Source organism: Zea mays, chromosome 10, assembly GCF_902167145.1.
Source record: "Zea mays cultivar B73 chromosome 10, Zm-B73-REFERENCE-NAM-5.0, whole genome shotgun sequence".
Classification (NCBI taxonomy): domain Eukaryota; kingdom Viridiplantae; phylum Streptophyta; class Magnoliopsida; order Poales; family Poaceae; genus Zea; species Zea mays.
This window is the reverse complement of record NC_050105.1, coordinates 23,630,566-23,701,266: the sequence shown is the minus strand read 5'-3', so window position 1 is coordinate 23,701,266 and position 70,701 is coordinate 23,630,566. Positions and strand designations below refer to the sequence as shown.

Sequence of the window (70,701 nt, the reverse complement as noted above, 5' to 3'; positions counted from 1 at the left end):
CGCTTGGAGACGATGAACCCCAAGAGCATGCCTCGAGGCACCCTGAAGACACACTTTTCGGGATTGAGCTTGACGCCTTTCGTCTTGAGACATCGGAATGTCACTTCAAGGTCGGAAAGGAGGTCGGAGGCTTTCCTTGCCTTGACTACGATGTCATCGACGTAGGCCTCGACCGTGCGGCCAATGTGTTCGCCGAACACAAGGTTCATGCACTGCTGGTACGTTGCACCCGCATTCTTCAAGCTGAACGGGAAGTTGACATAGCAGTACATGCCGAAGGGCGTGATGAAAGAAGTCGCGAGCTGGTCAGACTCCTTCATCCTGATTTGGTGATACCCTGAGTTGGCATCGAGGAAAGACAGGGTTTCGCACCCAGCAGTGGAATCCACGATTTGATCGATGCGAGGCAGAGGGTAGGGAACCTTCGGACATGCTTTGTTTAGACCAGTGTAGTCTACACACATCCGCCATTTCCCTCCTTTCTTTCTCACTAGCACAGGGTTGGCAAGCCACTCGGGATGGAATACCTCTTTGATGAACCCTGCCGCCATTAGCTTGTGGATCTCCTCGCCTATGGCTCTGCGCTTTTCTTCGTCGAATCGGCGCAGAGGCTGCTTGACGGGTCGGGCTCCGGCTCGGATGTCCAGCGAGTGCTCGGCGACATCCCTCGGTATGTCGGGCATGTCCGAGGGACTCCACGCGAAGATGTCGGCGTTCGCGCGGAGAAAGTCGACGAGCACTGCTTCCTATTTGGGACCGAGCTCGGAGCCGATCTGGATCTGCTTGGAGGCGTCGCCGCTGGGGTCGAGGGGGACGGACTTAACCGTCTCCGCGGGCTCGAAGTTGCCGGCATGACGCTTTACGTCTGGTACCTCCTTAGAGAGGCTCTCCAGGTCGGCGATGAGGGCCTCGGACTCGGCAAGGGCCTCGGCGTACTCCACGCACTCCACGTCGCATTCGAACGCGTGTTTGTACATGGGGCCGACGGTGATGACCCCATTGGGGCCCGGCATCTTGAGCTTCAGGTAGGTGTAGTTGGGGACGGCCATGAACTTCGCGTAGCATGGCCTTCCCAGTACCGCGTGGTAGGTTCCTCGGAACCCGACCACCTCGAATGTCAGGGTCTCCCTTCGGAAGTTGGAGGGTGTTCCGAAGCAGACGGGAAGGTCGAGTTGTCCGAGGGGCTGGACGCGCTTCCCGGGGATGATCCCATGGAAAGGCGCAGCGCCTGCCCGAACCGAGGACAGATCGACACGCAGGAGCCCGAGGGTCTCGGCGTAGATGATGTTGAGGCTGCTGCCTCCGTCCATGAGGACCTTGGTGAGCCTGACGTCGCCGATGATGGGGTCGACGACGAGCGGGCATTTCCCCGGGCTCGGCACATGGTCGGGGTGGTCGGCTCGGTTCGAAGGTGATGGGCTTGTCGGACCAGTCTAGGTAGACTGGCGCCGCCACCTTTACCGAACAGACCTCCCGGCGCTCTTGCTTGCGGTGCTGAGCCGAGGCGTTTGCCGTTTGCCCACCGTAGATCATGAAGCAGTCGCGGACCTCGGGGAACTCTCCTGCCTGGTGATCTTCCTTATTGTCGTCGTCGCGGGCCCTGCCACCCTCCGCGGGTGGCCCGGCCCTATGGAAGTGGCGCCGAAGCATGACGCACTCCTCAAGGGTGTGCTTGACGGGCCCCTGGTGATAGGGGCACGACTCCTTGAGCATCTTGTCGAAGAGGTTGGCACCTCCGGGGGGTTTCCGAGGGTTCTTGTACTCGGCGGCGGCGACAAGGTCCACGTCGGCGGCGTCGCGTTTCGCTTGCGACTTCTTCTTGCCTTTCTTTTTGGCACCGCGCTGAGTTGACGCCTCAGGGGCATCTTCCGATGGGCGGCCCTGGGGCTGCTTGTCCTTCCGGAAGATAGCCTCGACCGCCTCCTGGCCGGAGGCGAACTTGGTGGTGATGTCCATCAGCTCGCTTGCCCTGGTGGGGGTCTTGCGACCTAGCTTGCTCACCATGTCGCGGCAGGTGGTGCCAGCAAGGAACGCGCCAATGACATCCGAGTCGGTGATGTTGGGCAGCTCGGTGCGCTGCTTCGAGAATCGCCGGATGTAATCCCGGAGAGACTCTCCCGGCTGCTGTCGGCAGCTTCCGAGGTCCCAGGAATTCCCGGGGCGCACGTACGTGCCCTAGAAATTGCTGGCGAAAGCTTGGACTAGGTCGTCCCAGTTGGAGATCTGCCCCAGAGGCAGGTGCTCCAACCAGGCGCGGGCGGTGTCGGAGAGAAACAGGGGGAGGTTGCAGATGATGAGGTTGTCATCGTCCGTTCCACCCAGTTGGCAGGCCAGACGATAGTCCGCGAGCCACAGTTCCGGTCTCGTCTCCCCCGAGTACTTTGTGATAGTAGTCGGGGGTCGGAACCGGGTCGGGAACGGCGCCCGTCGTATGGCCCGGCTGAAGGCCTGCGGACCGGGTGGTTCGGGCGAGGGACTCCGATCCTCCCCGCTGTCATAGCGTCCCCCACGCCTGGGGTGGTAGCCTCGGTGCACCCTCTCGTCGAGGTGGGCCCGACGGTCGCGATGGTGGTGCTCGTTGCCGAGGCGACCCGGGGCCGCAGGCGCTGTGTTGCGCGTGCGCCCAGTGTAGACCGAGGCTTCCCGCATGAATCGGGAAGTCGCGGCATGAGGTTCCGAGGGGTACCCCTGCCTTCGGGAGGCGGAGCTCTCGGCCCGTCGGACCGCGGCGCCTTCCAGGAGATTCTTGAGCTCTCCCTGGATTCGCCGCCCCTCGGTGGTTGATGGCTCCGGCATCGCGCGGAGGAGCATTGCTGCTGCAGCCAGGTTCTGGCCAACCCCACTGGATGCGGGTGGCGGCCTGACCCTGACATCGTTGGCGATGCGGTGCTGGAAGCCCTGGGGTAGATGACGTATTTCTCCGGCCGGAGGCTGGCCCACCCATTCCTGCCCGACGTCCCGGCGGATCGGCTCAAGCGCTCCTGCTCCCTCGTCGAGCCTGGCCTGCACCCCGCGGATTTGCTCGAGCTGTGTGTCATGGCCACCCTCCTGAATGGGGACCACAGCTAGCTCCCGTGGGATGTCAACGCGAGGCACCGGCCTAGGGAGGTCACCGTCCTCCGGCATGCCGAGATGGTTGCCTTCGGAGGGACCCCCTAGATCGACGTGGAAACATTCGTGGCTTGGGCCGCAGTCCTCGTCGTCGAGGCTACGGCTACCGTCGGAACAGTCAGAAAGGCAGTAGTCGCATGCGGTCATGAAGTCCCGCATGGCACTGGGGTTGCCAAGTCCGGAGAAATGCCAACAGAAGTTGGGCTCGTCGTCTTCCTCGGACCCAGAGGGCCCGTAGGTCGAGACGTCCGTCAGCCGGTCCCAAGGTGACCGCATACGAAACCCCAGAGGGTTCGGACTCGCCTCTACGAGAGCGTCCGCCAAAGCGAAGCCGCTAGGTGAGTCGAGGCTGAATCCGAAAGGCGCGAGATGGGAATCGGTCGGTACCTCTTGGTCGACGGGCGGTGATGAAGTCACGTCGGGGACTGACTGCACCGTCGTCTCAGGTACGAGGGTGACGTCCAGCAAGCCTTTCGCGAGCGTGTCGGCGTCATCCGTTTGCTCGAAATTGGCGTGTCGCGGGGAGACGGCGCTCGCCTTCATCTCAAACACGAGGTCGATGCCCGACGCGCCCCCCGTTGGGGCGCTGGGGCCGTCGACTCGCTCGACAGCCGACGAGGCGCTGCCTCCCGCTTGGCCTTGGTTGCCCCGCCTCCTCCTCCGTTGGCGGGGGAGAGGACGGGGCGAGCTCGAATGTTGTTCTTCCACCACGCGGGGAAGACGTCGTCGATTCCGCCGCCGGCGGGCGGGCTGTCGGCCGCCATTGTCGCTGTCGTCCGGCGGTGGAAGGAGTATCATGTCATAGCCACCGTCGAGGGACATGAACTCAAGGCTCCCGAAATGGAGCACCATCCCGGGTCGGAGAGGTTGCTGGAGACTGCCCATCTGGAGCTTGACGGGAAGCTGTTCGTCAACACGCAGCAGGCCCCTACCTGGCGCGCCAACTGTCGGCGTTTCGAGACCGGGGGGTCCCTAAGCCGACGAGTGAAATGTCGCTGCGTGCCCCAGCCCAGATGGGTCGGCGCGAGGCCGAGCGCGAAGGGGGGAAGTGAGGTGGCCGGAGATGGGCGTGAGTGAGGTGAAAATCCCGCGGCCTTCGTGTTCGTCCCGCGCCCAGGTCAGGTGCGCTTGCAGTAGGGGGTTACAAGCGTCCACACGGGAGAGGGAGCGAGCAGCCTCACGCGAGCGCCTGTCTCGTCCTCGTCCCCACGCGGCCAACCCTCTCTAAGACGGCCCTGGTCCTTCCTTTTATAGGCGTAAGGAGAGGATCCAGATGTACAATGGGAGGTGTAGCAGAGGGCTACGTGTCTAGCGGAGGAGAGCTAGCGCCCTAAGTACATGCAGTGTGGCAGCCGGAGAGATGTTGGCACCCAGCTGGTGTGATGTCGTGGCCGTCGGAGGAGCGCTGGAGCCTGGCGGAGGGACAGCTGTCGGAGCTGTTGAGTCCTTGTTGACGTCCTCTTGCTTCCGTAAGGGGGCTGAGAGCCGCCGTCGTCACAAAGTATGCGGGGCACCATCATTGCCTATCTGGCGGAGCGAGCCAGATGGGACGCCGGTCTTGTTCCCCGTGGCCCGAGTCAGCTTGGGGTAAGGTGATGATGGCGCCTCCTGTTGACGTGGCTGGTCTGCGCCCTAGGTTGGGCGATGTGGAAGCTCCTCCGAAGCCGAGGTCGAGTCTGTCTTCCATGGCCGAGGTCGAGTCTGAGCCCCTGGGTCGGGCGAGGCGGAGACCTCGGCTGAGGCCAGGGCGGAGTCCGAGCCCTGGGGTCGGGCGAAGTGGAGTTCGTCGTCTTCTGGGGCTGAGCCCAAGTCCGAGCCCTGGGTCGGGCGGAGCGGAGTTCGTCGTCTTCTGGGGCTGAGCCCAAGTCTGAGCCCTGGGTCAGGCGGAGCGGAGTTCGCCGTCTTCCGGGACTTAGCCCGAGTCCGAGCCCCTGGTGGGGCAGAGTGGAGTTCGCCGTCTTCCGGGACTTAGCCCGAGTCCGAGCCCTGGGTCGGGCGGAGCGGAGTTCGTCGTCTTCTGGGACTTAGCCCGAGTCCGAGCCCTGGGTCGGGCGGAGCGGAGTTCGCCGTCTTCTGGGACTTAGCCTGAGTCCGAGCCCTGGGTCGGGCGAAGCAGAGCTTCCTATGGTGCCTGCGGCCGGGCCTGACTGCCTGTCAGCCTCACTCTGTCAAGTGGCACCGCAGTCGGAGCGGCGCAGGCGGCGCTGTCTTTCTGTCAGGCCGGTCAGTGGAGCGGCGAAGTGACGGCGGTCACTTCGGCTCTGCCGGCTGAAGGGCGCGCGTTAGGATAAAGGCGTCAGGCCACTTTTGCATTAATTGCTCCTGTGATTTGGTCGGTCGGCGCAGCGATTTGGTCAGGGTTGCTTCTTGGCGAAGACAGGGCCTCGGGCGAGCCGGAAATACGTTAGCCGCTGGAGGGGGGCCTCGGGTGAGACGGAGATCCTCCGGGGTCGGCTGCCCTTGTCCGAGGCTAGGCTCGGGCAAGGCGTGATCGAGTCCCTTGAATGGACCGATCCCTGACTTAATCGCACCCATCAGGCCTTTGCAGCTTTATGCTGATGGGGGTTACCAGCTGAGAATTAGGAGCCTTGAGGGTACCCCTAATTATGGTCCCCGACAAGTAGGCTTCCAGTCTATGCCTCTAAGCTCGACAACAAGGAAATGGCGCTCATCATCAAGAGCTTCCGCCAAATCCTCAAGCAAAGGAGGGAGAAGGACTACAAGTCCCGCTCCAAGAAGGTGTGCTACCGGTGTGGTAAGTCCGGTCACTTTATTGCTAAATGTGCAATTTCTAGTGGAAGTGACAGGGACGACAACAACAAGGGGAAGAAGGAGAAGAAGAGATACTATAAGAAGAGGGGTGGTGATGCCCACATATGTCGGGAATGGGACTCCAACGAGAGCTCCACCGACTCCTCCTCCGACGAGGACGCCGCCAACATCGCCGTCAACAAGGGCCTCCTCTTCCCTAACGTCAGCCACAAGTGTCTCATGGCTAAGGACGGTAAGAAGAAGAAGGTACACTCTAGAGCCCACCCCAAATATACAACATCTAGTGATAGTGAAGATAATTTAATGTCTCTCTTTGCCAACCTTAACATGGACCAAAAGAAAAAATTAAATGAATTAATTGAAGCCATTAATGAGAAGGATGAACTCTTGGATAGCCAAGAGGACTTCCTCATTAAAGAAAACAAAAAAATTGTTAAACTAAAAAATGCTTATGCTCACGAAGTAGAAAAATGTGAAAACTTAACTAAGGAGCTTAGCATGTGTCATGATTCAATTTCTAGTCTTAGAACTGAGAATGCTAATTTAATTTCTAAGATTGAAAAGTTGAATATTTGCAATGATTATATTTCCTGTCTTAGAGATGAGAATGCTAGATTAAAATCTAAGATAGAAGAATTAAATACTTGCAAACCTTCTACATCTACTGATGAGCATGTATCTATTTGTACTAGATGTAGAGATGTTAATGTAGAAGCTGTGGATGATCACCTTGCCATGATTAAACAACAAAATGATCACATAGCTAAATTAACTGCTAAAATTGTCGAGCATGAGCTCGAAAATGAAAATTTTAAATTTCCTCGTAGCATGCTTTATAATGGGAGATGCTCTGGCATTAAAGATGGCATTGCTTTCCAACAGGGGAGCAATGTCAAGCTTAATGCCCCTAAAAGATTGTCTAATTTTGTTAAGGGCAAGGCTCCCATGGTTCAGGATAATGAAGGTTACATTTTATATCCTGCAAACTATTCCAAACACAAAAATAGGAAGATTCATGTTGGGAAACCTCATAATGTTTCTTACCATGCATTTATGTATAAAAATGAGGCTTCTAGCTCTAGGCATACCACACATGTTAAAATGCCTAGAAAGAAAATTCCTGCTGCATCAAATGAACATAATGTCTCTTTTAAGACTTTTGATGCATCATATGTTTTAACTAACAAATCAGGCAAAGTAGTTGACAAATATGTTGAGGGCAAACACAAGAGTCCTAAGACTTGTGTTTGGGTACCCAAGGTGCTGGTTTCTAACGTCAAAGGACCCAAGACTGTTTGGGTACCTAAGAACAAGGCCTAAAATTGTTTTGTAGGTTTATGCATCCGGTGGTTCAAGTTGGATAATCGATAGCGGGTGCACAAACCACATGACAGGGGAGAAGAGAATGTTCTCCTCCTATGAGAAAAATGATGATCCCTAAAGAGCTATCACATTCGGGGATGGAAATCAAGGTTTGGTCAAAGGATTGGGTAAAATAGCTATATCTCCTGACCATTCTATTTCCAATGTTTTTCTTGTAGATTCTTTAGATTACAACTTGCTCTCTGTTTCTCAATTATGTAAAATGGGCTACAACTGTCTATTTACAGATATAGGTGTTACTGTCTTTAGAAGAAGTGATGATTCAATAGCATTTAAAGGAGTGTTAGAGGGTCAGCTATATTTAGTTGGTTTTAATGATAACCAAGCTGAACTTAACACTTGCTTAATTGCTAAGACCAATATGGGTTGGCTATGGCATCGCCGACTTGCCCATGTTGGAATGAAGAATCTTCACAAACTTCTAAAGGGAGAGCACATTTTAGGACTAACAAATGTTCATTTTGAGAAAGACAGGGTTTGTAGCGCATGCCAAGCAGGAAAGCAGGTTGGAGCCCATCATTCGCACAAGAACATAATGACGACTGACAGGCCACTTGAGCTACTCCACATGGATCTATTCGGCCCGATCGCTTACATAAGCATCGGCGGGAGTAAGTACTGTCTTGTTATTGTGGATGATTATTCTCGCTTCACTTAGGTGTTCTTTTTGTAGGAAAAATCACAAACCCAAGATTCATTAAAGGGATTCTTGAGACAGGCTCAAAATGAGTTCGGATTAAGGATCAAAAAGATAAGAAGCGATAATGGGACGAAGTTCAAGAACTCTCAAATTGAAGGATTTCTTGAGGAGGAGGGCATCAAGCATGAGTTTTCTTCTTCGTACACACCTCAACAAAATGGTGTAGTGGAGAGGAATAATAGAACTCTACTGGACATGGCAAGGACCATGCTTGATGAGTACAAGACGTCGGACCGGTTTTGGGCGGAAGCAATCAACATTGTTTGCTACTCCATCAACCGGCTCTACCTTCACTGAATCCTCAAGAAGACATCATATGAACTCCTCACTAGAAAAAAGCCCAATGTTTTATATTTTAGAGTCATTGGGAGTAAATGTTTCATTCTTATGAAGAGAGGTAGAAAATCTAAATTTGCTCCTAAAGTTGTAGAAGGATTTTTACTTCGTTACGACTCAAACACAAGGGCTTATAGAGTCTTCAACAAGTCCACTGGATTAGTTGAAGTTTCTTGTGACATTGTGTTTGATGAGACTAATGGCTCCCAAGTGGAGCAAGTTGATCTTGATGAATTAGATGATGAAGAGGCTCCATGCGTCGCGCTAAGGAACATGTCCATTGGGGATGTGTGTCCTAAGGAATCCGAAGAGCCTTCACAAACACAAGATCAACTGTCATCTTACATGCAAGCATCTCCACCAACTCAAGATGAGGATCAGGTTCAAGATGATAATGCTGAAGATCAAGAGGATGAGCCACCTCAAGAGGAAGACATTGATCAAGGGGGAGATAAAGACAATAATGACAAGGAAGATGATCAAGAAATACAGTGTAAAAGACCGCCACACCCAAGGGTCCACCAAGCAATTCAAAGAGATCACCCCGTGAACTCCATCCTTGGTGACATTCATAAGGGGGTAACCACTAGATCTCGAGTTGCATATTTCTGTGAGCATTACTCTTTTGTTTCCTCTATTGAGCCATATAGGGTGGAGGATGCACTAAGAGATCAGGATTGGGTGATGGCTATGCAAGAGGAGCTCAACAACTTCACGAGGAATGAGGTATGGCATTTGGTTCCATGTCCTAATCAAAATGTTGTAGGTACCAAATGGGTATTCCGCAACAAGCAAAATAAGCATGGTGTGGTGACAAGAAACAAAGCCCAACTTGTGGCCAAAGGTTATTCACAAGTCGAAGGTTTGGACTTTAATGAAACTTATTTACCCGTAGCTAGGCTTGAATCAATTCGTATATTACTTGCCTATGCTACTTACCATGGCTTTAAGCTTTATCAAATGGACGTAAAAAGTGCCTTCCTCAATGGACCAATCAAGGAAGAGGTCTATGTTGAGCAACCTCCTGGCTTTGAAGATAATGAGTATCCTAACCATGTGTATAAACTCTCAAATGCACTTTATGGGCTCAAGCAAGCCCCAAGAGCTTGATATGAATGCCTGCGAGATTTTCTTATCACTAATGGCTTCAAAGTCGGAAAAGCCGATCCTACTCTCTTTACTTAAACTGTTGCAAAAGACTTGTTTGTATGCCAAATTTATGTTGATGATATTATATTTGGGTCTACTAACAAGTCAACTTGTGAATAGTTTAGTAGGATCATGATTCAGAAATTCAAGATGTCTATGATGGGGGAGTTGAAGTATTTCCTAGGATTTCAAATCAAGCAACTCCAAGATGGCACCTTCATCAGCCAAACAAAGTACATTCAAGACATACTTAAGAAGTTTGGAATGAAGGATGGAAAACCCATCAAGACACCCATGAGAACCAATGGGCATCTCGACCTCGACATGGGAGGTAAATCCGTAGATCAAAAGGTATACCCGTCGATGATAGGTTCTTTACTCTACTTATGTGCTTCTCGACAGGATATTATGCTTTCTGTATGCATGTGTGCAAGGTTCCAGGCAAATCCTAAGGAAGTTCACCTTAGGGTCGTGAAGAGAATCATGAGATACTTAGTTTATACTCATAAGTTGGGGCTTTGGTACCCCAAGGGATCCACTTTTGATTTAATAGGATATTCCGATGCCGATTGGGCAGGGTGTAAAATTGATAGGAAGAGCACATCAGGGACTTGTCAGTTTCTAGGGAGATCCCTGGTGTCATGGGCTTCAAAGAAACAAAACTCAGTAGCTCTTTCTGCCGCCGAAGCCAAGTACATTGTTGCAGGACATTGTTGCGTGCAATTACTTTGGATGAGGCAAACCCTTAGGGACTATGGCTACAAATTGAGCAAAGTCCTTCTCCTATGTGACAATGAGAGTGCAATCCGCATGGCGGATAATCCCATTGAACACAGCCGCACTAAGCGCATAGACATTCGGTATCACTTTCTAAGAGATCACCAACAAAAAGGGGATATCGAAATAGCTTATGTAAACACCAAGAATCAATTAGCCGATATCTTTACCAAGCCACTAGATGATAAAACCTTTAGCCAACTTAGGAATGAGCTAAATATACTTGATTCTTGGAACTTTGTTTGAAACATTGCACACATAGCTCATTCATATACCTTTGATCATGTCTCTTTCATTTGGTACAAACACATATTTCTTATTCTTCTTGTGCCAAGACTACGACTAATGTGTTTTCAAGTATATCTTTATGATTAATCGTAGATTGAAAGGGAAATGGAGTATTCGGCAAAGACAAGGCTTCCACTCAACTCTAACGGTATCATTTATCCTTTGTCGTAACTCCACAAACTCTCAATTGTATGACCCTTCACTCATATTTAGATTAGATTACCAATTGGGAGAAAGTATTAAGACCCCAAAGGGCGAGAAAGATTAAAAAGGGCTCTCAAAGTCTTCGTTTTTGGTGATTAATTCCAAAGGGGAGAGAGTATTAAGCCCAAAGCAAAAGGACCGCACCACCACCATTTCAAAAAAAATCGAAATAAAGTTTTAATTGGTATTTTCTCAATTGGTATCTATTTCAATTAATGCATTTTCAAACTAGTATATGATATCAATTGGTATCTATGTTTCACTTGATTTATGAAAGTAAAATTTCAAAACCCTCTTGAAAGCTAAGAGGAGAATTTGATTCAGGGGGAGTTTTATTTAGTCAAATGAAAAGCATTTGAAATAGGGGGAGAAATTTCAAATCTTGAAAATGCTTCTTGCAATCTTATTCATATACCTCTCACTATTTGCAAAAAGATTTTGATATGATTTTCCAAAAAGATTTGCAAAAACAAAACAAGTGGTGCAAATGTGGTCCAAAATGTTAAATAAAAGAAAAGCAATCCATTCATATTTAGTGAGATATTCAATTGGTTTAACTCCAAGTAACCTATGCACATTCCAAATGCCAACTAGTTACAATTCTGCAATTTACATTTGCATTGGTTTGTGTTGGCATCAATCACCAAAAAGGGGGAGATTGAAAGGGAAATAGGGTTAACCATTTCCTATAATTAATTTTGGTGGTTGATAGTCAACACAAACACATGGACTAACTAGTTTGTCTAGAACTCATGTATTACAGGTGCATAAGGTTCAACACAAACCAATAAAAGAATCAAGTTAGGGACTCAATTAGAAATCAAGCAAAGAACTTGAGTGGGCTGAAAAATGGTGCACCGGACAGTGTCCGGTGCACCAGGGCCGTACACTCCGAAGCAGCCACTCTCTGGAATTCAACGGCGCCCTCCACTATAATTCACCGGTCTGTCCGGTGTGCCAGCAGAGCAACGGCTATCTGCGCCAACGGTCGGCTCTGACAGAAGCTACAGTGAGCAACAGTTCTGTGCAGAAGTCAGAACAGCGAAGTCAGAGGGGCACCAGACTATCCGGTGCCGCAAGAGGACAAAGCCTCCAACCGTCGACCAGCTCCGAACCCTAAAGGTTGGGTGACGTGGTCGCGCACCGGACAGGGAATAGTGCCTGTCCGGTGGCGCACCAGACTGTCCTGTGCGTCCATCGCTAGCAGCCTCCCCAATGGCTACCAAAGTGGTTGGGGGCTATAAATACCCCCCAACCACCACAACCTTTGGCATCCAAGTTTTTCAGAGATCACATTCAATACAAGATCTAGTGCATTCACTCCAAAACACATTCCAAATATCAAACCCACTCCAATGCTAGAATTCAACTCAAATATTTAGTGACTTGTGAGAGAGTGTGTTCGTGTTCTTTTGCGCTCTTGTTTCTTGGATTGCCTTTCTTCTTTCTCATTCTTGTTCTCAAGTGACTTGTAATCAAAGCAAGAGACACCTAAGTGTGTGGTGGTCCTTGTGGTGTCTTACTGACCCGATTGATTAAGGAGAAGGCTCACTCGGTCTAGGTGACCGTTTGAGAGAGGGGAAGGGTTGAAATAGACCTGGTCTTTGTGACCTCCTCAACGAGGACTAGGTTCTTTGGAACCGAACCTCGGTAAAACAAATCATCGTGTTCACTCGCTTTGATTCTTGGTTGATTTGCTTTCCCTCTCTTTCCGACTTGAATTTAACTCTAACACTAACCCTGGCTTGTAGCGTGTGTTTAAAGTTATAAATTTCAGGTTTCGTCTATTCACCCCCCTCTAGGCGACTTTCACCCTGCGTCGTCCATCCATGGATGGGCAGTCACGATTAGAGCCCTGAGTCACTAAGCCGCAACCGTTCAATGCTAGAGTGGACGCTTGGGATGGAAACCCGCATACCCCTTCGTGTTTTAATTCAATGCCACAGATCTTGGGATCAACGGGACCAGTTTGATCTCAGTAAATAAAGCCTCAGACCATCGATCTTTGGTCCAAGGGCGAGGGTCGCATACCGATTCAGCGTAAGCCAGATCTAATCTGGGCCCTCGATTTTTGATCGGGTGGCTGCGTGCAAAGAATACCCCTTCGCGCGCGTCAGTTTGCAAAAGAAACCCTGCAGAATATAGAAATCAACCTGCCATCCTGGATTTCATAGTAAAGCCCTCGGGTTAACTTTCAAAATTGCAAACCAGCCCTTGGACTTTCTAAATAGACCCCTGGGACCTATTTTAAGGTATAAAATTTATGTAAAAATGAATAGAAACTTGTAAATTCCATAGCCTACTCGTTTTAACTCCATTTTAGTTCGTTCCAGTTGCGTTGGCTTTGTAAAAAATTCTACACAGTAGCGAACCTTATTTTGTTATATCACATACTTTTATAATTAAATATTTGTTCATACTATGAGTAGTAGATTTATTTTACTAATCAAGGTTGACATGCCTATAATTATAAGTTGAGTAGTTGACTATAATATGATTTATAAACAAGTTATAATCTAGATTAAAGCTAAATTAATTATTTGGAGTATATTTTCTCATATGATGTATATTAACCAATTTATAATATAGTTTAATATTTAATCACATAGGTCTTCCAAAATCCTATCTTTTTAAGCGTGACTCTGAATTTAGTGGTTCTCGGACCTACGCTTTCGCAGCCTCACGTAGAATATTCTTTCACTATTTGTTCTCATGTTTGGTGTACTGCTATATTTATGTACTCCTTGCTATTTGTATGTATTGCTACGAGTAGCAATGAGGTCATGAGTCACTTGAAGACCAAGTTGGTGAAATACCTGGGAATGTCGAGTCTAAGGCAAGTTGTGCCCTTGATCACTTTTATTTACCTAATAATGTTCTTGTTAATCACTATGACATGCTTAGGTTAATTTGATAGGACCCAATAGGTTTCCCTAGCATTGTTTACCCTGCACCTTGCAAACAAAAGAACTATTTGGTAGATTTGCTATTTCTCTACCTGGTTTTGGGAAAATAATGTTATATTATGATCATGTCCAATTTTGTTGTTGTTAATTATTGTTCATGATAAGATCATTATGTTAATTGGAACATGGAGAACCACCTGGGAAAATAGTGCTACAACAAGGGTGGTATGGGACGCCCTTGGCTGACTAATTAGGAAAGCTAGTGAAGGACTACCTTACCCGAAAGGGGCAAGGGCTATAGAGGAGCTATGTATAGGGAGGTTCTTGGGTCGATCATGCTGCGATGGCTTTTTGGATGAGGGATTCCTATATTGCCCTTCTCAGAAACCATAGCGGGTTTTCTGAAGCTAGTGGAATTTTGTAAAGGCCTCATAGTGGATCTCTAGTCATTCACCTCGGAAGTGTCTAAGGGCCTTGCAAACCCTGGCTAGATGGGATACACGACTTATGGGTAAAGGGCGCAACCTCTGCAGAGTGTAAAACTGGTATATCAGCTGTGCTCACGGTCATGAGCGGCTCGGACACTCACATGATTAATTTATGGAATTAAACTTAATTTGTCATATGCATTGCATTGTGGGTGTTATTATCAATTGTGATCTCTTATTTATTTGGGGTTGATATCTACTTATACTTAGTATCTGCTAATAAAATTTTGACCAACTTTAAAAGCAAAACTCAACTTTAACCATCCTCTTTGGTAAGCCTTACACTTCACATGAGCCCCACCGTAAGTGAGCTCATGCACATTATTCCCCACAACATATTATTGAGCGATGAACGTATGTGAGATCACCCTTGTTGTACTCACATTCCCCTAGATCAAGGACATGTACTACAAGATGAGGAGCATGAAGGATGTCGCGATGAGTTCGTGAGAGGTCTAGGTCGTCGTATCCCAGTCAACTATGGTTTCTGGATCGTTGTCTTCGTATGATGTAATTATTTAACTATTTTGTATAGATATCTATTATATAGTAAATATGTGATATTCGTTTCTGTACCATGAGTCATAATATGTGTGATACTTGATCCTAGCACACATGTGAGTCGCGCCCGGGTTTGGACCCCTAAATCCGGGTGTGACATTGGATTACCCCGTACTCGTAATGGTTATGATTCCATATGGGTTATTGTAGACAGATTGACAAAAGTTGCACACTTTATACCTGCGAAGACACTTACTCAGGAGCTTAGTTAGCAGAACTATACATGTCAAGGATTGTCTGTCTGCATGGAGTACCAAAGAAGATCATTTCGGATCGAGGAACCCAGTTTACCTCGCACTTTTGGAAAAGATTGCATGAATCTATGGATGCTAAGCTAAATTTCAGCTCAGCATTATTGTGTTCTTTTGATTGTGATTTGTTTTCCTCCTTTTCCTCCCTATGTTCTCTTGCATTGATCATCATTTAAATCCTACGTTGTTGCTCAAATAATTTTGCATATTCATCCAAGCAACAATCACAAGCTGTGAACTTTTTTCGACTAACCCATATCTTGTTCTAACACTATCAGATCAAGTTTTGGATTGATTGAATAAAATTCCAGTTCTTTCCTATTCACCCCTATAGGTGAATTTTAATATGTTAAATGAAGACCTCGAGTCTGAACATATCAAAGAGGTATCAACAACCGAGGGATGGTTAGATGATTGGTCATGTATGCTACAATGCAATATTATAATTACTGTCCAAACTAAAAACTATTTTTATTATTAACCACCTGCGGTTTAGAATTACCTCGCTGTCACAACTCAAACTACATTTGATACTACTTCTACCTTGACATTCCAACTTAAAAATAAAACACAAAATATGTAAATCTCTACTACTCTATATGAGCCTATTGTAGGCGTCCACAGTAGTCACCACGGTTCTGCCCGCGATCGTCCTCCCCCACCCACACCGCCATCAGCGCCACCAATTGCTCGGTCGACACCACACCGCCACCAATCAACGAGATCCCACCATCAACGCCGATCCGGGGATCCGAGGCTGCCATCAACGCGCACCTTGGTCATCCTGCGGTCCTTCCCCAAGCTATTCCCAAACTGCCCCACGTCTCATCCTCGTGACCTCGCAAGCCTCCCCAACCCCCAGCTCAACGAGATCGGGCGAGCGATCCCCTCTTCCCCGACCACCAGATCGCAGCAATGGAGCCGGATCCGGTCGCCGCTAGGGCATCCTCCTCGCCGCCGCCTTATCCAGCGTCGGCCACGTCCCCGCCGTGGCAAACGCGAGGTACTGTTTCTTAGTTCTCGGGCTAGGAGTAGGGTTTCTTTATTATTGGGGTGTACCCAGCTAGCGTGGTGTGCGTATTCACTTCAAACGACCTGGCATTTGCTTGCCAGATGACGATGAGCTGGGAGCAGTGGATTGCGCGGATCTCGGAGGAGACCTGAATCTCGTGTCGCCGCCGTTGCCTCGGTAGGCTATAGGTTCGTTCTCTTGCAGCAGATGGCCAGTAGGGTTTGCTGCGTCTATCTCATGGTGGGGAAATTGTTCGTAGTTGAGAACGCCGAGGTGGGCAGCGAGGTGGAGCAGGAGGAGCCAAAGAAGGAGGCAATGGCAGGAGTAGGAGAGACTCTCCGCAGCTTCATGAAGGTGAGCACACCTTTGGATGTCAATTCGTGGCGGTGGAGACTTGGAATTCTCATGATTTCTTCTCGTGCTTGATCGTAGATATAAAAATATCTGACCAATCAGAGAAATTGAACTAGAAAAATCTTAAACGCACATGAAACCGAGCAGGAAAGTGTTGATTTTCTCTTTCTCCCTTGGTGACGATGGTTCAACTTTGTTTCAAGAGAAAATATGGTAGGGTTGTTCGCTTCTGATTTCATTGTGTCTTTTCTTTAGGAGTTTGGGGATCAAGGAGAGGACTCCATTATCTTGTCACCGTGGCTGAAGGAGATTAGTACTCCTGACCGCCCCACTGCCCTTCGTTTCCTAGGTACATGCAAATGTCATACACGTGCTTTGCTTAAGCATTTGAAGCATTTTGATTCCTATTATTATCTGTTGTGTTTTGTCATTTGTTCATGTGTAGGGGAGAAGTATAATAACCTCATGGAGAGGTACAAGAAGCAGGTAGTCAAGTGTTCCGAGGAGTGTGAACCAAGATATAATGCCCTGAAGAAGAAGTACACAGACAAGTGTGTAGAGAGGCGGCGTCTGTACAATGAGCTTATTGAGCTAAGAGGTAACATTAGGGTGTTCTGCAGATGCAGACCTCTGAGCTCCAATGAGGTCAACCGTGGGTGTTTATCTGTTGTTGAGATTGACCCATCACACAAGACTGAGCTGCAGTTTGTCCTCAATGAAAAAGAAAAGAAGCCCTTTAAGTTCGATCACGTTTTGGGGCCAGAGGATGGCCAAGGTATATTTGACTAAAACTGAATGGTTCTTAAAAATGTCATTCCGGTTAATATAGTTTGCCTTCTTATGTCAATTTTCTGTTTGTTTTGTCATGGGTTCTGTTTTCGTAATTTTGAGTATGGGAAGGTGTTCAATTTGCTATTGGAACACTCGCAACTTTTGTGAACTGCAAAACAATATCTCAAAGGTTCTTAATTTAGTTGTTATAATTCTTGTTGTGTATTAGAAGTGAGTTTAGACTGGAAGATCCTTTTACATGTATATGTTTTCTTTGTTCTAATGTTATATTTCACCACTTTGGTAGGTTCTGCTACTACTGATTAGGTCTAGAATTTGAATCCCCACTCTGGTCTGATCAAGATTAAAACTTTTCCAACGCCCCAAGGATTTTCCTCAAGTTTGCTTCCCTTAAAGAAGGTTTGTTTCATATTCAGTTAGTTTCATGTTCTTTTGGTTGTGCGAATCTTGTAAGCTGGTAACCCCAGCCGTAGCTTATGTGTGAGTTTAAACTATGTTTGTACACTTCTGGATATATAGGACTTGATGCATCTCTGCCTGTCGATGGTGCTAGCACAGACCTGTTTCATGGGCTACTTGACCTGAATAATACTCTTCCATTCACTAGACTAGAACACCTTTAGGTGGTGGTATTAGTTTACATGTAAGCCTATCTTGTGCCTATAGCTTGTTCGCTTATTGTAAAATGGCATGACCGTGAGCTTGTCTTGTCGAGGTAAAAGTATAACGCTCATGAGTTTGTGCTACCAACTTGCCATCCACAAGACATCTTTGAACCATTGGATGCAATGTTACAATGTATGTGTAGTGACGTTGTGAAGCCAACCTTATAAAAGAAATCTATTTATAGAACACTTCAGATTTTTGGTTGTTCAGTATATTTGATTATTTTCTTCATACCCGAGGAGTTTCTTTGTGTTCGCACCGTTATGGCTATGGCAACCTCTATCTTTAAATCGTAACACAATCTGAGATGATACTCGACCAAGTGAGTTGTCCAGTATACAGTACAATCCTCCATTTAGTTATCAGATTAAGCTTGTTTTGTGTATTTTTACTCTATCAGACTCCTAATTTTTATTGACCAAGCAGAAAAGCCCCATATTTAATTTGTGTACCATGTTATAGGGAAATAAACGATGCCTTTAGATGACATTCGTGTACAATCCTTTTGTAACTTGGTACTAATGTTTTGGTCACCATGCATAACAGCCATTGGTATGGTACTGCTGTCAGTTTTTTGGTTGTTTTGTTTGATTTCATCACTATCAGTTTTGTTAGATTTCATCACTGTCAATTTTTTCCTGTCATTTAGTTAGATGGTATGGTTAGACTATGGTAGAGAAGGCAAATATAGAGGGAGTTTTAACTTAAAACTGGTACAGTTTCAACATAGCATGGATTTTTCTACTGTCTGACTGTATGAAATATAGGAAGACCTCTTTGTAGAGGTTGTTCCTTAATGGTATGAAATTGTTCAGGTGGGATTTCCTACTGTCAAGAAAACAAAAATAATATAAGTAGAGGCTTAAAGTCATCATGTTCAACCATTTATAGGGAGAGGACATGTCACTTTGGTAGAATGGTTGTTACAGGGAGAGGACATGTCACTTTGGTCGGTGATTTTTACCTTCCTTCTTATTTTTCTGCGGAGCAATTTTTCACTGGGGAATATATAAGTGAAATTCATTTCTTCTTTGAAGCAATTGTGTATAGGCTCAGAAAGGACAATGAGAAAGCAAAAGATGCTTTTGAGAAGGCCTCAAAAGGACAGGAAATGATCTCCTCGTATCCTTTGGAGATTTCTCTGCAGGTTTGGCATTTTCATTTTTCATATCATTATACATTAAGTATTGTACCCTTAGCTAATGTCATAGACCATGGGATGTTGCTAAGCATATGGAATCTGCTGCTGCTTTAGCAAAGGAGCTTGGGTGCTGGAATGAAGTATCTGATTTCTATCACAGAGCTTCAGAATTATACCGTGAATGTGGAAGGCCACAACCTGCATCTGATGCTCTAGCAAAGGGTGCCAGGTAAATTTAAATCTCACCTTCTACAGTTGTAACATTATGGATGCTTATGTTCTAAACATTGTATTATGATGAATTCAGTGTATTGGAGGAGAAATCTCCAGAAGAAGCTATCAAAATGTATGATGAGGCTTGTTCAGTAATAGAAGAAGATGGGAAGGAACAGATGGCTTTTGACTTGTACCGTGCCGCAGCAGCTTTGTATATCAAGATGGAGAAGTAAGATCACTTTAATGCTTGCTTATATTAATTTCGATGTATAGCCTCACATTTTCATCTATGTGCTATCTCATTCATGATTTCCTTGGAACTTTTTTTGTTCGTTCTTCCTTGTTCTTACATGCGAAGTAAGTGAACTTTTAAAGAAAGAAAGACAAATAGAAAATGTTTTGAATATACACTTCTAAACCTAACACCTTGGAATCGTGTATACTGATAGAATTGCATGTTCTTATCATGTAGCATTGCAAGTAACTAACATGACCATCTTACAATTCACCCCCATGTTTGTCCGTTGGACAGATATTTAGATGCTGCTGCTTTGTTTTTAAGACTCGGTTTAGCTGCTGATAAGTGCAATGCCATCAATAGCCAATGCAAGGTAATCTTTTTTTCTAACTAATAACTGAAATTGCTTATATATTATTCAAAAACTACATGTGTATTAATGAATTGATCATTTTACACATTAGCGCATTATATTTGTATCTTTCACCTTTATATGTGATCATGTCTTGAAAACAAAATTGCTTAGTCATTTATGTCTTGAACACAAAACTTGTCTGATTCAAAATTTGTTTCTGGCATTCAGGCCTATCTGAGTGCGATCATCATCTATCTTTACGCACATGATTTTCAGCAAGCTCAAGAATGCTACAATGACTGCTCAGAGTAAGTTGTACATTGGTGGATTTTGTATAACAATATTTGTGCCATGTGCTATTTTGCCTCCATCAAACCATGAAGCGTAAAGTCGTTTAACAGGGTTCAAGCCTTCCTCAATAGCGACCAGAATCGATGTGCAACGAAGCTATTGTCTGCTTATGAGGAAGGTGATGCTGAAGAAATCAAACACATTGCTCAATCAAGTGCCTTCAATCACCTTGACCATGTGGCAAAATCTCAGGTTGGAGAAAAAATCATGGTTAAAGTAGTGTTCATTTCAATCTCCATGTTGTTGCGTAAGTGTACAACATTTCTGGTATCCACCCCATCCTCATCACACGCAAGTTCATGCCTCCCTAATCACATAAATACTATTTTTTGAATGTCAGCTTCAATTTAAATGCAGAGAGCGATAGGTCAAAGTAATATCTTTGTGATAATCTGGTTCCAGTTAATGAATTTGTAAGATCTCATATTTGTAGTTTCTAGAAGTTTTGTTCATCAATCTCTGGTCCTTGCATGAAAAGTGAATTAGCATCAAGTTTTGATCAGTTTTGTGTTTCTCTTACAATGTTTGGAATTGTGATTCTGAAATATAGAGATTGGGCCCTTGGCAAATAATAGTTTGGTAAGTGCACACAGTCTACAACTCAGCCTTATACTTCTGATTTTGTTTGCATATTGTTTCCGAAATGGGAAAAGTGAGAGCACCTAGAGGGGGTGAATACGTGATCCTGTAAAATTCAACACTAAATTCCAACAAGCTTGATTTAAGAGATATTAGCGCAAGTTAATCAAGTCTATGAGGCGAGCTCTTGCGAACACAAATAATCACAGAGACAGCAATCACAAGAGACACACGATTTTATCCCATGGTTCGGCCAAGTAACACTTGCCTACTTCCACGTTGTGGCGTTCCAATGGATGAGGGTTGCACTCAACCCCTTTCAAGTGATCCAATGATCAACTTGAATACCACGGATTTGTTCCTTAGTCTTTCTCCTGTTTGCGAGGAATCTCCACAACTTGGAGCCTCTCGCCCTTACAATGATGATCACAAAAGAAGCACAGAAGTAAGGGAGGGGAGAGCAACACACACAAGACTCAAATCCACAGCACAACCACGCACGCAAGTCACAACTTGAGCTCAAAGTACAACACTCGGAGTCCGCAACTCAAATGGAGCTCAAATCGCTAACACAGATAATCAAATGCGTGGGAGCGGAGTCTGGATGCTTTAGAATACTCAGAGAATGCTTGGGGTTACTCCTCCATGCGCCTAGGGGTCCCTTATATAGCCCCAAGGCAGCTAGGAGCCGTTGAAGACAATCTTGGAAGGCTAATCTTGCCTTCTGTCGTGTGGTGCATCGGACAGTCCGGTGCACCACCGGACAGTCACTGTAGCTGTCCGGTGCGCGATTGCCTTCCAAAAAAGGCGCAGTCAACCGTTACAGCTTCGGGCCCGATGGCGCACCGGACAGTCCGGTGGCCCCTACCGACCGTTGGTGCGGGCCACACGTCGCCCGTGGATTGCGCGTTCGACCGTTGCGCTGGCGACCGTTGGCTCACCGGACAGTCCAGTGAATTATAGTCGTACGTCGCTGATCTTTTCCCGAGTGCGGCCTTTTCACCGGAGACCAGCCTGGCGCACTGGACAGTCCGGTGTGCCAGACTGAGCTGAGTTTTGGCTGCACCGAGCCAAGTCTTTTTGGTTTCTTTTCTTTTTCTTTTCTCACTGTTTCTAGCACTTGGATAACCATGTTAGTACACAAAATAATTCACCAAGTATAGAAACATACCTTTTTTCTTGAATTGCACTTCTATCTTTATTTTGCACATTGGAACTTAATTAAATGTGTTGGACACTTAATCACCAAAACATTATAGAAATTGCACAAGGGCACATTTCCCTTTCAATCTCCCCTTTTTGGTGATTTATGCCAACACAACCAAAAGCAACCAAAAGAAGTGCAACATCAATGCAATTGAAGACCAATTTGTTTTTTACTGTAATTTGGCATATTTGGATTATTCTTTGCCACCACTTGGTTTGTTTTTGCAAATCAAATTCTTTTTTCTACCTCTAAGTCAAACACACTTGTTTGGGCACATAGAGAGTTATTCCAAGAGTAAAATTGATCAAGTGCCAAAAACTCCCCCTTTTTCCCATAATCAAAATTCTCCCCCACAAGATACCAAATTTTGCAATAGGAGTATTTTGGACAAATCAAAAGCTCCCCCTTTTTCCCATAATCAAAATTCTCCCCCACAAGAGACCAAATTTTGCAATAGGAGTATTTTGGACAAATCAAAAGTTCTAACTCTATTGTTTTCAAAATTCACAAGTGGTTGGCTGATCCATTTGCTTTGGCCTTAATTTATCCCCCTTTGGCATTAAGCACCAAAACAGGATCATTTTTTGCCCTTTAACCCCATTGCCTCACCAAAAATGTCAATTAAGAGCAAAAAGGCAATGAGAGCATAAGTATGAACTTGGAGGTGAGGACACTAATACCGGAGTGCAGTGGAAGTCTTTGCATGGTCCAAGTTCACCTTTCCCTTTCAATTCACCTTTGAGACTACGTCAAGTATACTCAAATACAAAGGTTAGTCTCAAAGGGTCAAGTTGTAGCACATCTCCCCCTAAATATGTGCATCATTCACACATGGACTTGTGAGGTCCGGGGATCCCTTGCACAACTTGAGCACCATAAATAAGCAACAAATCACATAAATACATGAAGTAACATGATCAAAGGCATAGAACACATGTATGCTATAGATTCAATCCAAGTTACGCGAATCTAAGACATTTAGCTCACTACGCAACCTGCAAAAAGTTTTCTCATCCAAAGGCTTGGTAAAGATATCGGCTAGCTGGTTCTCGGTGCTAACATGGTACACCTCGATATCTCCCTTTTGCTGGTGGTCTCTCAGGAAGTGATGCCGGATGTCTATGTGCTTAGTGCGGCTGTGTTCAACAGGATTATCCACCATGCAGATTGCACTCTCATTGTCACATAGGAGTGGGACTTTGCTCAGATTGTAGCCAAAGTCCCTGAGGGTTTGCCTCATCCAAAGTAGTTGCGCGCAACACTGTCCTGCGGCAACATACTCGGTCTCAGCGGTGGATAGGGCAACAGATGTCTGTTTCTTGGAACTCCAAGACACTAGGGACCTTCCTAGGAATTGGCACGTCCCTGATGTACTCTTCCTATCAACCTTGCATCCAGCATAATCGGAGTCTGAATATCCAATCAAGTCTAAGGTAGACCCCTTTGGATACCAGATCCCGAAGCAAGGCGTAGAAACTAAATATCTAAGAATTCGCTTAACAGCCACAAGGTGACATTCCCTGGGGTCAGATTGATATCTAGCACACATGCATACACTTGGCATAATGTCCGGTCTACTAGCACATAAATAAAGCAACGACCCTATCATAGACCGGTATGCCTTTTGATCAACGGACTTACCTCCTTTGTTGAGGTCGACATGCCCGTCGGTTCCCATCGGTGTCTTCGCGGGCTTGGTGTCCTTCATCCTAAACCTCTTGAGAAGGTCTTGAGTGTACTTTGTTTGGGAGAGGAAGGTGCCGTCCTTGAGTTGCTTCACTTGGAACCCAAGGAAGTAGTTCAACTCGCCCATCATCGACATCTCAAACTTTTGAGTCATCACCCTGCTAAACTCCTCACAAGACTTTTGGTTAGTAGAACCAAATATTATGTCATCGACATAAATTTGGCACACAAAAAGATCACCATCACAAGTCTTAGTGAAAAGAGTGGGATCGGCTTTCCCAACCTTGAAAGCATTAGTAATTAAGAAATCTCTAAGGCATTCATACCATGCTCTTGGGGCTTGCTTAAGTCCATAGAGCGCCTTAGAGAGCTTAAACACATGGTCAGGGTACCTGTCATCCTCAAAGCCAGGGGGTTGTTCCACGTACACCTCCTCCTTTATTGGCCCATTGAGGAAAGCGCTTTTCACATCCATTTAGAACAGCCTAAAAGAGTGGTGAGCGGCATAGGCTAACAAAATTCGAATAGACTCTAGCCTAGCCACAGGAGCAAAAGTCTCCTCGAAATCCAAACCTGCGACTTGGGCATAACCTTTTGTCACAAGTCAAGCCTTGTTTCTTGTCACCACCCCGTGCTCGTCTTGTTTGTTGTGGAACACCCACTTGGTTCCCACAATATTTTGCTTTGGACGTGGCACCAGGCTCCAAACTTCATTCCTCTTGAAATTGTTGAGCTCTTCCTGCATGGCCAACACCTAGTCTGGATCCTACAAGGCCTCTTCTACCCTGAAAGTCTCAATAGAAGAGACAAACGAGTAATGCTCACAAAAATTAGCTAAACGTGAGCGAGTTGTTACTCCCTTGCTTATGTCACCCAGAATCTGATCGACGGGGTGACTTCTTTGAATCGTCGCTCGGACTTGAGTTGGAGGGGCCAGTGGAGCTTCTTCCTCCATAACTTGTTCTTCTTGGGCTCCCCCTTGATCACACACCTCTTCTTGATGAACCTTTCCATCATCTTGAGTTGGGGGATACACCATTGTAGAGGAAGATGGTTGATCTTGCTCCTGTTGTTCCTGTGGTCGCACCTCTCCTATTGCCATCGTGCGCATTGCGGTCGTCGGAACATCATCTTCATCTGTGTCATCAAGATCAACTTGCTCTCTTGGAGAGCCATTAGTCTCATCAAATACAACGTCGCTAGAGACTTCAACCAAACCCGATGATTTGTTGAAGACCCTATACGCTTTTGTATTTCAGTCATACCCTAGTAAAAACCCTTCTACAACTTTGGGAGCAAATTTAGAATGTCTACCTTTCTTCACCAAAATGTAGCATTTGCTCCCAAATACACGAAAGTAAGAGACATTGGGTTTGTTACCGGTAAGGAGTTTGTAGGAGGTCTTCTTGAGAAGGCGATGTAAGTAGAGCCGGTTTATGGCGTGGCAAGCTGTGTTCACAGCTTCCGACTAAAACCGCTCGGGCATCTTGAATTCTCCAAGCATCGTTCTCGCCATGTCGATAAGCGTCCTGTTCTTCCTCTCTACCACACCATTTTGCTGTGGTGTGTAGGGAGCGGAGAACTCGTGATTGACGCCTTCTTCCTCAAGATACTCCTCCACTTGCAGATTCTTGAATTCTGACCCGTTGTCGCTTCTTATCTTTTTCACCTTGAGCTCAAATTCGTTTTGAGCTCTCTTTAGAAAGCGCTTTAGGGTCCCTTGGGTTTCTGATTTATCCTGCAAAAAGAACACCCAAGTGAAGCGGGAAAAGTCATCAACAATTACAAGACCATACTTACTTCCCCCGATGCTAAGGTAGGCAACGGGTCCGAAGAGGTCCATGTGAAGAAGCTCCAGTGGTCTTGATGTTGTCATCACATTCTTGTTGTGATGAGTGCTTCCCACTTGTTTCCCTGCCTGGCAAGCTGCACAAGGTCTATCTATTTTGAAACAAACATTGGTTAGTCCTAACACATGTTCTCCCTTTAGAAGTTTATGAAGGTTCTTCATCCCAACATGTGCTAGACGGCGATGCCACAACCAGTCCATACTAGTCTTAGCTATTAAGCATGCATCTAGATCGGCCTCCTCTTTCGAAAAATCAACTAAGTAGAGTTTGTTGTCTAATACACCCTTAAATGCTAATGAACCATCACTCCTTCTAAAGACAGATACATCAACATTTGTAAACAAACAATCGTAGCCCATGTGGCACAATTGACTTACAGACAGGAGGTTGTATCCTAATGACTCTACTAAAAATACATTTGAAATAGAGTGCTCGCTTGTGATGGCTATCTTTCCCAAACCTTTGACCTTGCCTTGGTTCCCATCTCCAAAATAATCGTATCCAGGGAATCCTTGTTCTTGACATAGGAGGTGAACAACTTCTTCTCCCCCGTCATGTGGTTTGTGCATCCGCTGTCGATTATCCAGCTAGATCCCCCGGATGCATAAACCTGCAAGGCAATTTAAGCTTGGGTTTTAGGTACCCAACTCTTGTTGGGTCCTACAAGGTTAGTCACAATAGTTTTTGGAACCCATATGCAAGTTTTGTCTCCCTTGCATTTGGATCCCAATTTCCTAGCCACTACTTTTGCATTCTTGCATGAAAGAATAAAAGAAGTGTTGCAAGCATGGAAAACAGTAGTAGATTCATTACACACTTTCATAGGCACATGATGCACAGCATGATTTCTCCTAGGCCTACTTCTACCGTGAACAAAAGTAGAACTAGAGGCAAACATAGCATGTGAATCAAAAGCATTATGATCATAACTCCTATTATAACCGGAATGACTAGCAATTTTCCTATTATAAATGAAAGCATGATTCCTTTGAATACTACTAGCCATAGGGGCCTTCCCTTTCTCCTTGGTGAGAATGGGAGCCTTTTGGCTTGTTAAGTTCTTGGTTTCCTTCGAAAACCAAGTCCATCCTTAATTGAGGGGTGTCTACCAACAGTGTAGGCATCCCTAGCAAACTTTAATTTATCAAAATCATTCTTGCAAGTCTTAAGTTGAGCATTAAGACTTGTCACCTCATCATTTAATATAGTAATGGACGCAAGATGTTCATCACAAGCATTAATATCAAAATCTTTGCATCTATTACAAATAACAACATGCTCTATACATGATTTTGTTACATTAGCTTCCTCTAGTTTAGCATTTAATTCAACATTTAAATTCTTTAGACTAGAGATAGATTCCTGACAGGCAGACAACTCAGATGACATCATTTCATTTCTTTTAAGTTCTAAGGCAAGAGACTTTTGAACACTAACAAATTTGTCATGTTCCTCATACAAAATATCCTCTTGCCTTTCTAGCAATCTATCTTTTTCATTTAGAGCATCAATTAACTCATTGATTTTATCTACTTTAGCTCTATCTAAACCCTTAAATAAATCAGTATAATCTACTTCATCATCAAATGACTCTTCATCACTAGAAGAAGTATACTTGGGAGTGTCTCGAATACGTACATTTTTCTCCTTGGTCATAAGACATGTATGGCGTTCGTTGGGGAAGAGGGAGGATTTGTTGAAGGCCGAAGCAGCGAGTCCTTCATCGTCGGAGTCGGAAGAGGAGCAGTCCGAGTTCCATTCCTTTCCAAGGTGTGCCTCGCCCTTTGCCTTCCTATAGTTCTTCTTCTTCTCCTTCTTCCCGTTCTTTTCCTGTCCCACGTCACTATCATTACCGGGACAATTTGCAATAAAGTGACCAGTCTTACCGCATTTGAAGCAGGAGCGCTTTCCCCTTGTTTTGTTCCTGTTGGGGTACTCCTTGCGTCCTTTGAGTGCGGTCTTGAAGCGCTTGATGATAAGCGCCATCTCATCTTCATTGAGTCCGGCAGCCTCCACTTGAGCTACCTTGCTTGGTAGTGCCTCCTTGCTGCTTGTTGCTTTGAGAGCAACGGGTTGCGACTCGTATATAGGTAGTGGACCGTTCAAGGTGTCATCCATGTACCTTGCCTCCTTAACCATCATGCGCCCGCTCACGAATTTTTCAAGTATCTCCTCAGGCGTCATCTTGGTGTACCTGGGGTTTTCACGAATAAGATTGACAAGATGGAGGTCAATTACCATGAATGACCTTAGCATGAGTCGGATGACGTCGTGGTTCGTCCATCTTGTGCTTCCATAGCTTCTAATCTTGTTGACCAGGGTCTTGAGCCTGTTGTAGGTTTGTGTTGGCTCTTCTCCCCTGATCATGGCGAATCTCCCTAGCTCGCCTTCCACCAACTCCATTTTGGTGATCATTGTAGCGTTATTTCCCTCATGTGAGATCTTGAGGGTGTCCCAGATTTGCTTGGCGTTGTCCAAGCCGCTAACCTTGTTGTATTCATCCCTACACAAAGATGCTAGCAAAACAGTGGTAGCTTGTGCATTCTTATGAATTTGTTCATTTATCATCACAGGGTTATCCGTACTATCGAAATGCATTCCATTTTCCGCAATTTCCCAAATGCTAGAATGGAGAGAAAATAGATGACTATGCATTTTATGACTCCAAAATGAGTAATCCTCTCCATCAAAGTGTGGATGTTTTCCTAGAGGAATAGAGAGTAAATGTGCATTCGAATTGTACGACATGCGAGAATAGTCGAAAGAGTAGTTTTGATTAACTGTTCTCTTTTTCGACGAGTCATCGTCGTCGTCGTCTCTTGGTGAAGAAGAGGAGGCATCGCTGTCGTAGTAAATGATCTTCTTGATGCGCCTCTTCTTCTTCCCGTCCCTCTTCTTGTGACTCGATCCTGAGTCAGTGGGCTTGTCGTCCCTTGGCTCGTTGAAGAGGGACTCCTCCTTGTCGTTGACCACCATCCCCTTTCCCTTAGGATCCATCTCTTCGGGCGATTAGTCCCTTAGATGAAGAGTATGACTCTGATACCAATTGAGAGCACCTAGAGGGGGGGGTGAATAGGTGATCCTGTAAAATTCAACACTAAATTCCAACAAGTTTGATTTAAGAGATATTAGCGCAAGTTAATCAAGTCTATGAGGCGAGCTCTTGCGAACACAAATAATCACAGAGAGAGCAATCACAAGGGACACATGATTTTATCCCGTGGTTCGGCCAAGTAACACTTGCCTACTTCCACGTTGTGGCGTCCCAATGGACGAGGGTTGCACTCAACCCCTTTCAAGTGACCCAATGATCAACTTGAATACCACAGATTTCTTCCTTAGTCTTTCTCCTGTTTGCGAGGAATCTCCACAACTTGGAGCTTCTCGCCCTTACAATGATGATCGCAAAAGAAGCACATAAGTAAGGGAGGGGAGAGCAACACACACAAGACTCAAACCCACAGCACAACCATGCAAACAAGTCACAACTTGAGCTCAAAGTACAACACTCGAAGTCCGCAACTCAAAGGGAGCTCAAATCGCTAACACAGAGAATCAAATGCGTGGGAGCGGAGTCTGGATGCTTTAGAATACTCAGAGATGCTTGGGGTTACTCCTCCATGCGCCTAGGGGTCCCTTTTATAGCCCCAAGGGCCAAGGCAACTAGGAGCCGTTGAAGACAATCTTGGAAGGCTAATCTTGCCTTCTGTCGTGTGGTGCACCGGACAGTCCGGTGCACCACCGGACAGTCACTGTAGCTGTCCGGTGCACGATTGCCTTCCAAAAAAGGTGTAGTCGACCGTTGCAGCTTCGGGCCCGATGGCGCACCGGACACTGTCCGGTGCACACTGGACAGTCCGGTGCCCCCTGCCGACCGTTGATGCGGGCCACGCGTCGCCCGCGGATTGTGCGGCCGACCGTTAGCTCACCGGACAGTCCGGTGAATTATAGTCGTACGCCGCTGATCTTTTCACCGGAGACCAGCCTGGTGCACCGGACACTGTCTGGTGTGCCAGACTGAGCTGAATTTTGGCTGCACCGAGTCAAGTCTTTTTGGTTTCTTTTCTTCTTCTTTTCTCACTGTTTCTAGCACTTGGATAACCATGTTAGTACACAAAACAATTCACCAAGTCTAGAAACATACCTTTTTTCTTGAATTGCACTTCTCTCTTTATTTTGCACATTGGAACTCAATTAAATGTGTTGGACACTTAATCACCAAAACATTATAGAAATTGCCTAAGGGCACATTTCCCTTCAAAAAGAAAGGCCAAAAGTTATCTAATGCAGCAGCCTTATACGAGTCATTCAAAGCTTATGAAGAAGACTCCTGGAACAGCTTTAAGAAACAAGAAAGAAATTATCAGTGCCATGTGCCGGTCATCATACAACTTTTCTTGACCGCCAACTCCAAGCGATCTGACAGATTATTGTATAATTGCGCTGTTGGAATTGTGTCTATGGTATGTAGCCTGTTCGGCGCGACTCAAAATATAAACCTTTGGATATACATGCAACAGTCTTCAAGCTGTTATGTAGTAGTTCAGTTGTTTTTGTTCATTATGGCTCACCAAAACAAGATCTAAATTTTATCTGTTATTAAACTTCAGAACATGTGTATACATGGTTGTTTTGGCCAAACATTATCACCAGGATTTTATTATACTTCTTTATACTGCTGAGGTTGTGTATATTGCCCGAATTTCAGATAAAACTTCTTGTAGATAACTGCTCTAATCTTGTGAGGATGCTAATATTTATATTTAACATTGTCATTGTTATTTTTAATTTGATGAAAGTGCGTTCTATTTTTATGTTTGCAAGGTATGTAAACATCTGCTTTTAGTGATATTAACAACAATATAGAATAAACAATTAGTGTTTTTGTATATCAATGCATTTTTATCATATTGATTCCGTAGCAACGCATGAGCATATGTCTAGTTAAGTTTATATGCTCATTGTAGTCTATAGCCCGACAGTTGGGCACTAGGGTGCCTACCGCCCTACCAAATACCAACAAGCGACAGGAGCTTGCCGTTCGGCCAACGAGGCACAAGTTCCTTGTGTGGTATGGATGTAAACGACTAGGAAAAAATCTCCTTCCTTCCACTCCAATTTTTAGTTTTTGTCCCACTCGAATTCGTATTTTCATCAAATGTGAAAACGATACGAAAATGGAGTAGCAAAATGAAAACAGTTTAGGCCATATCCCGACCTTTTCCATTTATCTTGTGTTCATATGAGATTATACCGTATCCAAATACGGTATATCCCGTCATTATGTTGTTAGTCGACCCACTGCCATACTCACATGGTGTATCCCATATTTTTTGTACAAAATTGTATCATGCTAATTATAGGATGACAAGGACATAGAAAGAAGGACCAGGAGCAAGATGATAAAGAGAACAAATATATTGATAGTGGTCCTAATGTCACGAGTGACCATATTGAACTTTGAGGTATAGTTGTAGGGTGTTATTTTTAGTTTGAGTTACTATGTTATACGTGGTTGACTTTTTTGAACTATCATCGTGCTTATTCAATTGTGCATGTCTATTTAATTAATCACACATTTTTATTAACCTGTTACATGTTTTTATAGACACATTATCAATTTATCGTTATGTACTTATGTTACCCATATTAATATATTATTATCCTATATTTATTGTTGATTGATGGTACTATATATGATACAGAAAGTGATTTCGTTTTATCTTTATGATTTTCGATATTTACCGATGCATTTTTGTCCGTATTAGTTTGTTTTTTCATTCCATCATCCCGTGCCCGATACCGTTTCAATTTCAATCCCAAATCAGTTTTCAAATTAAAATGTAAAAATAAAACGAGAAATGGTTTATCTTGACTGACTTCGTTCATTTACAACCATGGTCTCTACTGGTGTCCATCTAGAAAGCGACATAGACTGATTTGTAAAAAAAAAAGGTCCTCGTTCGGTAGGTACATATAACTGCAAAATTTCGAAGTCGGAAAGTGCAATTTCAGTTATTTTTCAATATTAAAAAATAACTTCAAATAATTAGCAGCTGCCTAGATTACTGGGCCGCGCGAACGATGGAGGTAGGGTGGGAGTAGGCCCAACCATTCTCCTCCACCGCAAATTTCCGTCCGAATCCTAATAAATTCCGATTCCACACCGCAAAATTCAAAATTCCCACACTCCTAGTCCTTCCCCCCATCTCCAGTCGAGTGCTCTCTCCAGTCCCCACGCCCGATCTCGCCCCCATCCCATGGACGCCGATGAGATGGACCTCGACTCCCCATCCTCGGCCTCCCCCGCGCCCGCCTCCGGCTCCCTCCCCACCGTCCTCTCTGAGCTCGCCGCCCTCCACCGCCGCGCGTCTTCCTCCTCCGTCACCTCCCCGCCCTTGTCCCTGCCCTCCATCACATTCCTCTCCTCCAGCCCCGCAGCCGTCGCGTCCATCTTCCCTCGCCTCGCCGAGGCCGGCGTCCCCGCATCCTCCTTGCTGCCCCCGCTCGAGGCCTCGCTCTCCGCGCACCCGCTCCCCGCAGCCGTCGCCTACCTCCGCCTCCTCCTCGCCCCGGCCTCCCCGCTTCTCACCCTCTTCTCCCCGCTTCCATTCCTCTCCCTCCTCCTCGTCATCCGCAAGGCCGCCTCCTCCTTCTCCGGAGCCGGCAGCGCCGCCTCCAACCCTAGCTCCGTTTCCGGCGGCGCCGCCAACCCCCGCAAGCGCAAGAACCAGCGCCAAAAGCCAGCAGCGGCTCCGCCGGCGGCGCCGTCGCTGCTCCCGAAGGCGCTCTCCCTGCTGGCGGACGCCGCGGGGAGGCTGCCGCTCGGGGCCCACCCGGACGCGCGGCGGTCGCTCGTCGATACCGCCGCGGAGCTCACGGCGTTTGACGTCCTCACCGCTGTCCTTGGATCCGACTACCACGCCGGGGCGGTGCAGGACGTGATACGAGCGCTGGCCCCTGTGGTGCTCTCGGCCGCGAAATCCGCAGCACGGGTGGCTGCGGTGCAGTTCATTGTGAGGAACTTGGTGCCTTTGGGCGCCGAGGAAGGAGAGGAAGCAGTTAGGAAGGCAGTGGGGTACCTTCCTAGGTACTTGGCCGTAAAGGCACCGGACAAGGCGGAGGCCAGGGCACTGGCGGTGGAAGCGATAGTCGAGGTGGTGCGGGCATTGGAGGCAGATGGAAGGGAGGGATTTGCAGGGTATGTTGTGGCCATGGCAAGGGGCAAGGCAAAGGGACGACTGCTTGCTGTGGATTTGGTCCTTGCCTTGCTGCCAGTGCTGTTACCATTTGAAGGGGATGCCTGTGATATGGAGGAGGGCTCTTGGGGGCTGAAGTGTCTGCGGGTGTTGGTGGAGAAGTGCTCAGATAGTGTGGGAGGGGTTCGAGCTCGGGCATTAATAAATGCAGCCCAGGCGCTTGATATTTTGTCTGAGAGAGGTGTGGAGGTTGACCGGTTGCAGGAGGTGATGAGGATTGGGGACATGAAGCTTGGGGAATTGCTGAGACGACGCTGCACCGATGATAAGGCTGCTGTGAGGAAGGCTGCGCTTGTGCTCATCACAAAGGCGATTGGTTTGATTGGGAGACCCATAGATGACTCTCTTCTTTGTGCAATGGGTGCTGCATGCTCTGATCCATTAGTCAGCATCCGCAAGGCTGCTCTTGCTGCCATCTCAGAGGTGTTTAGGAAATTTCCTGATGAGAAAGTGATGAAAGAGTGGCTTCAATCTGTGCCTCCACTGGTGATTGATAGTGAGACAAGCATCCAGGAGGAATGTGAAAACTTGTTTCTTGAACTGGTGCTTAACAGGATCTGCCAAGCTGCCAATGTGAGCTTAGATGATGATTTCATCACCTTGGAGGAAGTTTTCCCTGAAGGGACACTAGATTTGCTGAAAAGCATCTGTGATGGAGAGGTTGCTCCATGCATAAAGAAGATATGTGCAAGCCTTGGCAAGAAGAGGAAGCTGAAACCACTACTTGCTAGTTCTCTGCAGAACATCATAACACTATCTGAATCCTTGTGGTTGAGACGTTGTAAGCCAATCGAAAATTGGACTGCACCTATTGGGTCCTGGTGGCTTCTTTCCGAGGTCTCATCATTCGCGCCAAAATCAGTTAACTGGAAGTTCCTCTCCCACCACTGGAAACTCCTTGACAATGTTGGCAAAGACGAAAGAGGTAAAGCTTGTTCTCAGGTGGAACCAAACTCTGCGCTCTGGGCAGTTAATCGTGTATCACTCTTGCAAACCATTTCAAATGTCTCCATGGAGCTGCCAGTGGAACCTGCTGCAGAATTGGCACACAGCTTGCTCACAAGGATCGAGGATTTTGATATGAACCTTAGTGAGGTAATCAGTTTGTTGATCCAAAACATTGAGTAGTACACTAATTTGTTTTTGCTACAGTTAAATTCTGAGTTAGCTTGGCATCATGTTTTAATCTGCCAATTTAAAACAAAATTAATTCTAATACACTTTATACAGTGTGCCCTAATCCTATTGCCCAATCTGCCGAAACCTGGCAATATGTACTGTTCTGAAGTTATTTTTTTGGATAAATTATAATTTACCATACCAAGTAAATCTATGCCAGCATTTCAAAACTATAAAATGAAAACTTTAGGTTCACTGTACTTGCCTGTATTATAACAATCAGCAATATTTTCTGGAAGGGAGGTCCAGTAGCTTAGGGCATGTTTCCAGCTTGCTAATATTTAGCAACTAAGAATTAAGAAGAGTGGATCCAAACAGGCAAACCCTAAAAGGTGTGATAGCTACTAACTAGTAAAAGCTAGTAAGGCTTTGGTTGCTAGCAAGTGCTAAGAAGTAGCATGTTAAAATTAGCACATCCAAACAAGGCCAGCTGAAACCTCACTGTAATCACAATATATTGTTTTAAGGCCTGCTTGTTACCTGTTTGGAATTTAATTACAAGAATATAAAAATATCAGAAACTTTTCTGTTTAGATCATTGGCTTCTTCCCCTCCCCATAGGCCATAGTTCTGCAATAATGTTCATCATGCATTCATCTTATGTTGTTTTTCCTTTATATAGTCTTCTGTGTGTTGTTGGTTTAGCTATCTACAATTTTTCCAAAATTGCTCTTAACAGAAGTAATTCATGTCCATATCTTGAGCATAATTTTCATGCATGCATGAACAGGTTGATGCACATGTAAAATCACTGAAAACTTTGTGTAAAAGGAAAGCAAAAACAGCTAAGGAAGGTGATGCACTGATCCTGAAGTGGGCGCAGCAACTTATCCGTAGTGCTTTTGACATCCTTGACCAGTACATAAAAGAGGCATCAGAATCAGCCAGGGGTCACAGTTTCATTACTCCTATGACTGGTAAATGCAAGGGAATGAAACAGACATCTGCATCGAAGTCAACATCACAAGCAGTTGTTGCTGTGTTCACTGTTGGATCACTGATCCTAGCTTGCCCTATTGCCAATGTGAAGGACATCACCCCTTTGCTACACACAATCGTAACTTCTGGAAATTCTGAGCCAAGGCCAAAAAACCTTGTTGGCGGGACCATTTCTTTCAAAGAGTTAGCTCCATCATTATATATACAATCCTGGGATACATTAGCAAAAATATGCCTTGTAGATGAAAAAGTGGCCAAACGGTATATTCCAATTTTTGTTCAGGTATGTACACTGCACAGGTCTCAACGATTACTCTTAAGAGATATACAGTCAATGTTGCTTCTATGAACCAGGAGCTTGAGAGGAGTGATATGGCTACCCTTCGTAATAATATCATGATTGCGATGGCAGACTTCTATGTCCGTTATACTGCATTGGTTGACTGGTGAGCTTATATTTCTTCATTCATTTACACATTGATATTAATGTCACTATCCTTCCAGAATTTGTCACTGATTCTTGCAAGCAGATATGTATGTTCCTATATATCAGAATGTGTTTTTCATATTCCTTCTCCCTCAAGAAAAATGGATTTTGCTTATACAGTCACAACAACAACAGTAACAACAATAGAAGCTTTTAGTCTAAAACAAGTTGTGTTAGGCTAGAGTTGAAACTCAACGGAAACCATAAGTCAAGGTTCAGGCACATAAACAACTGTTCTTCATGCATTCCTATTAAAGGCTAAATCTTTGGTTATATTCTATCCTTTTAAGTCTTCTTTTACTGCTTCTTTCCATGTCAACTTTTGTCTTCCTTTGTCTCTATTTCTACTGCTATAGCTCCTTATAATCCCATTACACACTGGTGCCTCTGGAGGTCTCTGTTGGATATGTCTAAATCATCTCAATTGATGTTAGACAAGCTTTCTTCAATTGGTGCTACTCCTAGCCTATCACATATATTATGGTTCTAAACTTGATCCCTTTTTCCTATCACGTATATCATCGTTCTAAAAAAACTTGGCCGGAAAGGGAAATACCGCCCTCTCGGTATTATATTAAGAAGAGATCGAAATATGGTCCCGACCGAGAAAATCCCCGAACCCTAGCCCCCCATCACTAGTGGGTCGTCATTGCGTCTGCAACGGGGCAGCCGGAGGGTGACGTGTAGGACGTAATTCGGGAGCGGGCGAGACACAACGAGGGATTTTTTTAACCAAGCCTAAAATTCGCCCCCGAGGGGGATCGAACCCGATCTAGAGGTGCTACTCGAAAGCCTTAACCATTACACTATAGGCCCTTTTGCTATCATCGTTCTAGACTTAATCCCTTTTTGTATGGTCACAAATTCAATGCAACATACATATTTCCGTAACACGCATCTAGAAATGTCGTCTTTTTATCGGTTAACATTATACCATACAACATAGCAGGTCAAATCATCATTCTATAAAACTTGTGTGTTTGATGGGAAAATACCCTGTGTTCAGTTGTCCAACGGGTAGGGCTGGAAACGAGCCGAGCTCGGCTCGGTGCGGCTCGCGAGCGACACTTTAGTAAATATTACTGTATTATATATTAAATTAATAGTATTTAAATATTGAATATAGAATTATTATTCAATATTATGAGTAAAAAATTTGAATGGCATAAACTAATGATCCATTGTTATTCTGCAGATGGATTAATTTAGCACAATTGGCATAGTTCGCGAGCCGGCTCGGCTCATTTCACCGAAGAGTCCAAAAAACAGGCTCGTCTTGCTCGAGGCTCGCGAGCCTCGAGCTTATGTTCCAGCCCTACCAACAGGCTATGGCATATGAGTGTGCTATTGGTGTGCATTAGGAGCCTCGGCTCTTTAGGGCCTCCTTAGGCACCATTTGTCTGTTGGAGTCTAGGTTGTGTTTTAAGACCTGTAGTTGATAAGTAGGTGGTTTGACTGGGTAGGGTGGGTGGTCCTAAGCATTATGCAGTAGTGTCGAAGTCACATCTCATATATTCGGTTTTATTTCTACTAAGTTTAAAACCTTTGGATTGTAGAGTCTCCTGCCACAACTCTAATTTCCTATTTACTCATACCCGACTTTCATCAACTAGTACTATGTTGTTCACAAAGGCATACACCAGGGATATCCTTTTGTATGTTCCTTGTGACCTTATCCATCACCAATGCAAACAGGGGTAAGGGCTCAAAGGTTGATGTAGTCCTATTCTAATTGGGAAGTCGTCCGTGTATTCGCCACTTGTTTGAACACTAGTCGCAAATGTTAAAGTGGACGCACTAACCAGTTCAACCCAAAAGCTTAAGCTGATGGGAGAAGGTAGTTAATCCATTTATACACTTCAACACCCCCACTCACGTGCAACCAGAGAAAGGCGCAAACGTGGAAATAAATGGGTGGAGGCACAAATAAAGCCTCTGCCAGGATTCGAACTGGAAACCTCTAGCTTTGATACCATGTTATAGAGTGGACACACTAACCAGTTCAACCCAAAAGCTTAAGCTGATGGGAGAAGGTAGTCAATCCATTTATACACTTCAACAACAACATTGTTGTATATGTCCTTAATGAGTTGCACTTCTTTGGAACTTATCTTTGTACAAAGCCCACTATATAACATTTCTTGTTATTTTGTCATAAGCCATCCCCAAGTCAATGAAAACCATGTGTCTTATTAAAAAAGGCTTCCATAGTTGACCTTTCGTGCATGAAACGATGCTCGATGACTCTCTTCCATAGCTTCATAGTATGCTCATCAGCTTAATTCCTCGATAATTAATAGACTTTGAATATCTGCCTTATTGTTGTAGATCAGTACCACTATACTTCTCCGCTAGTTAGGTATCTTTTTTGATTGGAAGGTATAGTTGAACAACTTGGTTAGCTATACTATAGCTATGTCCTCGAGACATCTCCATTCCTCAATTAAGATACCATCAGGGCCTATCGCCTTACCTCTTTCATCTTTTTCATTTCCTCTCTAAAAAAACTCGACCTATGGAGGGTAAGATAGCTCCCGAGCATTGTATCAAGAAGACATTCTCACATAGGTCGAGAAAACCCTTACCCCACCCATACATAGCGACACCTTAGCACATGTGAGAATGATCACGACCGGGTCTGGGCCTTAGACCTGTGCTTTGGCGGACAGACGAGGGGTTTTTTAACCACTGAAATTCGCTTTCGCTTTGTCGAACTCCGGACCCGATGAGTGCTACTCAGACCACCTAACCAACTCAGCTAGAGGCCCTTTCGCTTTCAATGTCTCTCTAACCTCAAATTCTTGGATCCTATGCACAAAACATCTATTGGTGTCATCAAAAGAATCATCCAACTAGAAGATTGTGTCCCCATTCTCTCCATTGAACAATTTGTCAAAATACTCTCGCCATCTATGTTTGATCTTATCCTCCTTCACAAAGAGGTGCTTCCTTTCATCCTTAATACACTTAACTTGGTTGAAGTCTCTTGTCTTCCTCTCACGGACCATAGCTATCATATATATGACCTTCTCTCCTTCCTTCACACTCAAACATTGGTAAAGATCCTCATATGTCCTATCCTTTGCCACACTTACATCTCACTTTATGGTCTTCTTTGCTAACTTGTACTTATCTATATTGTCCACACTCTTGCCATGATACAAACATATATAGCATTCTTTCCTCTCCTTAATAGCCCTTTGGACTTCCTTGTGCCACCACCAAGTTTCTTTAGCTTTGCCTCTACTCCCTTTGGTTGCTCCACAGACCTCTGAGGCCACCTTCAGAATGCAGGTTGTCATCTTCCTCCACATGTTGTTTACGCCATCTTCTTCCTTCCAAATGCACTCTTTGATGGACCTTTCCTTGAAGACTATTGATGTTTTTCCTTTCAATTTCCACCACTTTATTCTCAAAATCTTGGCTTATTTATTCTTATGGGCACATATATGAAAACGAACGATTGCCGCCACAAGTTTATGTTGAAAGGCAACACACTCCTTGGGTATTACCTTGCAATCCAAGCATACTTGTTTATCCTCTCTTCTTGTGAGGAGAAAGTCAAACTAACTAGAGTGTTTGCCACTAGTATAAGTCATTATGATGGAATTCTCTCTTCCTAAAGAAAGTTTGGCTATTAACAGGTCAAAAAACTATTACAAAGTGCATGACTTTCTCTCCCTCCTAATTCCTACTACAATACTCGAAACCTACATGAATCGCCTCGAAACCTGTACTTGTACGTATATGACTATTGAGATCTCTTGTGAAAAACTTCTCACTAATAGGTATAGCTCTAACCATGCCATCTAAGTCTTCCAGCCTCTTAGCACTCTCATCTTGGCCTATTGGGTGGGGCATACACCCTAATTACGTTCAAGCCTTTGCCTAGCAAAGACTTTGGAAATCTTGTGCTCCTCAGAAATGCAAATACTTCCTTTGGCTAGCAATGAGAAACAATTGTTGGACTGCCGATAATCTAGAGAAGAGGGGATTGCAACACCCAAACAATTGCCCTTTATGTGATCAGGAAAGGGAAACAATACATCACATCCTCACTACCCGTGTTTTTGCCCGACAATTCTAGTTTACTATTTTTGACTCTACCGAGATGAGTCATCTTGCACCTAGGGTTGATGAGCGTTCGTTTGAGGACTGGTGGAGGAAGGCCAACAAAGGTACAAGGATAAGAGAAAAAGGATTAACTGCGTCATCATTTTGGGGGCTTGGTGCCTTTGGGTGCAGGAGTAGTCTTTGATGGGGATCGGCCTTCCATTCAGTGGATGCAGCAACATTTTAGCAACGAGTTCTATTGTTGGCTTCTGGCGGGCGCCAGGTCTTTGGGTCAGCTTGGTCTCCCTAGCTCTTTGAGTTAATCGGATCTAATCCGTGTACTCCTCTGTTTCCTTTTTTCTTTTTCTTTTGTTTATTTTCATGTTTTAGCTTGGATGTAAGTCTTGTTGGCTGTTGTTCTACCTCTAATATAAAGATGCGTAGCTCTCCTGCGCGTTCAAGAAAAAAGTTTTCTTACCCTTCGCACTTATCGATGATGTGAAGACCCTTACATATTTTTCACTACACTCGGTCACTGATGTAGCACACCACTAAGGAGCAGCGATCCAATCCTTTCTCACTTGAGATTGTGTCAAGATCACGACACAACACATCATCGAGAAAGTGTTGACCCGGCCTTTGCTCATTTAATATCATACTCGGGTTATGATATGGCACATCGCTAAAAAGGCTACGACGCTACGCTCCAACAGAATTCTTTCGGGTTTTCTCTCCATTAGGACTTTTGTCACTCTACAAAATCTGTAACTTCAACTTTTTCCACCTTGGAATGTTAGGACAATCGGCTTATTCCAACAACTCTTTGATGAATGAAATTTGATTCTCAGTGTTCCTTTTTTGTGTACCTGTCCATTTTCTAAGCTAAAGGACCCAATAATGATCATATATATTAATACTAGGTATATGCCCGTGCGTTGCCTGCAAATATAATTATTGTTTATTTCTAAACATTAAGGTGGGGAGGGTGAAGTCGTGGTAGCACCAGGTGTCCACATTAGGTTCTTAATAGATTATAGTATAGATATAGATATTAAACCATTTAACTATGATTATGTATGTTTCCCCAAAATAAAGTTGAAAAATTATCTCATTTTTAAAGATTCTACTATTCTGGCCACGTGCTTCAATTCTTGTCGCATATTGGAGAAGAAGATATTAGTCTGTTACTATGTTGGTGGTTAGGCCAGTCTCAATAGGAGTTTCATGGCTTTGTTTCCAAGACTCGCAGGTGTTAAAATCAGTGTAAACAAATTTTATCCTCATGAAACTTATTTCATCCCATGAAATTTTTATCACCTCTTTATTTATACTATGCCATGTCAGCTTATTTAATGCCATGAAATTTTCGTTGAGACTGGCCTTAAGGTTAATGATGTAAAATAGAATTTTTTGAAGACAATTTTATCAGTTATGTTTCACAGATTTATGAAGATGTTTCGTATATTTATTTTTCCAATCGGTTGAAGTCTTATTTGTGCATGTGTTTAACTGACTCCTTTATGATGCTTCTACAGTTATATGCCAAAAATAACAAAATCACTACGTGATCCCTGTGAAGTAGTACGGAGACAAACATTTATCCTACTCTCTAAGTTATTGCAGGTGCTAATCACTTCTGTAATGCTTTGTTCTGAATATTGGGTCATGGTTACTGAGGCTGTTATTTTTGTCCAGAGGGACTATGTAAAGTGGAGAGGGGTTCTCTTCCTTCGATTTCTGCCATCTTTAGTTGATGAGTCTGAGAAGATTAGGCATTTGGCGGACTACCTCTTCGGGAACATCTTAAAAGGTATTTATTTTTGTACTAAACTTTTTCTTGTTTTAAGCAACTGACTAACATGTCCCAAGTCACTGATTAACATCTGCTTAAATTTTGCAGCTAAAGCGCCACTTCTTGCATACAATAGTTTCATTGAAGCTATATATGTTCTAAACGATTGCACTGGACATGGTGTATATAGCGACTCTCAGTCTCAGGGAAGTTTAGACAGAAGACCTGCCCTTTTTGCAATTCGGTAAAACAACTCAAACTGTTCTTCTTAGTCCTTGCAAGAGAGATGCTTCATTCCTAGCTTAATTTTTTTTATCACGCTCATTCTTTTTTGCAGTGGCACTGATGAAAGCACGAGGTCAAAGAGAATGCACATTTATGTCTCTTTGCTGAAACAAATGGCACCAGAGCATCTTTTAGCCACGTCGGCCAAGTTATGTGCTGAGATCTTGGCAGCTGTTTGCGATGGCTTGCTCAGTGTTGATGATGCTGGTGGAAGGGCTGTACTTCAGGTGGGAATCAATATGTTCAGAACTCAGATGGTTTCCTGCAAATATGTACCGAGAAAAATATTTTGTATAATGCTGTTTTTCTGTAGTTGTGATGATTTAGTTTTTTGTGAACAGGATGCTCTGCAGATACTGGCTTGCAAGGAGATGCGCATCCACCCCAACATCTTATCAGAGAATTCCGAGATGGACGAGGAAGGCGGTGAGGGCGGAGGAACAGCCAGCGCGCTCCTGGCGGCCAAAGGGAGGGCGGTGACCCAGGTCGCTAAGAAGAACCTGATCCAGATCGCCGTCCCGATCTTCATCGAGCTGAAGCGGCTGCTGGAGAGCAAGAACAGCCCGCTGATCGGGTGCCTGATGGAGTGCCTGCGCGCGCTGCTCAAGGACTACAAGAACGAGATGGAGGAGATCCTGGTGGCGGACAAGCAGCTCCAGCGTGAGCTCCTCTACGACATGCACAAGTACGAGGCAGGCAAGGGGAAGGGCAAGGCTGCGGCGCAGGCCGAGGCCGAGGCCGGGGCCGGGGCCGGTCTTAGCGGCATCGGCAGGTCCCCGGCTGTCAGGTCGGTGCTGAAGGAGGTGAACCGGAAGACGACGCCGACGCAACCGCTGCACTCGATGAGTGTGCCCAAGGTGAAGTCCATTCTGGGGAGCGCCGGGCCGGGCTCTGGTCGCCCCGATGTCCTCCAGTCGGTCAGGCGGCTTCAGCCGTTTGAATCGGACGATGAGAGTTAGCCTGCCCCCACTTCGATGGCAGTTTATTTCGGCTGTTGCACTTGGGCACGTCTGCTCTAGAGGTCTGGTCTGGTCCGGTAAGCTCATTCTCTCAATGAGGTTTTCGCCGATTTGCAGTGTATATAATTACATATTCTGTAAACGAACAACGAGAAGAACTACTCTTCTATGTCCTCAGATATAATGGGTCCAGAGTTTCAGATTTGTACCAAGGTACAATATATTCTAGATCCTTACTCTTCTCTCTTGTGTTTTTAACAAAAATACTCTCTTGACTTTTTTTTGTCATGTTTGACCGGCTCGTCCTATTCATTTTTTCGAAAAAATAAAAAATTCAAAGCTACATTTAAAATATATTATATACTAAACAATATTACCGTAATAATTAACAATAATTATGATTTTTTAAATAAGACGAGTCACTTAGAGTAAGAAAGTCAAACGAATTATCAGGTTTCTTAAAGACCAGGTAGAATCTTATATTGGATCTTTTTTTCATAGAGCCATAGAAGTGTCAACGAGGAATTTCTCGGGATGGCTCGCCATCTTGTTCCTGCGAGGAGAAAATTTCTGTCTCTGTGAATGCTCACAGGGAGTTTTTTCTTCCATAACTGTCCTCACACAAGGAATCATTTTCTTGAGAGTCCCTATTATAAAGGCAGATATAAATAAATTATATCAAATCAATAAAAATTAAACAAGCAACTAGCAAGATTAAAAATAATAAGAACCATCTACTTTAGAGTTTAGTTTGCCAAAGTTATGTGTTAAGTTTTTGATAGAATTTTAATACATCAAAGTAACTAATTTAGGTAAGAGAAGTTCGCGGGACGGGTACGGGTACGTGGGTTCCTGGTTAATGCTTGTTTGATTAAGAATGGATTGAAATGTATTGGAAGAGATTAAATCTTATTAATCGAAATTAAATAAAAAGAGATTTAATCTTCTCACCCTATGCAACCAACATTACTGGTTTTCGTTTGGCTGAGTCGGGCGGGACTCGGGATCGGGACACCCGCGGCCGCGGTCCGCGCACGAGGGAAGGCAGGACCGGGCCTTGGGCCGCCACCTCGCCTCTCCCGTCCCCAGACCCCAGTGCCCTACAACACGGCACACCGCACCGTCCAACAACATGTCACCACGTGTTCAATCCCCGAATGGTCCCGTGCACCGGATCCCCCACCTGGCTCGCGCGCATCGCCGACGACAGAGACGAGCGAGCGTAGGCGCAGACGCGCAGTCGTCAGTCGCCACCGACGCCCTGCGCGTCCGGAAAGTCCATTCTCCGCGCCGGGTCACAAGGCACTGTCATTTCGGGCCGCTTTTTTGTGTCCCCACATGTCAGTGGTGCGCGCCAGTTTGCTAAAGCTTCCTCGTGACTTCCCCTTTCACTTTTCGCTGGGACCCGCAAGATGGAGACCCCACGAGGCAGCAATGATATGATATCGCTCGCGCCCTTCGGGCCCGCTCGCCAGTCACCGGCGTGTGGGAGAGAAGAGAGAGAGACCACCTCCTCCGCTCTCTCTCTCTTACTCTGACTCGCCCGCTCCGGTTCGCCGCTCCGCCATCGCCGGCGATCACTCCACTCCGGCAACGCCGCGTCTCCGACGATCCCACCGACGCCGGGCCCCGCGACCCCATTCCTCCGATTGCCTCCTCACGTCTTGCGGTTCTCCCCCGGCGAGGGTACGTGCTCTTGCCCAGATCCGCCCCGCCTCCCCGCGCCCCGCCACGCGCGCCGATCGGCAAGCTGCGTAGGCTTCGCTACCGCTGCTGCGCGAGCGAGCGTCGCAGCCGTCGATCCGCGCGCCCGCCATGGACGACTTCCAGGGCCTGCTGGCCCGCGACTTCGGCCTCCGCCCGCAGGGGAAGGCCGCGCCCATGTCGGCCGCCCGCTCCTCGAGTCCCTCCGGATCCGCCTGGACCAATACCAGATCCGCCGTGGGGTCCGCCGCTCCCTCCGCGCCCTCCTACGACGAGCTCTTCGGGTCCGCCCCGCCGCCGCCGCCCAAGGCCACGCCGTCGCTCGATAACATCTTCAACTCGTTCAAGGAGCCCGCTTCCACCGCGCCGCCGCCTAAGCCGAAGCACTCTTCCGCGCCGGTGTTCGACAAGCCGGTCTACGATGATGACATCTTCATCGGGGTCCCTGGGGTTAAGAGCTCCTCGGTGCCCTATGACGATGTGTTCGGTGGAAGCCAGAGCCGCGAGGCGCCCCCCGCATTCGATGACCTGCTCGGTGGATTTGGTAAGAGCTCACAGGTGAGGGAAGAGGTGGATGACAAGAGGAAACCAGAGGCACCTACGGCTGTGGCGGCTACTGGGTTCGATTATTTGATCCCAAGCTTTGGCGGGAGAAGCTCCCCGCGGCAAAGGTAATATGCAATTCAATGTGCATGGGATTGATAGACGTTATGTTGTCCGTATGCATGGTCTATGATTGGATATACGTATAACTTTGTCAGTTTGATCATTTGAACCGGAAGATTTTGTCGGTATTCGGTAACTATAGGATCATGTGGCTGTTGATCGAGTTGGACCAATTATGCTGGTTCATTTGTTGGATGTTTTGACAATTAGATTCTAGCCTCCTTATGATCTATGTTTGATTTGGTAATACATACCAGTTAGTAAAGCATTTATGATGTACATTGTTATACATAGAGCTTTACATCGCAAAAATTATCAGTTTCCCTCAGTTACGATATGCATTTAATATTTATCGTATTTTGAAAATTAATAACCTATTATACTATGATAGGCTTGACTTCATGTTTATCTAAATAACTTAGTGCAATGATGCTTGAAAACTTATCTAGTTATCTTCCATTTTGCCAGATCAATGAATAAAAGGATTATTCATATCAATGTCCATGCACCTTGTCAGAAAATCCTTTTGTGCTGTTGGTGTTGGTTTCCTGGACCTGTACTGGTACATATGCTAAGTCATCCACCAAGGTTTTAAAGTCGGCTAGTCGACTCTAGTCGCCTAAGCACCGATAAGGTGACTAATCGCGATTAGTCGTCGATTAGCTCGATTAGTCGATCCTAGTCGACTCTCTAGTCGTCCTATAGTCGTCCATCTATAACAGGACCATATATATATAACAGTATACTAGATTGCAAATCCTAGTCGACTCCCATCCCCATCTGCAGCAAGCAAAGAGCAACTCAAGAAGTGCTCATCTCTGTTTCCAGCAAAAGAACAAAAGACTAGAGGAGGGAGGGATTACCAGAAGTGCTCATCTCTGTTCCAGCAAAAGAACAACAGAGCAAAAGGGAGTGGAGGATGGTCTGAACTTTGAGCAGAGCAGGCGGCGCTCAGCAGTCAGCAGTCCAGCTCCAACAAGAAGATGAGGGCGGCGGCGCTCAACACAGCAGTCAGCACTCAGCAGTCCATCTCCAGTCCAGCAAGCAGAGGAGGGCGGCGGCGCTCAGAGCAGCAGCAAGCAGAGGAGGGCGGCGGCGCTCAGAGCAGTTAGCAGCAAGCAAATGAAGGCGGCAGCGCTCAACTCCAGCTAGGGTAAAAGACTGTACAAGAGGGGTAACGACATTGGCACATTGGCGCTCAGTTTCAGCTCCCCTGGTGGGCCGGCCCAAATAGAAAAGAGCAGCCTGGAGCCCAAAACAGAGCACCTAGTCGAGAACAAGCCTAATCGGACGACTAATCGCCGACTAATCGCGATTAGTCGGACGACTAGGTTTCTAGTCGCCCTAATCGCGTCGGTGGCCCTAATCGGCCTTGCAGCAGCGATAAGTCCGACTAATCGCGACTAATCGCGATTAGTCGGACGACTTTAAAACCATGTCATCCACAAATCTGACCGAGAATTGTACCGTTCTTTTTTATAGCCATGTTTGGTACTTGTTTGAGTGCTCCATAGTTCGCAAGTTTGTTTTGTTATGATGTATTTTGACATTTGAATCTCAGACATGCTTAGGAACTACTGATTTGAATTTATGGGCTAACAGGTTATCTAGTGCATTTGGGAAAATAATAATTTGCTGCATTTCCGACAACGATTGCCCTTTTCTGCAATTTCGTCCACTTCTAAACATGTTCACATATTAACATGTCTATTTATTAATTTCAGGGATGCTATTGGTGCAAAACAAAAGAAAGTTTCCATGTCGACATCTAAGCAATCAGCTAGCTTAAGCGACCCCTTCGTTGTTCTCGAAACAACTTCATCCTCAGCCCATCCATTCGCAGATCCCTTGGATGAATCCGGTAAAGCTGCAAAATATCAAGGGAAAAACCGTGAAAGTACTAGCGTTGGGAGCAGTCTGTTTGAGGATTCAAGCACTTTCAACCAGGCTCCAAAATTTGAACCTTTTTTTACCCCAGAGGTGGACAATGGATCGAAAGATAGGAATGAGTCAAGCAGAGCCCAAAACTCAAACCCTGTACAGGATTTTTCTAAAAGAAACTCCTCCCAACAACCTTCTGTTGAGGATTTTGAAAATATCTTTCCTAAGTCACAGTCTGCCAGATATTCTGATGTCCATGTTGACATTGGCTCAGAGAAATATAGTGGGAATGGTATAAATGATCAGTCACCTAGATCTGATGAATCCGAAGATGAGATATGGCTTACAGCTTCTGAGATTCCCCTCTTCACACAGCCAACTAGTGCCCCACCACCTTCAAGGCCACCGCCACCTCTTGCAGTTAAGCAAAAACATGGATCAAGATCAACAAGAAAAGATGAACATCTGCGGCGGTCTAGGAAAAACAATGACCATCAAAGGAGTTTCTCAAATCAGGCTGGTGTTTCTACAGTAGATGGACTAGAAGATTTTACCATGGGTAAGTCTCAGAATGTGCATACGTTTAATGAGGAAGAATTTGAGAGAAGTACGGCAGCAGCGGCTATGAAAGAGGCTATGGATAAAGCTGAGGCAAAGTTCAAACATGCCAAGGAAGTACGAGAGAGAGAGCGTGATGCAAAGCTTAGAAATAGAGAACAACAGGAACGAGATAATGTAATAAGGTCGTATGCCCAGGATCGTGAGGACAAAGAGAGAAATGAAAGACTAGAACAAGAAAGAGAGATGAAGCAAAAAGAGGAAAAGGAAAGAGAGCAACGAAGACTTGAAGAGGAGAGAGAACTTGAGCGACATAGAGAAAGAGAAAGAGCTAGGCAAGCAGTGGAGAGGGCTACAAAGGAGGCACGAGAAAGGGCAGCTTCTGAAGCTCGTGCAAAAGCAGAGAGGGAGGCACGGAAACGTTCAGAACGTGCTGCTGTGCAAAGAGCCCAACAGGAAGCACGTGAGAGGGCAGCAGCGGATGCTAAAGATCGAGCAGAGAGGGCTACTGCAGAAGCAAACGAAAGGGCTGCTACTGAAGCTAAGGAGAAAGCTGCTAGTCAAGCGAGGGATAGGGCTGCAGCAGAAAAAGCTGCTGTGGAGAGAGCTCAGCAAGAAGTGAGGAAGAGAGCTGAACGAGCAGCAGTGGAAAGGGCTGCTGCTGAGGCTCGGGAAAGACAGGCTGCTGCTGCTGCAGCTGCAAGAGAAAAAACAAGCAAACCAGATGATCTAGAATCCTTATTTGGTATGGGTGCCCGAGCTAATAGTGCTCCGAAGCAAAGGGCTCCAACTGTGGTGATTATTCTACCAAAATTTCCGTTCCAGAGTTTTATTCGTTGCAATTTCCTCACTGTTTTATAATTGTGGAATTATTAGGATTCTATGTTTGATTCTCAAACGCAAAATAGAGGGACTTCCACTTCGACATCAATGAAAAAGGCATCATCAACAGCAAATGTTGCTGATGACTTGTCTGCATTATTTGGAGGAGGTACTGATCGTTCGAGAAGTATGGTACTGAATCAGTGTCCGTCCAAACATTTAAGTAACTGTGTTTTCGATTTATTTGTTATTTTAGCTCCTACGTCATCAAATGAATTTCAAGAAGTTGATGGGGAGAGCGAAGAAAGAAGACGTGCTAGGTTGGAACGGCATCAAAGAACTCGTGAACGAGCGGTAATGTACTATGACACAAATTAAAAGTCATCTCGTGTAGCGTTCTATACTACAATTTAATATCTATGGATACGTATATGTTCCTGGATACCTACCCCAACTTGATCGAGACAAAAATGCTTTGTTGCTTTTGTTGTTGATGATATTGTAGTGGATGCTTGTATGTTCCTAGTTGAATTTTGTTTAAAGCATTCTTTTTAGGATAAAGAGATTGCAATGCATGTTTTTTTATTTGTTTCCTATACTCACAGGCAAAGGCTTTGGCTGAGAAGAATGAACGTGACATGCAGCAACAAAGGGACCAGGCTGAGAGACATGTAAGTACTCTGTTGTGACTCGTAAATACAGATTAAATTCATAATCTTGAATTATCAACATATAATCTGTCCTTTTAAATGCACTTTATTGGCTGCTAGTGACTAGTTCCTCACTTCATCGAGTTCATTCAAATTGTTTTTCTGATAATTCCAGAGGCTTGCGGAAACACTGGACTTCGAGATTAAGCGCTGGGCTGCTGGAAAAGAAGGCAATTTGCGTGCATTGCTATCAACTTTACAATATGTGAGCTGAAACCTCTAGATTGGAGCATTTCACTCATTCATTTTTACAAATTATGTTTGTTATGTGGGCGCTTTTCTTTAATAAAAACTGGCATTTAGGTCTTTAGCTGTCTACTCAAACATATGGTTGTTTTCATCCCGTTTGTGATTTTATACAAATACAATCCATTTATTACCGTGGACGCATAATGAGTACCATTTTGTGCCCCTAGTCCAAGTTAGGCTATGAGGCTCTTATACAGGCACCTAGATCTACTGCTAGTATTTCTGGCTTCAGGTTTTAAGCAATATTGTACAACATTGTCAGAAGTAATGTTTGCCTCTCGAGACATACCATGCCAAGAAAATGTTTGGTTGTGGACAATACTCGACATGGTTGTTATGGCGTCCATTAAGCGCCGCTTAAGTGCCAAGGCGCTGGAGAAAGGACGACTTAGGCGACGCCTTACCTTTTAGGCGTATGGCGTCCACTACATGCTATAAGACGTTCGCCCTTCGCCGTGACGCCTTATAGCATGCAATGGACACCAAGACAGGTTTATCCCAATAACCCTAGCCCACCCCTCGCCCCGCCCAAAACCTTCCTTTGCTTGCTCGCCTGCCCCTACTCGTGCCGCCCGCCTGCCCAGGGGCGGGCCCAAATTTTGAAGTATGGGTATTCGAAATTTTAGTAGAATATAATTTTTCTTGACAATCTAAAATCACACTATTGTACTGTTTGATGGGTTGCACAGTAGAGAAATGAAGAGGGCCGGTGAGAATCAAAGTTTAGACAGAATAGTTGTAAAATAGTATGATTTTATGCTTTTTATAATATTTTAGTGTATATACATAACATATATATGTATACATAATGTTTTTGCCAAAAATAATGGGTATTCAATTGAATACCCTTGCTTGCGTGTAGGCCCGCCCCTGCGCCTGCCCCAGCTCGCCCCACCAGCCCCTGCTCGCCCTGCCTGCCGTGCTCGCTTGCCTGCTGCGCCGCTCGCCTGCCGTGCATGAGGAGGTTCGCGTGTGGAGGCAATCAGACAGCAGCAGCCAGAGGTGCTCGTCGAGGAGTCCGCCGCGCCCCTGAACGGATTCGGAGCAGACGACGCCATGGTTTCTTCCTCGGACGAGAGCTGGGTGGTCAGGCTCGAGCAGTCGGTCAACATTTTTCTCACGGTGATTCAGCATAGTTCATAATAACTGTCAGGGGCGATACTTAGGGACACCCGAGTTATCCGCCTAACGAACGCACTCAAAGAAATAAGGACCAAACTCCCGAAGGGTGACAGCCGAGCCACCTACAAAAAAACCGAGACGTCCCCCGAAGGTCTCCCACCTCGAGCAGAGCTCCACCTCACCCGAGGTCAACACCACTTGCTCCGCCTCGCCCGAGGTCGCCTCAGCCAGCCTGTCTCACCCGAGCCGGCCTCAAGCAGATAGGACAAGGGCACTCGAAAATAGGCAGGGAACATGCACATTTAATGCGTGTGCCAACCCGGGCCGTGGCAGTGGAGCACAGTGCTGGACAAGACAACGATCACATCTAGCGCAACAGTATGATTACGCTAGTGCCAAACAGTGCGCGCACGCCACCTGACGTCGTTCGATGGGACACCTAAAACGATAAGTCGAGCGGACGAGTCTTCGGGCGTAACCTCTGCGACCCGAGCACGGCCCTCGGGCAAGTTCTCCGCCTCGCCCGAGCTTGGCCTCGACTACCGACTGCGCCGCGAATCCCGCAGACAGTCACTCCGCCCGACTGTAGCACACGTCGAGAGATGGCTCGGCTAGCGCCTCGGGAAGACTTCTGCATCAACCAAGCAGGGGCTCTAATCTCGATGAGTACTGCAGGGAATCTTGACGTCATCACGCACCAGGACGATGACGTGCTCCGTAAGCAGCCTTTGGCCCATACCCGGACGCTGTTTACAACCACTACGACATGGGTGGCCTCTCCCTCGGGGGCTCGGGCGTACAGACAACCCCTCGGTCTCGGTCTCGGCTCTCTACGGGAAGTCAACAAGCACGAATCTACTGCATGGTTCGTCGTCACGTCAGATGCCAGGGCATCTCCTTCGAATACAAGACTCAGCTTCACTGCGGACGCTCCCATTGGTGTATAAATAGGGCAGTGGTCCCTCCACAAAGGGGGAGACACACAAGATGAGCTCTCGCTTTCTCACTCTGTCTTAGATATTGGCACTTGCCTCAATCATCTCTAGGGACTTGGGGACTTCCCCTCTCCCGCTGTGCTTGTAAACCCCTATTACAGGCACCACGGTGCGAGTAATATAAGCCTCATCCTCTCTGCTGGAAGTAGGGCTTGAGTAGCCCGAACCAGGATAATCGCTTGTGTCACCTCGCACACCATCTAGAGCCGGCCACGCGGCACATTTACTGGTTGGTTAAGGGCCCGTGGTCCAAACACCAACAATAACCCGGGCCTATGCTTGTCGCAGCCTACAGTATGGGATGACGGCTTTTGCTGCGTGGAGATAAAATAAGTGAAACTTTCACAAATTTAACTAAACCAGCAAATAAACACTTATGACACACACGTCTATCAAAAAATCATTTATATAAAATAATTTGTCTTACATGAATAGTTTTTATGAACTATCAACTATGATAGTATTTTGCAAACTATGCTATGCATTAGAACTTGTATGTCCTATAATATCTATGATCTATCTATTTACTTATGTATTTTTTTGTTATTATTCGCCTTATATGTCTATGAAGTCGTCTCGCCTCGCGTCTTAGGTGCTTAAAAGGTAAAAAAGTCCTAGACCGATGTAGGCCGCCTTACCGCCGTAACAACCATGATACTCAAAGTAAGAATTGTACATGATGCCAATGCTTTAAAGACAACCTATTTTTAATTTGTAGAAATGTTTTTGATTAGTTAAAAGAACTTTTGATGACTTTCTGTTTTAATTCGTTTATTCTTTCGGAATAGGTTCTTTGGCCAGAATGTGGATGGCAACCTGTATCCCTTACCGATTTGATCACTGCTGCTGCTGTTAAAAAAGTGTACAGAAAAGCAACGTTGTGTATCCATCCTGACAAGGTGCAGCAAAAGGGTGCAAATCTCCAACAGAAATATATCGCTGAGAAGGTTTTTGATCTCCTTAAGGTGTGTATTGCCCTCAAAACATTTGTTGCAGCTTACTGCTTACATGCCAACATGGTTTCAAGACAGCAAAAACTTCTCTTTTTCTGACATCAAGAAAACATATGAGCTAGATAGGTGTCACCTGTTTTGCTGAACACAGGTCTTTTCACATTTACTGTTGAGCTTCTCTTAATATTTCCAATTATTGCATGCGTGGTCCATGGAAGCAAAGTTGGGGTCGGGGTGCCAGTGCCTGGATGATACATGGAAAGTACTGAGCGTTTATAGTTTGATGTTATCTTTGGCACATGCCAGAACAGAATGTTTATTGCAACAATCATTGTGTCAGCTTGGACCACCATCTGGTGCCTGGGAAGTACCTGCCTACATTCAGATCAATGCTAATCTTGATAATAACCTGACAGCCTGCTTCATACTCTAGTCATTGAAGTTAACAGGAAAAAATAGTGGTCTTAGAATTAAAACAACTATTGGTTGTGTAATTTAATTTTTTTAATGCACTGTGCTGATTACTGGAATTTCTTTGCACTATTTATTTTATTTCCATTTACTGTATATGATTATAACATATATGCATTAGGAGCTATTGATCTTTGGTTTTCCAGTTATAATTATGTTCATTTTACCAGATAAATAGATAATAACTGAAAATTCTGGACGGTAATTCTGTGTTTCTGTAGTTGAAATATCCAACTAAGAGCATCTACAAGAGTTTCCAAAACCCACTTTTGATCTAGATTTTTTGTCAAGATTGAAAAAAAAACTGCTCTCCAACCACTCCCTGTCTCAACTCCCAATCTTTCCGCACTTGGAAAAACCGACCTCGCTGCATGGATATGTACGCGTGCATAACTTCACCCCAATCCGAAGGTGGAAAGAGGTGGGAAAGAATAAGTATGACAGGGTTTCTGATGCAAATATGGAAGACAGAAGGTATAGAAGTGGTTGAGGTGATTTAGAAATAGTTCTGGATTTCTGATGTAAAATTAACTTTTATCTGCTGTGAGCGAGATCTTGGAAACTGTTTGAGGAAGCCAACAAATATGCTTTCAACTTTTTTTAGTCACTTGAAAAACTCATTAATTTACCAAGTAGTTTTTTTTAGAAACTATTGGAGATGCTCTAACTTCAGCAATTCTGCTCCGTGCTTTAAAAAACAGGAGGCGTGGAACAAATTCAACTCTGAAGAGCTCTTCTAAACAGCCTCATGACTGAACATAGCATGACCCATCAGGGTCTGCACAAGGTACTCTGGGAAGGAACTCACAAGCTGGAGCAGCCTGAGGTTGGTCGGGGGGGAAGGGGAACCATGAAGCGACCAAGCGAAACCTGAACTATGGTTATAATCACAGTTGTTTTGTTTCACTCCCCCAATTTTCTTTCCCAACTATCTGTTGATTGGATGACAACTCACAGCGACATGTGGCAGCTGCCCAAGCTGAACCTCATCCAGTAGGTGCACATTAGTGCCCTGTTTTGTACTGTTTGTCCTCGGCTGTATGTACCGTCAGAGCTGAGGCTTCTGAGGTCAGCGTTGTGATTTTGGATTAGGTACAGGGCTTATTTACCATGGAGAGAATGAAAACAATAGAGATGACCCATAATAATAGATTGATTGATTAGAGAGATCTATCTATATTTTTATATAAATATATAGGGGAGATTTCGTGGCTTATGAAAACAGAACCAAACGAGATATTTCCTTATCTCTGTAACCGTATATAAGGGCTGGCCGGCTATATCTATTATGTACATATCTCACGGTTTTCACCGATTTTCCATGGTTTCATATTTAATATTTAAATGGTAAAAAACTGAAATTGTACATAAATAAGAATTTGAACTATGGTTGTTAGCTCTAGATCTGTATTTACACCTATCTAACCAATAGAACACATGTATGATATTTTATACTCTACACTTATAAATATAAACCATCACAATGTACGTACTATATATACACACTTGAAAATTCTTCACGAACGACACATTCATATGATTGGAGTACAACCAGCTTTGATCTACGACTTCTATTGGCTTTTGTTCTAAACTAATGAATCAAGTCATTATCTATGTGATTGGTTGCCTAGGCAACTAATGCATGGCACGCGCGGGACTGGTTTACCCCAAACTCTATTTTTCTGTGTTCCTGCGCATGCAACCAAAAGAGTCTGGTTTGGTATAAGATGCACCCACACATGCAGGCTCAACCATTCTCATGCAAGCATCCAATCAAAAGCTGCGACATGGTCAACGCATGCGCAGAACCAGGTTGGCGAGTAGCAGGCAACCAATCAGACTGTATATGTTCCTAGTCGTACCTAAGTCTAGCACTGGAGTCATACGTGTAGCAGCGCTCACATACACACTATAGGGAATGATGATGCCTAAGAGAGATGAGCTAGACAATCTATGATCTCTATTTTTTCTTTAATGGGGCGTTTGGATCCCTTTATTTTAGAGGAATTGGAATGCACTTAATAAAATAACCTATTTAGCTTGGAATTTGATATTCCATCACTTTCCAAAGTTCTGATATAAGCTTATCTCAAATTTATGGGGTGGAGGATGGGAACTGATTTTATGTATTACTAGAATTTGTTTCTACTCTGTAACTTACAAGACTGATCTTTGACTCACTCCTCTATAACAAAAATGTAACACATAAGTATCTCCGATATCTTGCTAATAATAGTATACTGATATATTTTCCATAAAACCGAATTAGTTTAATTGATATATGCCTAATATTACTATTATTAGAATGGAATTCAATTCCAATGATCCAAACGGGGTGTAATCAAAATATATACAAATAACTAAGTATTTATATGTGCAACTATAATTTTGACTAAGTGTTGTTATCTCTATCCTAAAGAGTTATATAATATAGGTTTTAACCTTATTCACTAGTAAAATTCTAAGCTAGAAATGTGAAGCACATGACCAAGATAATGCAGCATAAATATAAAGGCTTAAATGTGATAGAGATATAAACTCTAGTTGACGTGTCGATGTTTTTAAAGCACATAAACTTTCTCTTAGTTCTTTTTAGAGCCCCATGCAATAGAAGCCCACATGAGGGCCAAGCTCCCTATTAGGTAACTATATAGATAGCATTCGGTCCTCACGCACAAGTGTCTCCAATTTTGATTCTGGATGTTCATCGTTGTCTCTACCATCGAGTTTTTGGTTGAATATGCCGCAAAGTGGCGACCACGCCTAAACATAGTTTGGGTGGTCTTGCAAGACTAATAGCCCTCAAACTACAACTACAGTGGTGTGTGCAAGTATAAAGAGCTACAAAGGTGCACACAAGCACCGATGGTTAGATGTGTCTATTGCTCACTTCTACTCACTAGGCATAATCTAGAGCAAGTGTTTAATACAACAACCTACATAACCTAAACAATTTGCAAAGCAACTACATTAATCACCAAGTGATCTTTAAGCACTTTGAGTGTCTAGAGCTATATGAATGGAGTATCAACAATCATGGTAAGTGTTTGACCCATGGATTATATCGGATCAAAAACTATGGTCCATGCCCACCCGTTGCATTGAGCGGGTCAGATTTTTTAGGACAGGTTGGGTTGGTCGGGTTGGCTCGTTGTTGAAAGGGAAATAGGCTCACACCTTTTCCTAAATGATTTTGGTGGTTGAATTGCCCAACACAAATAATTGGACTAACTAGTTTGCTCTAGATCATAAGTTCTACAGGTGCCAAAGGTTCACAATAAACCAATAAAAAGTTCAAAGAAAGGGTTCAAAAAGAAAGAAGCAAAGCAACCGAAGGCTGCCCTGGTCTGGCGCACCGGACTGTCCGGTGCACCAGGGTGGATTCTCTCCAACTCGCTAGCTTCGGGAATTTGGGGAGCCACTCCGCTATAATTCACTGGACTGTCCGGTGTGCCAGCGTAGTAACGGCTAAACATCGCCAACGGTCGTCTGCAGAGGAACAGTGAAACGCTACAGTGCGCGTCTGCGCGCGCAGAAGGCGCACCAGACAGTGAATAGTGACTATCCGGTGGCCCACATGTCAGAAGCTCCAACGGTCGGAACCCAACGACTTGGTGACGTGGCTGGTGCACTGGACAGTGTCCGGTGGCGCACCGGACTGTCCGGTGCGTCATACGACAGAAGCCCTCACCAACGACCATTTTGGTGGTTGGGGCTATAAATACCCCCCAACCACCACACTTCAAAGTATCCAAGTTTTTAGCCATCAAACCTCATACAAGAGCTATAGACTTCATTCCAAGACACAAACAAAGAGATCAAATCCTCTCCCAAGTCCGGAATCACTCCAAATAAATTAGTGACTAGAGAGAGAGAGACTTTTGTGTTCTTTTGAGATCTTGCGCTTGGATCGCTTTTCTTCTTCCTCTATTATTCTTTCCAACTCACTTGTAATCAAAGCAAGAGACACCAAGTTGTGGTGGTCCTTGTAGTGGACTAAGTGTCCCATTTGATTGAAGAGAAAGGCTCACTCGGTCTAAGTGACCGTTTGAGAGAGGGAAAGGGTTGAAAGAGACACGGTCTTTGTGACCACCTCAACGGGGAGTAGGTTTGCAAGAACCGAACCTCGGTAAAACAAATCACCGTGTCATCCGCTCTTATTTGCTTGTGATTTGTTTTCGCCCTCTCTTTCGGACGCGACTTTATTTCTAACGCTAACCCCGGCTTGTAGTTGTGCTTAAACTTTATAAATTTCAGATTTGCCTATTCACCCCCCCTCTAGGCGACTTTCCATTGGTATCAGAGCCTGGTACTTCATTAAGAGCCTAACCGCTCAAAGTGATGTCGGGAGCTCACACCAAGAAGGAGATGGTGACCGGCGAGAAGCCCGCCACAAGCCACGGGAAGGCTCCATCGGGGGAGTCCGGCAACAAGAAGAGGGAGGAGTCACCTCCCCGCGTCAAGTCGCACCGGAGTGGCAACAAGAAGAAGAAAATGAAGAAAGTAGTCTACTACGAGACCGATTCTTCGTCGCCTTCCACCTCCGGCTCCGACACGCCTTCCGTCACTTCTAAGTGCCATGAGCGCAAGAAGTTTAGTAAGATCCCCTTACGCTATCCTCGCATTTCCAAACGTACCCCTTTACTTTCTGTCCCACTAGGCAAACCACCGGTTTTTGATGGTGAAGATTATTGTATGTGGAGTGATAAAATGAGGCACCATCTAACCTCACTCCACGCTAGCAGTTGGGACATTGTTGAGTTTGGTGCGCAGGAACCATCCGTGGGGATGAAGGTTATGACTCGGACGAGGTAGCCCAAATCCGGCACTTCAACTCCCAAGCCACTACTATACTCCTTGCCTCTCTAAGTCGAGAGGAGTATAATAAGGTGCAAGGGTTGAAGAGTGCCAAAGAGATTTGGGACGTGCTCAAGACCACGCACGAAGGAGACGAGGTGACCAAGATCACCAAGAGGGAAACGATCGAGAGGGAGCTCGGTCGCTTCATGCTTCACCAAGGGGAAGAGCCACAAGCAATGTACAACCGGCTCAAGACATTGGTGAACCAAGTGCGCAACCTCGGGAGCACCAAATGGGATGACCATGAAATGGTCAAGGTTATTCTTAGATCACTCGTTTTTCTTAACCCCACTCAAGTTCAATTAATTCATGGTGATCCAAGATATAAACTAATGTCTCTCGAGGAAGTGATAGGAAAATTTGTGAGCTTTGAATTGATGATCAAAGGCTCCAAGAAAATCATCGAGCAAGGCGCCTCCTCCACACCCGAGATGCAACCTGTCGCATTCAAAGCGACGGAGGAGAAGAAAGAAGAGTCTACACCAAGTAGACTTCCCATCGACGCCTCCAAGCTCGACAACGAGGAGATGGCTCTCATCATCAAGAGCTTCCGCCAAATCCTCAAGCAAAGGAGGGGGAAGGATTACAAACCCCGCTCCAAGAAAGTTTGCTACAAATGTGGTAAGCCCGGTCACTTTATAGCAAAATATCCTATTTCTAGTGACAGTGACAGGGGCGACGACAAGAGGGGAAAGAAGAAGGAGAAGAAGAGATACTACAAGAAGAAGGGAGGCGATGCCCATGTTTGCCGGGAGTGGGACTCCGATGAGAGCTCCACCGACTCCTCCTCCGACGAGGACGCCGCAAACATCGCCGTCAACAAGGGTCTTCTCTTCCCCAACGTCGGCTACAAGTGCCTCATGGCAAAGGACGACAAGAAGAAGAAGGTAAAATCTAGAGCTTCCACTAAATATGCAACATCTAGTGATGAGGCTAGCTCTAGTGATGGTGAGGATGATTTGCTCACCCTTTTTGCCAACTTAAACATGCAACAAAAGGAAAAATTAAATGAATTGATTAGTGCCATTCATGAGAAGGATGAACTCTTGGATAGCCAAGAGGACTTCCTTATTAAAGAAAATAAGAAGCATGTTAAAGTTAAAAATGCTTATGCTCAGGAGATAGAAAATTGTGAAAAATTAACTAGTGAGCTAAGCACTTGCCATGCTATCATTTCCATCCTTAGAAATGAGAACGCTAAATTAATTGCTAAGGTTGAGAAGTTAGATAGTTATGATGATTCAATTGTAAGTCTTAGAAATGATAATGCTAATTTGATTGCTAAGATTGAAAAATTGAATGCATCTCTCTCTAGCCTTAAAATTGAGAATGAAAAATTAATTGCTAAGGCTAAAGATTTAAATGTTTGCAATGTTTCTATTTCCAATCTTAGAGATGAGAATGCTATTTTACATGCTAATATTATTGAATTAAATACTTGCAAACCTTCTATCGGCGTTTCGACCCCGGGGGGTCCCTGGACTGACGAGTAAATTGTCGCTGCGTGTCCCAGCCCAGATGGGTCGGCGCGAGACGGAACACAAGGGGGAACAAAAAGGGGAACCGCGGCTCGTGTTGTCCTGCGCCCAAGGCGGATGCGCTTGCAGTAGGGGGTTACAAGCGTTCGCGAGGGAGAGGGAGAGAGAGAGACTACCCGTCAGCCCGTCCTCCCACGCGGCCACCTTCTCGTACGAGGGCCCTGGATCTTCCTTTTATAGATGTAAGGAGAGGCCCAGGTGTACAATGGGGGGTGTAGCAATATGCTAACGTGTCTAGCAGAGAGGAGCCAGAGCCCTATGTACATGCCGACGTGGCTGTCGGAGAGGTGTTAGTGCCCTGTTCATGTGATGTCGTGGCCGTCGGAGGAGCGCTTGAGCCCTGTAGAAGCACAACTGTAGGGGCTGTCGGGTCCTTGCTGACGTCTCCTTGCTTCCGTAAGGGACTGAGAACCGCCGTCGTCATGGGAGCACGCGGGGTGCCATCATTACCTGTTTACCGGGGCGAGCCAGATGGGACACCGGTCTTGTTCCCCGTAGCCTAAGCTAGCTAGGGGTAGGGTAGTGATGCCCCCCCTGTAACGTGGTCGGTCCGAGCCCAAGGTCGGGCGAGGCGGTGACTCCTCCGAGGTCGAGGCTGAGTCCGAGCCCTGGGGTCGAGCGAGACGGAGACCGTCTTCCGGGGTCGAGGCTGAGTCCGAGCCCTGGGGTCGGGCGAGGCAGAGACCGTCTTACGGGGTCGAGGCGGAGGCCGAGCCCTAGGGTCGGACGAGGCAGAGCTTCCTATGGCGCCTAAGGCTGGACTCGGCTGCTGTCGGCCTTACCCTAGCGGGTGGCACAGCAGTTGGAGCAGGGCACGCGGCGCTGTTTTCCTGTCAGGTCAGTCAGTGGAGGGGCTAAGTGACTGCGGTCATTTCGGCCCTGCCAACTGAGGAACGCGCGTCAGGATAAGGTGTCAGGCGATCCTTGCATTGAATGCTCCTGCGATACGGTCGGTTGGCGAGGCGATCTGGCCAAGGATGCTTCTCCGTGAAGCCTGCCCGAGCTGGGCCTTGGGCGAGTCGAAGGTGCGCCCGTTGCTTGAGGAGGCCCTCGGGCGAGGCGTGAATCCACCTGGGTCTACTGTTCCTGCCCGAGGCTGGGCTCGAACGAGGCGAGATCGTGTCCCTTGAGTGGACGGAGCTTTGACCTGTATTGCGCCCATCAGGCCTTTGCAGCTTGTGCTGATGGTGGTTACCAGCCGAGTTTTAGGAGTCTTGGGGATACCCCTAAATATGGTCCCCAACAGTAGCCCCGAGCCTCAAAGGGAGTGTTGGTACTCGCTTGGAGGCTTTATCACACTTTTTTGCAAGGGGACCGGCCTTTCTCGGTTGCATTTCGTTCCGGTGGGTGCGCGCGAGCGCACCCGCCGGGTGTAGCCCCCGAGGCCTCGGAGGAGTGGTTTGACTCCTCCGAGGTCTTAGTGCCTTTCGTGACGCCTCGGTCGGTCTTGTTGTTCCCTCATGCGATCTGATCGTAGCCGGGGTGCATGGTCAGGTTTCGAGTTCTCGGGCTGGTATGTTGACGCTGTCAACGGTTTGGCCGGAGCCGGGTTTGCGAGAGCAGCCCCCGATCCTCTGCACAGAGCGAGAGGACGGTCAAGGACTGACTCGGCTTTTATCATACGCCCCTCCGTCGCCTTTCCACAAGGAGGAGGAGGGGAAAGCGCCATGTTGCCCTTGGAGGGCGTCGAACATGGTGTCTCCAGTGAGTTGCTAACGGGTGATCCGAGTGGACGCCCGTGCCCCGTTCGATAAGGGTCGGCTAGTGGCCCAGAGGCGTGCTCCAAAAGTACCTGCATGTGATTTGCCGGACCCGGTCCCGTTTGATAGGGTCCGAGGGCTCGATGCCTCCCTCTGATGGTATTCCGTTACAGAATCGCTCCTGCTGGTCTTAGAAATGTCCTAGGGTACCTTAGGAGCGTAGCCCGAGCCTCGGCCATGTATCGGACGTACCCAGAGTCATCCCTCGCTCTGCGTGTTCTGAGGCGGCTGTCGAACCCTTCGGGGGGCCAGCCTTCGAACCTCTAATCAGTAGTGGGCGCGGAGCCCGAGTGGCCTGAGGCGGCTGTCGAACCCTTCCAAGGGGCCAGCCTTTGAACCTCTGACCAGTAGTGGGCGCGGAGCCCGAGTGCTCTGGGGTGGCTGTCGAACCCTTCTGAGGGGCCAGCCTTCGAACCTCTGATCAGTAGGAGGGCGCGGGGCCCGCTTCCTTCGCAGAGAAGGATCCCTTTCGTAGTATCCCCTTTCCCGGCCCCTGTAGCAAGAGAGAAAGGGGAAGAGGAAAAGGATACGAAATTGAACGATGTGGCGCACCTTTTTTGACGCGGTCATCATGGCGGAGGTGAAGCGTCGCCCGCTTCGCCTGCCAAAGGTGTCGCCTGCCCTGCCGCGGAGTTAATGCGACGGGACGAGTGGTTCGCAGGGCAGCTGTTGCGCGAGCCGTTCGAGGGACGGAACACGGGCGCGTCGTCTTCACGCTGTGGGAGAGAGCTCCCCTGCTGCTCTGGGAGGGGACGTGAGCCTGCAGACGATTTGACTGCTGCTTCCGCCCGCCTGTCGCCGTCATTACTGCCGGCCCACTTCTAGCCATATCGACCGTCGCGCCTTCTCCCGCGGCCGACTGACCCGTGACCGATGCGCTTGGTTGGCACTGTTGGGCTGTGCGCAGGGTTTCCTCGAGTCGCGGCACCGGTTCCGCAGTTGAGAAGGCGCGGTACTGGCGCAAGTGGCAGTGGAGTTTTTCGCACGTAGTAACCGGCGCGCCGATTACATGACGTGTGGGCCTGGGCCTCCACGCTGGATGCGTTGAAGTCGAAAGGGTGTGTCCCCGTGGTGCAGTTGCATGCCGCCTGCATGGCGGTCCGCCCTTTCACCCGCTGGTTTAGGCGAAGATGGAGGAGCGCTTGTAACCGCTGGGCGGTTACACGCCCCGCGCGCGGCGGTCTGGCTGCTTCTGTCCCAGACCAGCTTGCATGTTCTAGGCTTCAAAATCTTGGCGATGATGAACGGCCCTTCCCAGGGAGGTGTGAGCTTGTGGCGCCCTCGGGCGTCTTGTCGTAGCTGAAGCACCAAGTCCCCCACCTGGAGGTCTCGGGACCGAACCCCTCGGGCGTGGTAGCGTCGCAGAGATTGCTGACACCGTGCCGAGTGTAGTAAGGCCATGTCCCGAGCCTCTTCCAGCTGGTCCAGTGAGTCTTCTCGGTTGGTCTGGTTGCTTCGGTCGTCGTACGCCCTTGTCCTCGGGGAGCCGTATTCTAAGTCTGTGGGCAAGATAGCCTCGGCCCCATAGACTAGAAAAAACGACGTGAAGCCCGTGGCTCGGCTTGGCGTCGTCCTCAGACTCCAGACCACCGAGGGGAGTTCCTTCATCCATCGCTTGCCGAACTTGTTGAGGTCGTTGTAGATTCTCAGCTTAAGTCCCTGCAGAATCATGTCGTTGGCACGCTCTACCTGCCCATTCGTCATGGGGTGAGCTACGGCGGCCCAGTCCACCCGGATGTGGTGGTCCTCGCAGAAGTCCAGGAACTTCTTGCCAGTGAACTGGGTGCCGTTGTCGGTGATGATGGAGTTCGGGACCCCAAAGCGATGGATGATGTTGGTGAAGAACGCCACCGCCTGCTCGGACCTGATGCTGTTTAGGGGTTGGACCTCAATCCACTTGGAGAATTTGTCGATAGCGACCAGCAGGTGCGTGTAGCCCCCGGGTGCCCTCTGCAAGGGACCGACGAGGTACAGACCCCACACAACAAACGGCCAGGTGATGGGTATTGTCTGTAGGGCCTGAGCGGGCATGTGTGTCTGCCTTGCGTAGAGTTGACACCCTTGGCAGGTGCGTACAATCCTAGTGGCGTCGGCCACCGCGGTTGGCCAGTAGAAACCTTGTCGGAAGGCGTTTCCAACAAGGGCTCGAGGCGCTGCGTGATGACCGCAAGCCCTCGAGTGTATTTCTTGCAATAGCTCCTGACCTTCGGCGATGGATATGCATTGCTGGAGGATGCCTGAGGGGCTGCGGTGGTAGAGCTCCTTTTTGTCACCCAGCAAGACGAACGACTTGGCGCGTCGCGCCAGTCGCCGAGCTTCGGCTCTGTCGAGGGGTAGTTCTCCTCGGTGGAGATATTGCAGGTACGGGGTCTGCCAGTTTCGATTAGGCGTGACCCCATTCCGCTCTTCCTCGACGCGCAGTGCCTCACCCTCGGGGGCCGAGGGTGCCTTGGGCTGAACCGAGGGTGCCTCGGGCTGGGCCGAGGCTTCCTCGGGCTCGGGCGTGTCGTCGGTCTTGACGGAGGGTTGATGTAGGTCTCGGGAGAAGACGTCCGGGGGAACCGTTGTCCGCCCCGAGGCTATTTTATTCAGCTCGTCCGCAGTCTCGTTGTATCGTCGAGCGACGTGGTTGAGCTCGAGCCCGTAGAACTTGTCTTTCAGGCGCCGAACCTCGTCGCAGTAGGCTTCCATCTTTGGGTCGCGGCAATGGGAGTTCTTCATGACTTGGTCGATGACAAGCTGCGAGTCGCCACGAGCGTCAAGGCGCCGAACCCCTAGCTCGATGGCGATGCGCAACCCGTTAACCAGAGCCTCGTACTCGGCCACGTTGTTTGACGCCGGGAAATGGAGGCGTAGCACGTAGCGGAGGTGCTTCCCGAGGGGTGAGATGAAGAGCAGGCCCGCACCCGCTCCCGTTTTCATCAGCGACCCATCGAAAAACATGGTCCAGAGTTCCGGTTGGATCGGAGCTGCTGGAAGCTGGGTGTCGACCCATTCAGCCACAAAGTCCGCCAAGACTTGGGACTTGATGGCCTTCCGAGGGGCGAACGAGATTGTCTCGCCCATGATCTCCACTGCCCACTTTGCAATCCTACCCGAGGCCTCTCGGCACTGGATGATCTCCCCCAGGGGGAAGGATGACACCACAGTCACCGGATGAGACTCGAAGTAGTGTCGCAACTTTCGCCGCGTCAGAATTACCGCGTACAGTAGCTTCTGAATTTGCGGGTAGCGGATTTTGGTCTCGGACAGTACTTCACTAATGAAGTAGACCGGCCTCTGGACGGGCAATGCATGCCCTTCTTCTCGTCTCTCGACTACGATCACGGCGCTGACCACTTGAGTGGTTGCGGCTACGTAGATCAAGAGGGCTTCTTCGGCAGCGGGGGGCACCAGGATGGGCACGCTTGTAAGGAGCGCCTTTAAGTTTCCGAGGGCTTCCTCGGCCTCGGGGGTCCAAGTGAAGCGCTCGGTCTTCCTTAAGAGGCGGTACAGGGGTAGGCCTCTTTCGCCAAGGCGCGAGATGAAGCGGCTCAGAGCCGTAAGGCATCCCATGACCCCCTGTACTCCTTTCAAGTCCTTGATGGGCCCCATGTTGGTGATGGCCGCGATTTTCTCCGGGTTGGCCTCGATGCCCCGCTCGGAGACGATGAACCCCAGGAGCATGCCTCGGGGGACTCCGAAGACACACTTCTCGGGATTGAGTTTTACGCCTTTCGCCTTGAGACACTTGAATGTCGCTTCAAGGCCAGAGAGGAGGTCGAAGGATTTCCTCGTCTTGACTACTATGTCATCGACGTAAGCCTCGACCGTTCGGCCAATGTGCTCTCCGAACACGTGGTTCATGCACCTTTGGTATGTCGCGCCTGCATTCCTTAAACCGAATGGCATAGTAATATAGCAGTACATGCCAAAGGGTGTGATGAAAGAGGTCGCGAGCTGGTCGGACTCTTTCATCCTGATTTGGTGATACCCTGAGTAGGCATCAAGGAATGACAGGGTTTTGCACCCAGTAGTGGAATCCACGATTTGATCGATGCGAGGCAGAGGGTAGGGAACCTTCGGACATGCTTTGTTTAGACCAGTGTAGTCTACACACATCCTCCATTTCCCACCTTTCTTTTTCACAAGCACAGGGTTGGCTAGCCATTCGGGATGGAATACCTCTTTGATGAACCCTGCAGCCATCAGCTTGTGGATCTCCTCGCCTATGGCTCTGCGCTTTTCTTCGTCGAATCGGCGCAGAGGCTGCTTCACAGGTCGGGCTCCAGCTCGGATATCCAGCGAGTGCTCGGTGACATCCCTCGGTATGCCAGGCATGTCCGAGGGACTCCACGCAAAAACCTCGGCGTTCGCGCGGAGAAAGTCGACGAGCACTGCTTCCTATTTGGGGTCGAGCTCGGAGCCGATCCGGACTTGCTTGGAGGCGTCGTTGCTGGGGTCGAGAGGGACGGACTTAACTGCCTCTGCGGGCTCGAAGTTGCCGGCGTGGCGCTTCGCATCTGGCACCTCCTTGGAGAGGCTCTCCAGGTCGGCGATGAGGGCCTCGGATTCGGCGAGGGCCTCAGCGTACTCCACGCACTCCATGTCGCATTTGTACGCGTGTCGGTACGTGGATCCGACGGTGATGACCCCGTTGGGGCCCGACATCTTGAGCTTGAGGTAGGTGTAGTTGGGGACGGCCATGAACTTGGCGTAGCATGGTCTCCCCAGCACTGCGTGGTAGGTTCCTTGGAACCCGACCACCTCGAACGTGAGGGTTTCCTTTCGGAAGTTGGAGGGAGTCCCGAAGCAGACGGGCAGATCAAGTCGCCCAAGGGGTTGGACGCGCTTCCCGGGGATGATCCCGTGAAAGGGCGCCACACCGGCCCGGATCGTGGACAGATCGATCTGCAAGAGCCCGAGGGTCTCGGCGTAGATGATGTTGAGGCTGCTGCCTCCATCCATGAGGACCTTGGTAAGCCTGACGTTGCCGATGACGGGATCGACAACGAGCGGGTACTTCCACGGGCTCGGCACACGGTCGGGGTGGTCGCCTTGGTCGAAGGTGATGGGCTTGTCGGACCAGTCTAGGTAGACTGGCGCCGCCACCTTCACCGAGCAGACCTCCCGGCGCTCTTGCTTGCGGTGCCGAGCTGAGGCGTTCGCCACTTGCCCACCGTAGATCATGAAGCAGTTGTGGACCTCGGGGAACTCCTCTGCTTTGTGGCCCTCCTTCTTGTCGTTGCCGTGGCCTTTGCCACCTTCCGCCGGGGACCCGGCCTTATGGAAGTAGCGCCGAAGCATGACGCACTCCTCAAGGGTGTGCTTGACGGGACCCTGATGATAGGGGCACGACTCCTTGAGCATCTTGTTGAATAGGTTGGCCCCTTCGGGAGGCTTCCGAGGGTTCCTGTGCTCGGCGGCGGTGACAAGATCTGCGTCGGCGGCGTCGCGTTTCGCTTGCGACTTCTTCTTGCCCTTCTTCTTCGCGCCGCGTTGAGCGGACGCCTCGGGGACGTCTTCCTGCTGGCGCCCCTGAGGCTGCTTGTCCTTCCGGAAGATGGCCTCGACCGCCTCCTGACCAGAGGCGAACTTGGTGGCGATGTCCATCAGCTCGCTCGCCCTGGTGGGAGTCTTGCGACCCAGCTTGCTCACCAGGTCGCGGCAAGTGGTGCCGGCGAGGAACGCGCCGATGACATCTGAGTCGGTGATGTTGGGCAGCTCGGTGCGCTGCTTCGAAAATCGCCGAATGTAGTCCCGCAGGGATTCTCCTGGCTGCTGGCGGCAGCTTCGGAGATCCCAGGAGTTCCCAGGGCGCACGTATGTGCCCTGGAAGTTGCCGGCGAAGGCTTTGACCAGGTCGTCCCAGTTGGAGATCTGCGCAGGAGGCAGATGCTCCAGCCAGGCTCGGGCGACGTCGGAGAGGAACAGGGGGAGGTTGCGGATGATGAGGTTGTCATCGTCTGTTCCACCCAGCTGGCAGGCCAGTCGGTAGTCCGCGAGCCACAGTTCCGGCCTTGTTTCCCCCGAGTACTTGGTGATGGTAGTCGGGGTTCGGAACCGGGTCGGGAACAGCGCTCGTCGTATGGCCCGACTGAAAGCTTGCAGATCGGGTGGTTCGGGCGAGGGACTCCGATCCTCCCCGCTGTCGTAGCGTCCCCCACGCCTGGGGTGGTAGCCTCGACGCACCTTCTCGTCGAGGTGGGCTCGACGATCGCGGTGGTGGTGCTCGTTGCTGAGGCGACCTGGGGCTGCAGGCGTTGCGCCCCGCGTGCGCCCGGTGTGGACCGAGGCTTCCCACATGAATCGGGAAGTCGCGGCGCGATGCTCCAGGGGGTACCCCTGCCTTCGGAAGGCAGAGCTTTCGGCCCGTCGGACCGCGGCATCCTCCAGGAGATTCTTGAGTTCTCCCTGGATACGCCGCCCCATGGTGGTGGATGGTTCCGGCATCGCTCGGAGTAGTATTGCTGCTGCAGCCAGGTTCTGGCCGACCCCACTGGAGGCCGAGGGCGGCCTTGCCCTGGCATCGTCAGCGATGCGGTGCTGGACGTCCTGGGGCAGATGACGCGCTTCTCCGACTGGCGCTCGGCCTGCCCACTCTTGCCCGATGTTCTGCCGGAGCTGCACAAGTTGTCCTGCTTCCTCGTCGAGCCTGGCCTGCATCTCGCGGATTTGCTCGAGCTGTGCGTCCTGATCCCCCGCAGGGACTGGGACCACAACTAGCTCCTGAAGGATGTCAACGCGAGGCGCAGGCCTAGGGGGATCGCTGTCCTCCGGCATACCAAGGTGGTTGCCTTCGTCGAGACCCCCTAGATTGACGTGGAAACATTCGCGACTCGGGCCACAGTCCTCGTCGTCAAGGTTGTGGCCACCATTGGAGTAATCGGAGAGGCAGTAATCACATGCGGTCATGAAGTCTCGCATGGCACTGGGGTTATCGAGTCCGGAGAAATCCCAACCAGAGTCGGGCTCGTCATCTTCCTCGGAACCCGGGGGCCCGTAGGTCGAGACGGTCGTCAGTCGGTCCCAGGTTGACCACATATGGTACCCCGTAAGGTTAGGATATGCCTTTATGAAAGCGTCCACCGAAGCGGGGTCGCTTGTTGGGTCGAACCTGAATCTAAAAGGCACAGGGTGGAAAACGGACGGTACCTCTTGATCGACGGGTGGTGACGAAGTCGCATCGGGGACGGACTGCACCGTTATCTCAGGTACGAGGCTAACGCCCAGCAAGTCCTTCGTGTGCGTGCTGGCGTCCTCCGTCCGCTTGGGGTTGGCGTGTTGCGGGGAAACGACGCTCGTCTTCGTCTCATACGCGAGGTCAACACCCGACGTGTCCCCCGCTGGGGCGCCGGCGTCGTCGACTTGCTCGACAGCCAATGAGGTGTCGCCTCCTGCTTGGACATGGTTGCCTCGCCTCATCCTCCGTCAGCGGGAAAGGTGACGGGACAGACCCAGATGCTGTTCTTCTGCCACGTGGGGAAGACGTCGTCGATTCCGCCGCCGTCGGGCGGGCTAACGGCCGCCATTGTCGTTGTCGCGCGGCGGAGGAAGGAGTACCATGTTGTAGCTACCGTCGAGGGACATGAACTCGAGACTCCCGAAACGGAGCAGCGTCCCAGGCTGGAGAGGTTGCTGGAGACTACCCATCTGGAGCTTGACGGGAAGCTGTTCGTCAACACGCAGCAGGCCCCTACCTGGCGCGCCAACTGTCGGCGTTTCGACCCCGGGGGATCCCTGGACCGACGAGTAAATTGTCGCTGCGTGTCCCAGCCCAGATGGGTCTGCGCGAGACGGAACACAAGGGGGAACAAAAAGGGGAACCGCGGCTCATGTTGTCCTGCGTCCAGGGCAGATGCGCTTGCAGTAGGGGGTTACAAGCGTTCGCGAGGGAGAGGGAGAGAGAGAGACTGCCCGTCAGTCCGTCCTCCCGCGCGGCCACCTTCTCGTACGAGGGCCCTGGACCTTCCTTTTATAGATGTAAGGAGAGGGCCCAGGTGTACAATGGGGGTGTAGCAATATGCTAACGTGTCTAGCAGAGAGGAGCCAGAGCCCTATGTACATGCCGACGTGGCTGTCGGAGAGGTGTTAGTGCCCTGTTCATGTGATGTCGTGGCCGTCGGAGGAGCGCTTGAGCCCTGTAGAAGCATAGCTGTCAGGGCTGTCGGGTCCTTGCTGACGTCTCCTTGCTTCCGTAAGGGACTGAGAACCGCCGTCGTCATGGGAGCACGCGAGGTGCCATCATTACCTGTTTATCGGGGCGAGCTAGATGGGATGTCGGTCTTGTTCCCCGTAGCCTGAGCTAGCTAGGGGTAGGGTAATGATGGGCCCCCCTGTAACGTGGTCGGTCCGAGCCCAAGGTTGGGCGAGGCGGTGACTCCTCCAAGGTCGAGGCTGAGTCCGAGCCTGGGGTCGAGCGAGGCGGAGACCGTCTTCCGGGGTCGAGGCTGAGTCCGAGCCCTGGGGTCGGGCGAGGCGGAGACCGTCTTCCGGGGTCGAGGCAGAGGCCGAGCCCTGGGGTCGGGCGAGGCGGAGCTTCCTATGGCGCCTGAGGCTGGTCTCGGCTGCTGTCGGCCTCACCCTGGCGGGTGGCATAGCAGTCGGAGCATGGCAGGCAGCGTTGTTTTCCTATCAGGTCAGTCAGTGGAGGGGCGAAGTGACTGCGGTCATTTCAGCCCTGCCGACTGAGGAACGCGCGTCAGGATAAGGTGTCAGGCGATCCTTGCATTGAATGCTCCTGCGATACGGTCGGTTGGCGAGACGATCTGGCCAAGGTTGCTTCTCCGCGAAGCCTGCCCGAGCTGGGCCTCGGGCGAGTCGAAGGTGCGCCCGTTGCTTGAGGAGGTCCTCGGGCGAGGCGTGAATCCACCTGGGTCTACTGTTCCTGCCCGAGGCTGGGCTCGGGCGAGGCGAGATCATGTCCCTTGAGTGGACGAAGCTTTGACCTGTATTGCGCCCATCAGGCCTTTGCAGCTCGTGCTGAGGGTGGTTACCAGCTGAGTTTTAGGAGTCTTGGGGGTACCCCTAATTATGGTCCCCGACACCTTCTACATCTACCGTTGAGCATGTTACTATTTGCACTAGATGTAGAGATATTAATGTTGATGCTATTCATGATCACCTAGCCTTAATCAAACAACAAAATGATCACATAGCTCAACTTAGTGCTAAAATTAATTAGCATGACTTAGAAAATGAAAAATTTAAATTTGCTAGGAGCATGCTCTATAGTGGGAGACGCCCTGGCGTTAAGGATGGCATCGGCTTCCAAAAGGGAGATAATGTCAAGCTTAAAGCCCCTAAGAAATTGTCTAATTTTTTTAAGGGTAAGGCTCTCATGGTTCAGGATAACAAAGGTTACATTTTATACCCTGCCGGTTATCCCGAACACAAAATTAGGAGAATTCATTCTAGGAAGTCTCACTCTGGCTCTCATCATGCTTTTATGTATAAGAGTGAGGCATCTAGCTCTAGGCAATCAACCCATGTTAAATTGCCTAAAAAGAAATCTCCTATTGCATCAAATGAACATAACATTTCATTTAAGACTTTTGATGCATCATATGTTTTAACTAACAAATCAGACAAAATAGTTGCCAAATATGTTGGGGGAAAACACAAGGGGTCAAAGACTTGTGTTTGGGTACCCAAGGTGCTTGTTTCTAATGTCAAAGGACCCAAGACCGTTTGGGTACCTAAGAACAAGGCCTAAATTTGTTTTGTAGGTTTATGCATCCAGGGGCTCAAGTTGGATAATTGACAGCGGGTGGACAAACCACATGACTGGAGAGAAAAGGATGTTCTCCTCCTATGAGAAAAACGATGATCCCCAAAGAGCTATCACATTCGGGGATGGAAATCAAGGTTTGGTCAAAGGACTTGGTAAAATTGCTATATCACCTGACCATTCTATTTTCAATGTTTTTCTTGTAGATTCTTTAGATTACAATTTGCTTTCTGTTTCTCAATTATGCAAAATGGGTTACAACTGTCTTTTTACGAATTTAGGTGTTACTATCTTTAGAAGAAGTGATGATTCAGTAGCATTTAAGGGAGTGTTAGAGGTTCAGCTATACTTAGTTGATTTTAATAGAGCTGAACTCG

The 70,701-nt window shown here is 47.5% G+C and overlaps 3 protein-coding genes across 3 annotated transcripts; all 3 read left to right on the top strand.

The window, feature by feature from the left end:
• Positions 1 to 19,204: 19,204 nt before the first annotated feature.
• On the top strand, positions 19,205 to 20,525 carry LOC103642347 (gamma-soluble NSF attachment protein). Its single transcript, XM_020545309.1, has 5 exons — positions 19,205 to 19,336; positions 19,640 to 19,718; positions 19,929 to 20,008; positions 20,102 to 20,298; positions 20,485 to 20,525. Exons 1-5 carry the CDS (start codon positions 19,236 to 19,238, stop codon positions 20,523 to 20,525), a joined length of 498 nt encoding a protein of 165 aa, XP_020400898.1. The 5' UTR covers positions 19,205 to 19,235.
• An 11,031-nt stretch (positions 20,526 to 31,556) lies between these two features.
• LOC103640950 (condensin-2 complex subunit D3) lies at positions 31,557 to 42,568 on the top strand. Its single transcript, XM_008664389.3, has 8 exons — positions 31,557 to 33,727; positions 34,542 to 35,033; positions 35,105 to 35,196; positions 40,826 to 40,913; positions 40,986 to 41,100; positions 41,191 to 41,326; positions 41,420 to 41,594; positions 41,709 to 42,568. The coding sequence occupies exons 1-8, from the start codon at positions 31,634 to 31,636 to the stop codon at positions 42,324 to 42,326; spliced, it is 3,810 nt and encodes a 1,269-aa protein (XP_008662611.1). The 5' UTR covers positions 31,557 to 31,633; the 3' UTR covers positions 42,327 to 42,568.
• A 1,162-nt stretch (positions 42,569 to 43,730) lies between these two features.
• Positions 43,731 to 53,752, top strand: LOC103640949 (auxilin-related protein 1). The gene is made up of 8 exons (XM_008664388.3): positions 43,731 to 44,701; positions 46,421 to 47,930; positions 48,012 to 48,126; positions 48,214 to 48,311; positions 48,563 to 48,628; positions 48,783 to 48,872; positions 51,822 to 51,998; positions 53,159 to 53,752. Exons 1-8 carry the CDS (start codon positions 44,142 to 44,144, stop codon positions 53,195 to 53,197), a joined length of 2,655 nt encoding a protein of 884 aa, XP_008662610.1. The 5' UTR covers positions 43,731 to 44,141; the 3' UTR covers positions 53,198 to 53,752.
• The last annotated feature ends 16,949 nt before the right edge of the window (positions 53,753 to 70,701 follow it).

What these genes read in the sequence shown, in the direction of transcription:
- LOC103642347 (XM_020545309.1), top strand. Translation starts at nt 19,236, where the DNA reads ATGTATGATGAGGCTTGTTCAGTAATAGAAGAAGATGGGAAGGAACAG. An exon ending in TTGTATATCAAGATGGAGAA is followed by an intron (nt 19,337 to 19,639) that starts GTAAGATCACTT and finishes TCCGTTGGACAG; the next exon opens with ATATTTAGATGCTGCTGCTT. An exon ending in CCATCAATAGCCAATGCAAG is followed by an intron (nt 19,719 to 19,928) that starts GTAATCTTTTTT and finishes TCTGGCATTCAG; the next exon opens with GCCTATCTGAGTGCGATCAT.
- LOC103640949 (XM_008664388.3), top strand. Translation starts at nt 44,142, where the DNA reads ATGGACGACTTCCAGGGCCTGCTGGCCCGCGACTTCGGCCTCCGCCCG. An exon ending in GTCTGCATTATTTGGAGGAG is followed by an intron (nt 48,127 to 48,213) that starts GTACTGATCGTT and finishes TTGTTATTTTAG; the next exon opens with CTCCTACGTCATCAAATGAA. An exon ending in TGCTATCAACTTTACAATAT is followed by an intron (nt 48,873 to 51,821) that starts GTGAGCTGAAAC and finishes CTTTCGGAATAG; the next exon opens with GTTCTTTGGCCAGAATGTGG.
- LOC103640950 (XM_008664389.3), top strand. Translation starts at nt 31,634, where the DNA reads ATGGACGCCGATGAGATGGACCTCGACTCCCCATCCTCGGCCTCCCCC. An exon ending in ATATTCCAATTTTTGTTCAG is followed by an intron (nt 35,034 to 35,104) that starts GTATGTACACTG and finishes TCTATGAACCAG; the next exon opens with GAGCTTGAGAGGAGTGATAT. An exon ending in TATACTGCATTGGTTGACTG is followed by an intron (nt 35,197 to 40,825) that starts GTGAGCTTATAT and finishes ATGCTTCTACAG; the next exon opens with TTATATGCCAAAAATAACAA.